Below are 72,089 nucleotides of genomic sequence, written 5' to 3' on the forward strand. Positions count from 1 at the left end.
TGGTTTTAAGACCTGAAGCATAATTAGTTAAGCTCCCTGGGTCTCAACTGCGCCATCTATAAAATGGGGTAAAAGGAAAACCCAGTTCATAGAGTTGTAATGATTCCTAAATGAGGTAATGAATGAAAGGCACATAACCCCATGCCTGGTACACACACACACGACATATGGTCTATATTAGCATTAACATTATGCCTAGCACCCCAAGCACTTGGCACATAAAAGGCACTCAATAAATACAGTACTGTTAAATCAATGAATCTCAACAGACTCACTTAGAAAAAATCACTTCCCAAGGGGACTAAGGAATTGGACATGGAGCCATAGAATGTGAAAATGGGTGGCAGAGACATTTAATAACTTATCAAGTCCTGGGCACCTTGTTTTAAAATAAAAAACCAGTGCTGGTCTCTCTCTGGAGTGCCTCGGGAGGTGTCCCGCTCTCCTAACAACCGTGGCTGGTGAAGGAAGGGCGAGCAGTCCCAACCCCCGCCAGCAGCCCATGCCCCCTCCCCTCACCCACTTTTTTGGCAGAGCTCTCTCCTTCCAGCCCTGGTGGTTACATTAATTGCTAATGACAATGGCAACCTTCACTCTGTGTGGTTTCCTGCCCAGATTCTGGATCCTTTACAAGGCTCCCTTTTCTTTTTTCCCAGATAGGAAATGCAACCCGAGACGTGTGAAGAAAAAAACAGTGTGCTTATTGTCATAGACTCCACTTCTCGGCTGGGCCCGGCTGTGTGTGCTCTGGGGTGCCTGCCCCGCCACAGGGAAGAATAAACCCAGACTCAAATCATAGGAAATTCATCAAATGTGCTTCTCAGAGCTCTGTCTTTCAAGGTCTGTTTCCTTGCCATATGATCTCTATAAACCAAATCACTGTTAGCCAGGGCACAGGACCAGAGGCGCCGGAGGCTCATGGATAATGAATGCCAAATGCATGTGACAATAGACTGATCAGAAAGCAGAATAGAAATTTCTGAGTTGTGCTTTTATATATGTATACACATACAGACAGGCACACACCTATGTGTGTGCACACACTCAAGCACACACACATGCATGCATATCACACACACACACACACACACACACGGGTCAAGCACACAAAACATCTGAATGTATAAAGGCCAGTTGTGGTCCTTGGTGCCAGATTCAGATAACTCATCTCTCAGTTACTTTGTCAAGACCAAGAAGCCTGTGGATCAGAAGGATAAAATGGAAGAGGAAAACAAATCAGAACCCCGTTTAGCTGGGGACACTCTATGTGGAGGAGGCACAGATTTGACTTTGAAATTTAGGATGCCTTGCACTCAGCAACTAACACAGGACACAGCACACAAGGGGGCCTCAACTGAAAAATGAAAATCAAGGACTTATTCGTGGGCACCAAAGGTAAGTGGGAGAAATTGCCCTAAACGGAATGAATTATTGTGTGATCTTTTCAATAATGGTTTTGACCCCTCCTAGGTCTGACCAACCCCTTCACTCACTAACCAGTTTCCAGTGTGACCAAGACAGAGAACACAGGACAGAAACTAGCAGGCCACCAGCTGAAGGCAAAAAGGTAATTAACGTTATAGCCTTTTAGATTCTAGAAAATACTGCACTTAAAACTGCAAGTCAACTAAGCGGCTGTCGGCAACCGATAAATGCTTCCATATTCACAGGCATCAGCAGTCTTCCCGTTACAAAAAAAGTAATAATACATACATATTAATGGATCACATTTTGTCCTTTGGGGAGCATAATTTTTAAAAGGGCCAAGGCAGCAATAATAGTTCCTTTAAAAATTCTAAATGCTGTAATTGTTTTCTCTGAATTATGGTGCTAGGATTTAATTAGTGATGAATGTTCGGTATGGGGTTTAGACATTTTTGATGAATTCAGCCAAACAGAAAAGTAGTCTTGTCCTTATTGCTCCCACCCGGGCCCCCGCCCTCTTTTCTTCCTTAGAATCCTGAAATGTGTGTGTGCAAGAGCACATGTCTACGAAGGGATTTTATTTTCTGCAGTTTCACTGTAGCTAAGAAGGAGATTGCCTTAACCACAGTTCAACAACGAACATGAAACATGGTCAGTGAGGTCATGCAATTCAGCACAAGTTTTGAGGTTTTCTGGTTATAAGGAGGAAAAATAATAAAATGTAAATGGTAGAAATTTCTTTTTGGCGATGTTCTTATCATTAGGAAGAAGTTGCCCAGGTCTTGGGCCTGGTCTCCTGGGCTTAAAGGGCTCACGGACCAAAGGGCTAAAGGTGTCAGGGGAGAGTGGTAGAGGGCAGAGAGGAAGGACTTTCTTCATTCATTTGATGAATAACCATTTAGCAAGACCTGCTGGGTCCAGGCTCTGAGCTGGGCATTGCACACAGGGCCCTGGCAATGGAGTCCCTGCCTGGGGATAAATACAATTGCTTTGTTCTTCTCCAAACCACTTCTTTGTAAAAGCAGCTGGAGAGAAGCCCAGACCAGCAGCCATCCACACAGGCAGAATCAAGGAGGCCTACATAGCAGGGCCCCTGGGGGCCATGCCTACCCCTCCCATCCACCTTCAGGACTTCTTTCATTTGAGACCTGGAGGCTGCTCCTGGTTCCCAGTATCTTCTATTAACATGCAAATACTCCTGGGAAAGGTCACACCTTGAGACCCCATCAGCTAACCTCTTGCTCACCAGTTACTTCTTAGCAAGGATTAGCAGAAATAGAACACCAAAAGAAGGCTTGGGGGTGAGGGCTGGGGGGAGGTAAGGGTTTATGGGGAGGGAGGTGAAAGACCTTCCTACTGCCAAGATTTTCCTGGACAGTCGAATTGAGTTAATGCAATACAATAAATCAATGATATTATTTCAATAAATGTTGATCTTTTTACACTGCAAAACAAACTAAAATCTCATTTGCATACCATCAAAAGTATTACATTTAAATTAATTCGCAAATTAGGTATCATTCTGGGTTCCACCACATGTTCCAGATAGAGTATAGGAACACAGGGTCTTCCTCATTGCCCCGATTGTGCTACAAATAGCAACTGCTTCACAATCTTGCCTAAAGTGAAAAATGTTGCCCCCATCCCCAAATGGCAGACCCAGGTGGTCAATGGAGGTTTTGTTCACTCTGTCTAGCACCCCTCTTGTTTCTCTCTATCATCTCCCTCCTCAATTCCATTCTTCTTGCCTCCCATCTCAAAACCACCCACCTCTACCATAGGCTTCTCTAGAGTGCTGTTGAGGCCCAGTGGTTTAGCTGCTACAGAGCTTTCATCACGCTTCCCAATGAAGTCCTTAAAATGCCATCCTGGAGAGGGTCCCAGTTAAAAGCATAGGGTCCTGGATCTGTCAGAAAGACCGGAGTTCAAATTCTGGCTCTGCCATTTTTAGATACTGGAGACAAGTGACTTTCCTCATCATCTGTCTTTTGAGAGGATTAAGTGCAATTATAGTAAGTGCTCAATAAATATTTGTTACTGCTGTTGTTATAACACACTATCTTCTTTATAAAATGAGATTGCAAAATAATGTGCAGGTAATTTTCTTAAAAAACACCATGGTGAGTATGTCACCAGTTATTCCCTTAAGGAAATGTTTACTTTTTTAAACATTTTTGTCATGGATCATAATTGTTATTTATTTATTTTTTATTCATTCAACGTTTAGCATAAGCCTACTATGTGCAACACACTGAGGTAGGTACTTAGGACACAGAGATGGGTAAGCCTGATCCCTGGCTTCTGGGAACTCACATCTAATGGGTAAAAACAGAGTGAGAAGTAACAGATATCCATAAAAAGCTATGAGAGGCTGGGCGCATGGCTTACGCCTGTAATCCCAACACTTTGGGAGGCCAAGGCGAGTGGATCAAGAGGTCAGGAATTCAAGACCAGCCTGGCCAAGATGGTGACACCCTGTCTGTACTAAAAATACAAAAAAAAAAAAAATTAGCTGGGCGTGGTGGCAGGCGCCTGTAATCCCACCTACTCAGGAGGCTGATGCAGGAGAATCGCTTGAACTCAGAGGGCAGAGGTTGCAGTGAGCCGAGATCATGCCACTGCACTCCAGCCTGGGCAACAGAGAGTGAGACTTTGTCTCAAAAAAAAAAAAAAAAGCTATGAGAAAACTCTGTCATTAAAGAACCCACTGTCTAGGGATAGTTGGTACAACATCCAGAGAGGTATTTGAGCTGAATATTAAAGAAGAAGAATAATATTAATATTTACTGCAATTTATTGGGACTGTTCTGTGTGCCAATCACCGAGTAGTGGTTTATCATTTTACTGGAGTCTGCATAATAACTACATAAGGTGAATACTTTGTCATTTTGAAGGTGAGGACACTGAGTCTTAGGGAGGTTAAGAGAAGTGCCTATAATATTCCTGTTGGTATATCAAAATAATTGAGATTTCAACCCAGATCAGCGTGGTTCCGAAGGCCATACTCTTCCTTGCAAACAAATGGGCCAATCAGCGACTCAGGTGAGAAAAAGAAAAAAAAAAATCGTCCTGTGACTTATAGGCACGTCTTCACGGTTTTTTAAAATGTAATATTTGATACATACAAAATAAATTGTTGATGCATTTAAGTTTCTATATTTGGATATATAAATGTATATTTATTTTTAAAAAATTATATGTACATAATATGTATATAGGTATGATTATTTTTTAGATGAATAGCTTGTCAGGCATTTTGATACATAGAAGAAGAGGGTTATATCTGTACCAAATATGATAATATTTTTATACATATTGGTAACCTTCTTTCTCACTTAACAACAGTCAAGAATGTATTTTTGATGTCAGCAAATCTATGTCTATATCATCCTTATTAATCCTGTTACATGATCTTTGAATGGATAGATACCATCATTTATTTAACCTATTCTCTCTTCAAACATTTAGCTTCATTTCAATTTTTAAAATTGTCATGAATAACGTTGTGATGATCATCCTTTGCACAAATGCCTTTGCCTATTTATCTAATCATTCTCTTAAGATAAATTTTTGGAAGGGAAATTGCTGGGTCAAATGTTTAAGATCATTGATGTGTTTTGCCACATTGTGGCAAATGTGAAATGTATCTGAAATGTATTTGCACATTTCATCATGTGCAAATTTATACTTTCATTAACAGTTTATGAAGGTGGCCTGACATTTTGGCTTTTGTTTTATATTGCTATGTTTCTTTTTTTTTAATCTTACTGATAAAAAGGATTTAAAGTCCTTTAAGTCTGAAGGCTAAGAACCCTTTGTCTTTCACACATTCTATAGTGTATTTGCCATACAGAAATATTTCATTTTTATATAGTAAAATGTATACGTTTTTTATGGTTTCAGCTGCTGATGCAATATTTAGGAAAACTTTCCCTAATCGTGATCATAAATTTCCCTTTAGATATTTTTGTGGCCTCAGTTTTTACATTTTATTTTTTAATTAATTCAGAATTTAATGGTGTAAGGTAGGAAGAAAAAATCCAAATTAATATGTTTTCAGGTACCATCTTTTGCCCATCTCTCCACAAATGAGATATTACTTCTATTATATACCACATAATAGCATGGAGGAGTGTTCTGTTATTTTCTGCTGATCTATTCATCTATTTTTTCCACAGAATTATGCTATTTTAATTATTACTGCTCTATAGTATATTTAATGTCTAGCAGGGCTAGTCTCTTCTCATGGTTTTTTTTCAATAATTTTAATATAGTCTTTTCCATTTTTTTAGTTCCAGAAATGAGGTTATGAGGTAGAGGATAACTTTTGAAAGTATGACAGTAACATGCATGACAAGGGGTGTTGTGGTTTTTAAAAAAATAAAATCAATCTCATAATTTCATAGCCACACTCAGTTCATTTCCATGAATGATGTGATTCTGGCACTTAGAGTCTGGCATGCTCTATCTATCACTAAACTTACTATATTCTGTTTGCCAAGGACCTTGGCAGGAGCCTTTGTTCATTCTGTCTACATGGAAAGCCAATATAGCATCATAGTAGGAGTGTAAGATCTAGCTGTGTGACCTTGGGCAAGCTATTGTACCTCTCTGAGCCTGGGTGTCCACATTTGTAATAGGAGAGTAACAACACACTTCCTCATAATATGTGAGCTATTACAGATGGAAGGCATTTAGAAGAGTGCCTAGCACAGAGTCAATGAACATTAAATACTCAGTGAACATTAACTAGTGTCATTGTGTACCAGTGGTCTTGTCACTCCAGGAGTTTGCTGACTTGGAAGGGGAAGATTGAAGGAAAGACGTTAAATCAGGAAATATGGGTTAAATAAAATGAAATTTCACAAGCCTTTGCATATGTTTTTATGACTGAGAAATTATTGTTAAGTTGTTATTTCTCATGGCATCCAGGGTGCTAGGTCTTTAAAGCAAGCTGTGGCCTGGCTACAGAGGGGCCATGTAGTGTCAGGGCACACCTTCCACATGAGGACCCTGAACAAGCCAGTTCATCTAAACTTACCGCAGATTTTACATAGCACTGTCACTTTGACCTTTGACAATCTAGTCAACTGAGAGCTCAGATTTGCTGTCAGACTTCAGTTCTCCCTCCCGCCTCTGCTCAGAGCAGATCTCTGCTGCTGTCAGCTGAGAGTCCGAGTATGGATACTGAGCTCGGCAGTCAGACCGCTCTGAATTAAAAGCCCAGCCCTGCCACAAACCACTTCTGTTTTGGTCCTTTCTGAAGTTTTCTTCAACTGAATAATGAGTATGTTATGCCTTCCCTGCCAGTTTACCATGAGGATTAGGTGAGAATAATATACAGGAAAGCATTTTATAGAATGCCAGGCATACAGTAGGTGCTCAGTAAATGTCATTGTATCAGTAAGGAATGCTTGATTCTAAGTAACAGAAAATCAAATCCAAACTAGCTTATACAGTGAAGAAAAATTATTGGTTCTATAACTGGAGATCCAAGAAAAAGCTGGAATTCAGGAGTAGTTCAATTCAGTTGCCTAACCATGTCACCTAGAATTTGTTTGTCTATTCATTTATTTGTTTCCTCTCTTTTCACCCTGCTCATCATATATTCAGTTTCTCTCTAAAGCTCTCCCTGTCTCATAGTTCCAAAATGTGAGCAGGTATCCAAGGAGAACAAAATAGGACCACACCCAGATATTTCCCCAGATGAGTTAGAAAAAGCTCTCCCAGAAACCCCCAGCAAATTTCTTTTCTTGTAGTTCAACAGCCAGAATTGGATCATGGCCAGTCCCTGAACCAATAATGATGACCAGAAGAGAGATTATGCACACTCCCTGGTCTGAACCACAAGCCCTAGATATAGAGTCACCTTTTTGCCAGTGCAAGAACTATGTCGAGACAGAAAGATGGAAACTGAAGCAAAAATCAGAGTACTTACAGAAAGAAGGGGGAATGGATATAAGGAAAAGAACTATAATGTCCACTCCTTGTTTCCCCAATCCCCAGCAGAATACAGATGAGTGGATGGACAAGTCCTCACTGAAACTTGAGACCTCAAACTTTTGATTGGATACTGGATCAATGAAGGGGGGAATGCTCAAACCACCATGTAGTGACTAAAAATATGCTTCCTAAACAATAACAGGGAATATAGCAATAATAATAATGTACATAGTTTTAAAATATTTATGCCTTTTTATTTTTATTTTTATTTTTTTATTTTATTTTATTATTATTATACTTTAAGTTTCAGGGTACATGTGCACAATGTGCAGGTTTGTTACATATGTATACAGGTGCCATGTTGGTGTGCTGCACCCATTAACTGGTCATTTAGCATTAGGTATATCTCCTAATGCTATCCCTCCCCCCCCCCCCACCCCACAACAGTCCCCGGTGTGTGATGTTCCCCTTCCTGTGTCCATGTGTTCTACGCCTTTTTAAAGATCAAAAATAGCTTTATTCAAAACCACTTGAGAAGTAGCTATTTGGATCTATGCTGAAGGCCAAATATCAAGTCATAGGCACACTTTTTTTTTTTCTCTTCAATTCCTTCTGGCCCTGGGACCTTTCTCTTTCAGTTGTTCCCTTTCTCTCTGCTTCTCCTCCTGCTTCCCTTTCTCTCTCTGTTTAGATTTTATTAGCCTCAAGTACCTGGGAAGAAATCTGGAGTGAGAGGGACAGAGGTGCCCCACAATGTGGGGCCCAAGACCTGAGTGGCCCCAAATGAATCCTCAGCCCATTGCCCACTGCAGAGGAAAACTTAGTCTCCCCAAAAGGTTGAATGGCCGAGCCCTTCATGCCTCTGGGTTGCTAAGCAACAAACACTTCAAGTTTGGAAATCTTTATCCACACCGGATATATTATCCTGGCAAATTGGACTTTCAGATCTGGCAGCAATGGAAAGAGTAACTTTTTTAAAAATAGAGACAATTTAGATGATTTCAAAGACATCTGGTCTCTTTTTCCAGCAATGTCTGACTCTTCTCTTTCACTAAGCATATTGGATCCAAACACTTCACATGTACAAAAGCACAAGGTCCCCGAAGAAAGAAGTGTTTCAGTCGCAAAAAGCCGACTCACAGAAAGTGCTGCCAGTTGGAAAGGCCTAGAACTGGCTAAGGCAACAGCAGCAGGGCATATGTTCTAGTTTCCTCCCTCTATTTGACCCTTCTTTTAACCTGGTTTCTTCCAAGTGCCCCTTCCTTCTCACTCTGATCCTCTCAGGTACTAATTCTCTTTCCCACCCTCTGTCTTGCCTTCCCTCTTCTCCTTTCTCTTTTCCTCACTCCCACCTTTGTCCCAGCAAACTTCCATCCAGTTTTCTTTCTCTCTATCCTTCCTTCCCCAAGGTAGAGAAAACACAAGGACAAGAGTCAACACAATGACACGGGCCAGGATCCTGGGTCTTCTTCCTGCTTCTTCAGTGGGGGATGGAGTTGGTTGTTCATTCCTCCTTCACTCCTAAACAGTCCACAGGAGTGAACTTGTGGTTGAGGTAATCTCAGGGCACATTCTCCCTCCGCTGTGTCCTTTAAAAAAAAATTGAAGACAAACCCAAACACCAAATAGCTCCTCCACCTGCTTGCTAATGTCTAGAATTCCTCCAACAGAGGACATTACATTCCAGAATTAAAGACCAAGTTTCAAACATAAATAATAAACAACTCACATCTGGGCAGCTCTTAATAGTTTTGAAAACACGTCCAGCTGTTTCTCACCAATTCCCTCATTTGACCCCCACAATAATCTAGAGATGGAAGCATTATCATTGCTATCATCTCCATTTCGAAATGAGAAACCTGAGGCTTAGCTTAAGTACCTTTTCTGAAGTTACTTAAGGTGTAACCCAGATCCATCTGACTCTAACGTCCACATTTTTCTCTATGCCACTTACTTCTCCAAGAGGGAACCGTAGTGACTTGGCATGATGAGAAGCCTTCCCTAAATTCTTCAGACCCCAGATTCCCCCTTGATCTCTACCTCTCTGAAATCCTTGACTTGTGATTATTGCTGTTGAAACCTGTCAGTGGGGTATGCTGCCACCAGATGGCAGATGACACTCTGGTTTCATGGAGAGCTCCAGACTTTTACCATAACTAAAAATGGGAGTCAAGTGTTTTTCCATATTTTTATCTCCTTATAATCAAAATTATAGTTCACTAAAAAATAGCCAAACAGCATTCCACATCTACAAAGATGAAGATGACGTGAAGCAAAAATATATACAGTTGTCCCTCGGCATTCTGGGGAATTGGTTCTAAGACCCCCTACGAATATCAAAATCTATAGATGCTCAAGTTTCTTACATAAAATGATGTGACATTTGAATATAACCCATGCTCATCCTCCTGTATATTTTAAATCATCTGTGGATTACTTATAATACCTAATACCATGTAAATGCTATGTAAATAGTTGTTACACTCTAATGTTTAGGGAATAATGACAAGGGCAGTCTGTAGATGTTCAATACAGACACAACTATCCATTTTTAAAAATATTTTTTATCCGTGGTTGGTTGACTCCACAGATACAGAAACTATGGATATGGAGGGCTGACTGTATTTAAAGGAATAAATTTACATGATATTTGATAAATTTGATAAATATATTTATTCGAGAAACATACATGATGTATTTATATACATGATATACATACACCATATATTATATATATAATGGACCTTGACTATTAACAAGCCTAACTCATTCACAGTCTACATCAAGTTTCTGAGATATTGGCAAAGGCATTTTAGGGTTATTGCCTTCTTATCCCGGCCACTCATTTCCCTAAATACTAGCCCAACTGGAGAAGACAGAATGGTTCTCAAACTTTAGCGAACATCAGAAATCACCCGGAGGGCTTTGTTAAAGCACACATTTCCACATCGCAACTCCTGAGTTTCTGATTCAGTAGGTCTCAAGTGGGGCCTGAGAATATGCATTTCTAACAAATTCCCAGGTGATGCTGATGCCACCAATCTAGGGACCACATTTGGAAAAGCACTGGGCTAAGGCAAGACACCCTGTTTGACTGTCGTAAGTTCCCCCTTTTCCCTTGCCTCTTACCAACAGTGTGGAGAAGAGAGATTGAGCTCCATGGCCAGAATCTGGGGTCTTACTGTGAATGACTAACCAACAGCCTCAAATGCTGTGGCTGGCACAAATTAACTTTGGGTCACTTTCAGTACATATTTCTGCCATTCAGTGCCACCTTCTCATCAGATGCTCTCTGATATCAATGCCTATCAGCAGATCATTAACTATACCGACAGGAAATGCTAACATCTATTAAAGCTGTCAGCACTGAGGTAAGCGATGCTTTAATTATCTCATCTAATTGTCGTAATAATTAATTGAGAAAGACATTATTAACCCCCTTTTACAGATGAGAAAACAGAGGATCAAGATTACAAACCCAGTACGTTGCAGAGCCTGGACTAAATACCAGCTTTTGTCTATCTTCAGAAGATAAGCTCTCAGCTTTTAGATACTGACTCTTAAGTTTCCAATGTGGATACTAAAAGTTAGATTCCTGCCTCCTCAAGTCAGTTTCTTCAGGCTCCTGTGGCTTCCGTTTTCCCAGCCTTCTCATTTTCCCTACTGGTCTCTGTCTATGCCCACCAACCAGTCAGGACATCTCATGTAGTCTCTGTCTAAATCCTCTGCCTTAGTCCACCATACTGGATGAAGAGGGGAAACATTTAGAAATGAAGGTCCCAAGGTTTTCCAGAGTCTTAGGCAGCAAAGATAAGTTTGACTGCATTCCCCAGATGATACTTTCTATGGCAGAGAAATGGAATCAGATACCTTATAATGAGCTCTAACAGATGTTATGTTGGTGAGTTGAAGCAGCATTCCTAAAAATCCCTCCCATTTAGAAACAAACTATGCAGACTTATTATGAAAGAAGAAAGAAAGAGAAAAAAGAAAAAAGAGAAAGGAAGGGAAGAGAGAGAGGAAGGAAGGAAGAGAGGAAGGAAGGAAGGAGGGAAGGAAGGAAGGGAAGGAAGGAGAGAAGGAAGGAGGGAAGGAAGGAGGGAAAGAAGGAAGGAAGGAAGGAGGGGAGGGAAGGAAGAGGGAAGAAGAGAGGTAGGGAGGAAGGAAGGAAGAGGGAAACAAAGAACTAACATAGGAGAAAACACAGCAAAAGAACAAAAGGAAATTCTTCACAATTATTTTATGTTTTATAATATCTTAATAAGCATATAAATTCAGGAACATAAGGGCTGAAAGACAAGACAATGAGATTAAAAAGAAAAAAGGAGATTGAGATCTAAGGAAACAAATTGAGGACCCACACCACATCATTACAAAACTAATGCAAAAATTAGAGATAACAAGGAACAGGTATATTCCACTGAAAATAAATTATTTACATGGATGAGAGTCTGAGATAATCACAGTAAAGGTAGATTAAAACAAAAACATTAGAGAAAGTACAAAGAAGCTAATAGATTTTTTAAAACACCTAATAAAGAAGTATGCAAATCCAAAAGTAAAATTTTAACAATCATCTAAATAAAGAAAAAAAATTGAATATGCAAGTTGAAAGACATACCATGTTCCAGGAAAATTTAATGCAGACAGTTCAAGATAGATACATACAAGTTAGTTAAATAATGGCACTTTGAACATTCATACAGTCAGGAAAAGCACATCATTATAAGGGGTTCAAATCAGGCTTGCCCTAGCCTCTCCCACAGCAACATTTCATGCCAAAAGACAGTGTTCACAATGTCTAAGGGAAAGAAAGTGCACCCAGGATATTATGGCCATACAAGAATGGTATTAAATAAAAAAGCAATGAACTTTCTCAGACATGAAAAACCAGGAATACAGCACCCATGAGCCCTTCTTGAACAAAACTATGTGACAATAATATTCAGCCAGTTAAGAAATAAAGAAAATAAATAAACTTGGGAATTGAAATATCATGAAAAAGCACTAGTGGTAGGTAACAAATCTATTTCCTGAATTAAACAATACCTCTCTATGAAGCCTGCTCCATCTGCCTTATTTACTATGCCAGAGTGTGCCCCACCTTTCTCCAGCATTCGTGGTCTACCTTACTTTGCTTTACTTTTGGCTTTGGTTCTAAAGAATGGCACCCTATATTTTACTTTTTTGTTTGTTTTTTGTTTTGTTTTGTTTTGTGACCTTCTGCCCCATAGAAGTTAATCAGGGGGAGCTGGGATTAAACACTTGCATGAAATATGGAAACTATTCTAGTCATGGAGCAGAGCCTGGGAGCCATACATCTGAACAGTGTAAAAATAACAAGGTAACTAACAAGACTTAAGTTTTGTTGGGAAGGGAGCTGGAAGAAATCTGAGCACTAATGCCCTTATCTTTCACAGCCCAAACACAACTGATACTAAAATTGAACCATGTAGTTTCAGAAGAAATGATGACTGCCACCTTTTGATGTTTTAGATAATCATCTTAATTAACCTGAGAAGATTTTTCATAAAATACTATGCTACAGTAAAGAAAAATTTATTCAACAATTTCTATAGTTTTACTTTGGTATATTTTTTTCTGTTGTATTCCAGTAAATTTAAAGTTAATACTTCATATTTTAAGATAGCATTTACAGTTATGATCTCATTTTTATTAAAGTGTTTTTAGATATGTATGTGTATGAATACAAAAACAATAGTGATGATGTTTATTTATTCTTAAGGAGAGCTATTTCTGAGTAGTAGTATTTGGGTTAATTTTACTGCATTCATGTTTCAACTTTTTTCTATTAATTATTTTTCATGAGCATAAACCTTTTTTCAAATACAGTAGAATGGTCAGTCTTTGTTTTAAAAAAAGGAAAAAAAAATGACTGGGAACATATATGTCAAGATATTGATGTAGATATAGATGTGTTAGTGCACATGTTGGAAGTGATAGAACTTGAGCCTTAACCTTCGGTTAACTTGCATTTCTTTCTGCTACCAAAACTCCCTCTTGGACTTGCAATATGAAGTGAAGAAAACTAACGCTAACTGGAGAACCCACTAGGTGCTTTTCCATGAACTTTTGGTTGCCCCTAGGGTAGGAATAATTTCACTATTTTAGAGGACAAATTTGAGACTCGCATAGGTTGTGATTTGCCTAGTTTTGTACAGTAGGAGAGATGATAATAATAATAATGTAGTGAGTACTCTATGGAGAATCTCTCTTGGTCCATTATAGCAGCCTGTAATGCCTGTCATTTTTATTTATTTTTAAAATGTGGTCCAGAGAGATGACTTATATTGTCAAATGTCCCACAGCTAGAAAGTGGCAGTGCTAGGACTAGAACTCAGGTCTGTCTCAGACTCAAGCCCATGCTGCTCTCTCTACTATGCTCTCACCAGGCTGGGGAAGAGGAGTGGCCATGGTGACCACCCACAGGGTCTCAGAGTGATTGCAATTTGGCTGCTTGGACCCTGCCAGAGAGTCTCAGAATTTCAATGTATTCAGAGCTAGGAGATCTGTGGGTTGCCTCAGTCATGAATCTTCCTGTCCCCTCCTAGATGTCCCTGCTGAGCTGAACAGGCAACATGGCAGCTCTGATGATTTCCCAGGGTAGATCCAGGGCCAGTCCCCTGGGATCTCAGGCCCCATCTCAGCAAGCATTTACTAGGTGGCTGTGATACAAACACTCAGCCAAGAAATAGTCCCAAATAATGGCCAGGTGAGTGTAGACCATAGCTCCATCCAATGGGTGTCAGGAGATCTGGATTTCCATCCGTCTTCTGCCGTCTCTTTGTGGTGTGACCCTCAGGAAGTCACTTGATGTCTCTGAGCCTCATTTTCCTTCTCAGCAAAATGAAAGAGTTTTACTACTGGACAGCTTTCAAAGTTCCCAGCTCAATATTTCTATGATTTAGTCAGAGAATGAGGGTCTCTCTTCGTAGAATCTGGGTGGTTGGTGGCGGGGTTCTCTTTGAGAAGGTATATAGCAGCCGGGGGAGGGAACCAAGTCAGCAAGGAGGAGAGGGCTGGGATTACCCCCCAGACAGAAAGGAGCAACTTCAAGGAGGTGGGCCCTCAAGGCCGTGGGAAGGGGTCTTCAACACAGACCTTTTCTTTCCTCCATCAGGTGGGTCTTGGCAGCTGGGATGCAGGCGTGCATGGACCACAGACCTTTAGGAGATTATCTGCTAATCATGGCCTGGACATGAGCACTCAAGAGGTGTTGCCTGAAGAATGAGATGCTTTTTTATGATGCAGTAAAAGAGAGGAAATCGCCTTGGCCTCTTGCCTTGTCCTGTGCTAAGTAAGCGGGCAACCTGAGCCCAGCCTCCCATTGGCAAAGGCTCTGAGAGCTCAGAATTTCCACCAGGGGCTGCCATTTCATAAGGAGGCTGTGGGGGGTGGGGGGGCGGAGTGGGGGCAAGAGAGACAGGCCCTGTCTCCAGACATTCAGGAGAGGCCGGGGATTGCTAAAACGACACTGAAAGTTTAGAAGAGCTAGGGTCACACACTCTACATTAGCAACATTATATTCTCACAACCGGAGAGTAAATCACTGGCCCCATTTAGGGAAAGAATTTCCCTCTAAATGCTACTATTGGAATAATCAATTATATCATCTCTGAAAAGTAGCCCATGCCCAGAACCAACTCTCCTCCCACTGACAACTCCCATTCACTTTCAGGATATCTAGTGATAATTTTCCCTCCAAAGATAAAACAGTGAGTTCTGCCAGTATTTCCCAACTGTCAGCCAGGAACTGTGTTGAGCACCTTAGCACTCGTAAGAGTTAACGCAGTGAGCCAACATGGATCCGGTAGCTTTACATGCATTAACTTATTTAGTCCTTACAACAATGCAGATGCAGTCAAATAAAAAACAAAGTTAATATTGTTATTCCCCCCATTCACAGATGGGGACACCAGGTACCAGAAATATTAAGATGCTCAAGGTCATACATACAACTGGTAAGTAGCAGAGTCAGGAATCAACTTCAGGCTGGTTTATGCTTTTAACCACCGCACATCTGCCTCTCATCATTTATCATTGTAAAGGTAGGTATCTTGGTTCTCCCTCCTTCCAACACCATGATTCCTCTTAACACATGTAGGAAGACCCTTTTGCCTTTATTTCACTCTCTCCCAGGCTCCTTCCCATGGGAGGGATGGCTTATTTGATGGGTGCCATGGCAAGAATGTGAAATTCATTGGTCCATCCCCTTACAATAGATGGAGGTGATGGGTGGCTTCCCTCAGTGCTGTTGAGTCTCTGCAATTGTCAGGCTGAGGAGCTCTGTGATCCTCCATTCAAGTGGCTCCATGAGGATCTGTCCTGCAGACCCAAGCCTTCCTTCAATCAGGCCCCATCTAGACTAGAAAGGCAGGTTGTGACTCTCATTCTGGTGCTAGTTGTGTTCACCCTCCTTCTTTGCTGATAGGACCCCTGATATTGCATCTCAACTCCTAGGTCTATTTCTCAGAATCTGGATGGGAAAAGCAGAAACCAGTTAGCTCTGCAATGCACCAACAACTTCCATCTCAAGAGTTCAAGCCCCATTCCTGGGCGACTCCATGAAGTCTGTCCTTCCGTCAGGTTCCCACGCCCTAGTATTCCCCAAAGGCCAAGAGAAATGTTTTTACCAATGTGTCCCGCATGATCCCTGCTCAGCCAGCCCCTTGCTCAGGGCACCGTCCACTCCTGGGTTCAGTCCAGCTGTTTCTTAACTCCAGCCTCACACTATACCGATGCATTCTCTCCAGAGCCCTTTGCCCCAAGTCTAGACTTTAGTTCTGACTTAATTCTTCAACACTTAGTAAGAACAGGCAGAACTAAATGTTTAGCAGAATCTTGGTGAGGAATTGAGAATAATCAGAAAACAAAACATGGATAAAGGAAAAAGAAAGAAACTTCAACTGAATACTAGGTATTATGGCTCCTAATAAGCCCCCATGAGGAAACCCTCTGGTCCCTCTTTCCTTAGACTCCCGTATCCTTGCCTGTTGCCATATTACAGGGGGCCCCCTACCATGAAGGGCCTCTGGCCATGTGCTTCTATTTTGAAATATACCTTTCAAAACTTTTTGGGAGCTCAAAGAAAAAGGGGAAAAATTCCCCACCTCCAGTGCCCTCATCTGTCCTCCCATCAGTGTCACCCTCTGGCGTGCCTCACCACCCAGGCACCTCAACTGTCCTCCTGAACCAGCAAGGAGAAACAAACAAAGAACACCAATGTTTTCCGCCATGCCAGCCAATTCCCAAGCTGGCAGCAGTCCAGCAAATTGTCTCCTCAGTTAGCATTTCCCAGGCAAAGCAGTTTATCTTCTCATCATCTCAACCTCACTATTTGAGAAACAGGAGCTGGGCATCACTTTTGTATAACCCAAAAGTCCATCAAAAGGCTTATCCAAGACCAAAGCGCAGACTTCCTGCAAAAATGACTACTCGTGGGAGCAATGGGAAAGATTGCTGGTAGATTTTTTTAAAGGAGTTTGTTTCTGCTACACATGATGCCAAGACACCCAAAAAGGGGCTCTCTGCTTTCTGAAGTTATCATTTTCCTCATTTTGCAGAAGAGGAATCCAAGGTTTAGACAATTTAAACAATGTATCCATGATATCCTTGCCAGTAACTGTTGAAGTAGCTAATAGACACAAAATCAGTCAGAATTCTCACCACCAAACTCTGCTTGGAAGAGACAAATCACAAGTTGCAGACTTGATGAGAGCCTGGATGAGTCCTGTCCCCTCAGGAGAGTACGGAGTGGAAGAGGTGGTGTCTGAGGGCTGTCTGATGGGGTGGCCTCCAGGACTGTGATTCTGTGCCTGTAGTGGAGTGTGTCCCTTTCACTCCTTGAAGACAAAGCCCTTCCATACCAAGATGTCCATAGTCTGCAGTTATTCACCTGACTCAGGTGAATTCTGTCCTGTTATTGGAGTCAAAGATGAAGGGCCTATGATCTCAAGTTCATCATTTTGAATTCAGAACCCATCTTTGCCAGAGAAGCCTCAAAGGCAGCTGCTGCCTAAGATTTCTAGTGCTTTTGTGCAAAATTCAATCTGTTCCCTAGGAAGAGGGACAAGGGAGAGCAAGATACAGAGCTTGATTTTTTTAAAGGAAAAATTAAGAATAAAGAGATGTTTTTGGGTGACATAGAAAACATGGGAAACGTGGCATTTTTGCTTAGGTCCAACAAGGTGCATTTCACTCCTCACACTATTATGTCACCAGCATCTCCCACCTACACCTCTCTTGTCCTCTATTCCCATCTTCCTCCCAGCCCATGAAGCACACCATTTTCCCAGCCATGTCAAACCTTTCTTCCTTCCTTCCTTTCCTCCCTTCCTTCCTTTCCTTTTCTTTCTTTCTTTCTTTCTTTCTTTCTTTCTTTCTTTCTTTCTTTCTTTCTTTCTTTCTTTCTTTTCTTTCTTTCTTCTTTCCTCCTTTCTTTCTCTTTCTTTCTTTTCTTTCTTTCTTACTTTCTTCTTTCCTCCTTTCTTTTTCTGTCTTTCTTTCTTTCCTTCTTTCTTTCTTTCTCTTTCTTCCTTCCTTCTTTCTATTTTTACTTTTTCTTTTCTTTCTTTTTTTTTTTTTTGAGACGGAGTCTTGCACTGTAGCTCAGGCTAGAGTGCAGTGGTGCCATCTCGGCTCACTGTAACCTCCGCCACCTGGGTTCAAGCTATCTCCTGCCTCAGCCCCTTGAGTAACTGGGATTATAGGTGCCCACCACCATGCCCGGCTAATTTTTTTGTATTTTTAGTAAAGACGGGTTTTCACTATGTTACCCAGGCTGGTCTCAAACTCCTGACCTTGTTCTCTGCCCACCTCAGCCTCCCAAAGTGCTGGGATTACAGGTGTGAGCCACCACACCTGGCCCAAACCTCTCTTTAAAGATGTTTTTTCCTGGTCACTTTTCTCATTGCCTGAAATACCCTTCCTTCTCTGCAAAGTGGTTAATTCTCATTTGTATTCCAAAGGTCAGGTAGGCTCAGTATCACCTCCTCCAGGAACCTTCCCTAATGCATCCTTTTTTCTGGGTCCCCATTGCACTCCATGCCCACACATCCCTCTACCACAGCGCTCCTATGTCACACTGCCATTCTATCTATATTGGCCTATGCAATCTTAGAATGCACTATTAATAGTTTGAAATCTATCATTAGACATGTCTGAGCCAAGTCCAACTCATGAGGACATATTTTTTAAATGTCATAGGCCCCAATATTAAAATAACTTCTCCAATTGCTTTCCAATTCTATTCTTCCCATCACTGTCATGACCTACATCTAAAGGAGAGATGGAAAAGACATTGTTATGTCCACTGATCCTGTAACTTAACTTCCCTTAGTACCCAGATAGGTTGTTATCCTTATGACCCCATGCCATGCACCAACCATCCTGAATTACCTAAAGCATGTTTATATAAATGTATGTATATATGTATGTATTTAATAACTGCAATGGCCTGGCACTGACCAATCAGAACTGGTGCTGCCCTATCAAGCGATGTCTTGGGACCCTGATGCACCAAAGGTATCAGGTGTGGCAGGTGATGAGGAGGGATCTGGCGCACATCACGGGGACTGTTTAATTTACTTAACTGGTATGGAAATATTACAATGTTTTAACCAGAATTCATCAGAAATGAGAGCCTTAGAGATGTTATGAACCAGAAAGGGGCCTAGTTACTTACCTATTCTCATTATTGTTCACTGAGGCTCCAACTGGCCCCAAGCTAAGATACCCACAGACCTGTAGAATACACGGCAAATTTTCAAACTGTTTTCTGTTTTGCCTTGAGGAGGTAGTGTCAGAGGAGTGGGAATAAGATCAAAAGTTCAGAGTTCCCTCCAATGCTGTCTGCCTATCAGACCTTCACCGGCCCCCTTTAGATTCAAGTCTCTGAAACTAATCTTGTTTCTGTTCCTAAACAATGTTCAAGTCTTGGGTTGAGAGTTATGGCTACAGTATTCTCTCTTTTCCTAGAAAGAGAAACTTTAGATTCTCAAGATAACTGATAAGATTCTCAAGATGACTGAAAGTACTTACTCCATTGATGGTAATTTTATGATTTTGTAATACCCATTCTTTTCAGTTATTTGTAAAATTGAACAGATAACACATGCACACATTCTTACAAATTAAGATAATACCAATAAAGAGAAAATACCCTTTAGCTACCCTTTCTCCACTCTAACTCTCCACAGAGTTAACCAATACCACCATTTTATCCTCTGTCCTTCTCTGCTTTCAATAAGTATCTACACGTATATATGCACATACAGAAAAATAAGCATTTTGCTTAGTTGCTTGCTTTTGTTTTGTTTTTTTACATAGCATTAAATGAATTATTCTGCAATTTTTTTTTTCATTTAAAATACGTTTGGCCAGCCGCGGTGGCTAACGCCTGTAATCCCAGCACTTTGGGAGGCTGAGGCAGGTGGATCACGAGGTCAGGAGTTCGAGATCAGCCTGGTCAACATGGTGAAACCCCGTCTCTACTAAAAATACAAAAATTAGCCAGGCATGGTGGCGAGCACCTGTAATCCCAGCTACTTGGGAGGTGAGGCAGGAGAATCATTTGAAACCGGCAGGTGGAGGTTGCAGTGAGCCGAGATCACACCGCTGCACTCCAGCCTGGGCAACAAGAGTGAAACTCCATCTCAAAAAAATAAAATAAAATACATTTTAAAGATCTTTTCACCTACATTGTTTATTTTATTAATAGCTCTGGCTTGAATTCCATAGGTTAAATATCTCATACTTTTGTTAACCATCCTATAGGCAGGGCTGTGGTTTTCAGGTTTTCACTATCACAGACACTATTTCAATGAGCATTCTTGAACATGCCTATTTGGGCACCTGTATTTTTTCTGTAGTAGATTACTAGAACTTCCTTTGCTGGACAAAAAGTTATGTGCATCTTTACTGAGTATAAGCTCAGTACCAATTTGCTCTGTTATGCCAAATAATGTTTGACAGTACTTGCTTCTTAAAATGCTTGCCAAAATTAGATGATTTAATTTTTCTCAATCTGGTGGATAAAGCATAATGTCTCTTTATCATTTTAATCTGAATCTTCCTCACTATTTGTGAAGCTAAACATCTTCTTCTAAGGTTGTACATCATTACTTTTTCAATGCATTGACCATTTGTATTCTGTGACAGGCAGACTGCTAAAATAGACCACAATGACCTTTACCACTTGGTTTTTATGCCCTTGTGTAATTCCCTTCCCTTGAGAATAGGCTGGACCTAGTGACTCGCTTCTAATGAATAGAGTATGGCAAAGATAATAGTCCTGTCACTTTCAAGGTCAGGTTACAAGAGGCCAAGCCTTCTGTCTTTTTAGCACTCTTTCTCTCTTCTCTTCAGTCTGATGAAGCAAGCTGCCATATTTGGACTTTGCCTATTTTTCTATTTTTTGATGTGTAGGCATTCTACGTAACATAGCTGAATATTCTTTGTGTGTTATATATGTCACAAATATGTTCTACCAATCTTGATTATCATTAACTTTGTGTATGGTTTTTTTTGTTATATCAAACTTTAAATTCTTAAAGTCTTCAAGTGTCTCAGTCTTTTCTACTACAGGTTTTAAATTTTGTGCCTTGTTTAAAAAGATCTTTGCTACCCCACAGTCATAAGCACCATGATAATTTATTCACTTCTTTCTCACGACTTCCACTCTAAGTTCTATGAAGGCAGGGGCTCTGAGCCTTGCTCATCTCTGGATTCACAGCCCTGAGCATAGTGCCTTGCAGGGAGCTGGCTTTCAGAAACACTTGATTGCATCCATGCAGATGGACTTTACAAGTCCGCGTTCCTCCGTCTCAGTGAGGTGTCTAATCTCGATTCCTGGGCTGAAGTGTGTGCATATCTCTGTTTGGTCTTTGCTAAGAGAGAGAACAGATGCCCTTTTAAACCTTCCCACAGCTTCCTCCCATTGCCCCATCAAGCACGTTAATGCATACACTTCTTTGTAACTGCAAAATTTTGGCTCTTAAATATTGCTGGTGTGCTGAAGATCTCGCACTCTAAAAGGAAAAAAAAAAAGTGTGTGTAGGGGGGAAATAATCTCAAGATTTTACTTAAAGTGCTGGTAAGGATTCAATGCCAAGAAATGTAAAAATTTACAGCACGAATTAAAGTTACCAGAAGACACACCTGAGGAGAGACTGCCATGCTGAAAACAAGCCAAGCCTCAACCCCCACTGAGGCATTTACATGAAGTCAAATGCTAGCAGGAGCAATGCCAGCGGTAGAGAGAACTCAAAGGGGGAAGAGCCAGGCCAGGCCAGGGGACTTTTACCACATAGCACAAAAGAAATGGAGACCTAGAGAGGTGAAAACTGTACCAGGCAACTGGGATATAATTTAATACAGAAAGGGGTGATTTGAGACTATACACTTTACCCTGCCATCAATGCATGTATATAAAAACTGAGTCCCAGAGAATGAAGTGAGTTGTCCACAATTAGGAGCAGAGTGGGGATTAGAAGCCAGTTGTCAGTTTCCCGGGTCAGGGATCTTTCCACACAGTTCCAGAGAGGAAGTCCTGGCTCCAGGCAGAGGAATGAATGTTTCACTCCACATTTCTAGAAGGCCTAGAGTGAAATATCCCTTTTCCTGGGGAAGTTCGTAGGTGAGCTGCTGCTATCAGCTAGCATTTACTCCCTAGGCTGTTTTGGGAGAAAGGGGTTTTCAAAAATCTTGTAGCTGGGAATTTAACTCAGGCTGTATGGACTCTGAGTCCACTCTCCCCACAGGCAGAGGTTGGCTGTATGGCCAAGTAGAGTCTAGGCCTAGGCCACTCAGCCTCATACCTCAAAAGTCAGGCATTGCCTTAAGGGGAAGAACAACCATGCCTCAGGCATGGTTGTTCTGGAGTAGGGAGTGGATTCTACAGCGGGGGGTGGGTGAAGGAGCTCAACATCTGATCAGCACCACCAGTCCCTGAGACAGTTTGTACAGATTAGAAAAAGGCACCCCTTCATCAAGATGATTTACTACCTGCCATCTGCCAGAAAAGTACAATACATATACAAATCAACAAAGACAGGATATGCATGGCACGCCCTGGAGTTGCACAATGCACACCCGTAACAATCGCGTGAGTCAGCCTCTGAGCCACCCTCACCTCACTCTCCTCCATACAGCTGTGCAGGTGTTGTTCTTGGAGCCAGCAGAGCCAAAGACCTTCCAGCCTCAGGACATCCTTTATGGTGCCTCTGGCCTTCAATTTCTGCTCTGTCCCCATGGGTGCCACCTCTTACGGGGCAAATAGATTTTTCTCCTAGATTCTACAAGATTCAGAGATCACCAATCTGGAAACACTCCAAGAAAACAAATCTTGCATTCACCAAGTCCCAGCCCCTTGAGTGCAAAGCAGAATTGCTCCTGAGCCTAGAATAGACCAGTGACTTCCTAGGCCATGGCCAGCCAGGCCATGCCACCATTAACCTCTGTGTAAATGGAGGTGGCTGCCTGCAAATGGGACAGCTTCCATGGTCATTGTCTGTACTTACTGAAGTATGCATACTGCAGTTCAAAAGAATCAACTAATTGAAAGGAATGCAGGTACTAGCTTGTATTTTAGCAGAGCCTTGCAAAAAAAAAAAAACTGAGAGAAAAGCAGATCAGATACTCAGGCTATAATGTGTTCATGCAAACACGGTTAATTGTTTTTCACTTGTGTGGTTTTCGCCATGAAAAGATTTTTCATGTTATTTAGTTATCAGAATCACTTTGAGGGAAACAGGAATCTTTGTTCTCATTTTACTCAGAGAAAATAAAAAATGAAGCAGAAAGACTTGGCCAGGGCCTCACCCTGAGCTGTTACCCAGTTTGGATTGGAACCTGAACTCCTCATCCAGTGCTTTCTTGGCCATACCACTCCCCCTGTATTCCTGTTCTTCAGGGCTTCCTCAGCCAGCACAGGCTCCCAGCCCACTGTCAGTCTCCCTTACCCTGGTTTGCCTAGGAGAAGAGGAACCAGAGATCTTCAGAAACATAGCAGGAAGGAGCGTCTTGGATGGCTTGGAAGGGTGAAGCTAGTTACTGCCTTAGAAGGGGCCACTCTGCATCAGCCCTGCCAGGAGCTGAAGACAAACAATATCCCATAGAGTCCATTTTCTTCCTCCATTGTCAGAGTTAGTGGGTGAGTGCTCTCTTATCACATGTCACTTCTCTTCCATAGCAGAAAGACAAAGGCAAGTAGGAAATGTGATTTGAAGATATTAAATGGTTTTTCCCTTCTTCTCTGCTTCACCAAGTCCTTCCCCAGAACTTAATATATCACTATACATGACTCCTCGGTTTGGCATTAAGATAGTCCTCTCTCAGATATTCATGGAGAAGAAGAGAAGATAAAAGAAGCAAACATTTTAAATTGTGAATTATAGTCCAGGAAAGCTCACATTTAAAATTCCACAAACACTCCCAGAAAAATGGTTAAGTTTTTTTCAAAAAGACTAACAATATCAGGTGTTGGTGAGGATGTGGAGCAACTGGAATGAATGCCTAAACATTGTTGACACAAGTGTAAATTGGGAAAACCACTTTGGAAAACTGGTAGTATTGACTAAAGGTAATTAAATGCTTTCCCTTTGACCAAGCAATTACACACCTGGGTTTATACCTAATAGAAATGAGTTATCATATCCTCCAAAAGAGAGGTACAAGAATGTTCATAGTGCCTTTACTCATAATAGCCCCCAAATAGGAAACAACTCAAATTTTCACCAACAATACAATAGATAAATTACAGTCTATGTGTACAATAGGATACTACATAACAATGAAAGAAGATATAGACAATATGAATGTATCTCACAGCCATAATACTGAACAAAAGAAGCCAGATGCAATACAGTGCATACCATATGATTTTATTTATAGAAATCCAAAAACAAGCAAGGTCCATAGATGGTGATATAGAGCAGAATTGTGGTTATCTTTGGGAAGGGGCACAAGAAATTCTATAGGGTGCTGAAAATACAGTTGTCCCTCAGTACATGCAGAGATTGGTTCCAGGGCCACACCTGAAGATACCCACATCCACACATACTCAAGTCCCATAGCTAGCCTTGTGGAACCTGCAGATACAAAAAGTTGGCCCTCTTTATAAGTGGGTTTTGCATCCCACCAATATTGTATTTCTGATCTGCATTTGGTTGGAAAAAATATGCCTATAAGTGGACTCACACTATTAAAATCCATGTCATTCAAGTGTCAACTGTAGCCTGGATCTCAGTTGGGATGATTGGTGCCTACATGGGTGCACACGAATGCAAACATTCATCAAGCTATATGCTTAAGATATACGAACTGTTCAACCTCAACGAAAGAAAACAAAGGGAAAAACTCACAAATACCATAAAACCGTGGTTCTCAAAATGTGGTTCCCAGTGCAGCACCAGGGAACATGTTAGAAATGCAAATTCCCTGACCCCACCACAGACCCACTGAATCAGATGGGGATGGGGTCTAGCAATTTGTGCTTTAACAAGCCAGGGTAATTCTGACACATGCTAATGTTTAAGCATCTTTGCCATAAGATGTGGGTATTATTAGCCCCACTTTGAATATTTAAAAAAGCTAAGGCTCATAGAGAGAAAGTAACATATCCAAGTTCAGCCAACTACTAAGAAACTAAGTGTCATGAGCTGCACAAGATAAGATATAACCAGGCCCATGCATGTTTGTGTCTTTTCATAAGGTCTGATTTATTGATGCTTATTCAACCATAAAAGCCACAAGCTACATGGAGTTCCCAAGAAGGCAATTCTTAGTACTACCCATTTGCTTGGTAGTCAGAGACATGGCACACAGGCTCAAGCCACCGCACAGGTCAGTCAAAATTGCAAAACCATGCATAGTAGTATACTCAATATATAAATGTTACAGATTACATCAAACAGAGTAACATTTAACATCAAGAGAAGAGGGGTGTATTAATCAGGGTTCTCCAGAGGGACAGAACTAACAGGATATATGTATACATGAAAGGGAGTTTATTAAGGAGAATTGGCTCACGCAATCACAAGGTAAAGTCCCACAGTAGGCTATCTGCAAGTTGAGGAGCAAGGAAGTCAGTGGTGGATCAGTCTGGGTCCCCAAACCTCAAAACTGGGGAAGCCAACAGTGCAGGCTTCAGTCTGTGGCCAAAGGCCTGAGAGCCCCTGGCAAACCACTGATGTAAGTCCAAGAGTCCAAAAACTGAAGAACTTGGAGTCTGATGTTCAAGGGCAGGAAGCATCCAGCATGGGAGAAAGATGAAGGCTGGAAGACTCAGCAAGTCTGCTCTTCCATCTTCTGCTACCTGCTTTATTCTAGCATCACTGGCAGCTGATTAGATGGTGCCCACCCAGATTGAGGGTAGGTCTGCCTCTCCCAGTCCACTGACTCAAATGTTAATCTCCTTTGGTAACACAGTCACAGACACACCCAGGAACAATACTTTGCATCCTTCAATCCAATCAAGTTGACACTCAATATTAACCATCACAAGGGAATTTAAAAATGGGGTTAATAAACCAGTCCAAGGAGAGGGACGTGTACAGACAGAGAGTGTCCCAGGCTGATCTGGATGGGAGTCAACGTCTTGCAAGGAAGAGACCTTGATTTGGGCAGAGACTTCAGCAGCAGTTGCTGGGTGCTGAGGTGCTGAATGACAGCAAGACAGTGTCTATTAAGGCAGCCACCTTGAGCTGGTGAAGTCCTATTCATTTTATAGCTCTTGAGTTCGCTGGTATAAATTGATAGTAAAGAATGTGACTGGTCATGTCCTTATCTAGTTGGGTGTAATCTCTATTGATTAGGCAAACATCCAGTCCCTTTTGGCATCATGGCTTTTGAAATGTAAGATGGAGTCTTTTTCTAAGATGGAGTTACTTATGTCAAGGGTGATGTATACACTAAGCTAGCATTTGAACCCATATCTGCCTCAGTCCTGTACTCCTTTTGCAAAACCACACCATCTCCCTCTGTAGAAATATGGCTTTGCCAAGAGGGATGTGATATGAGGCCATGTTGTATCACTTCATTAATAAAAACAGGATTCTAGTTCTGGGTTCCTATAGGCAGACAGGGCAGAAGGGTATGAATTTCAATTTCACAGGTTTTGCAATGGAGAAAGCCAGCTGAGACCTATTTCCTTGTTTTTCTAAACTGGTCTGATGCAGGAAGAGTTGCTGGAGGTGAAGCTGGAAAAAAAGACAGAGCCTAGGATCTGGCATGCCTTTTAAACCATCTTTAGGGGTTTGGACTTGGACCCAGGAGCAACAGGAAATCCATCATCTCTTCCCACTCTGACTGTAAGCTCCATGAGGGTGGGCACTATGTTTCATTCACCAGTACATACCCCACTCTAGCGTGGTGCCTGCCAAGTGGTAGACGCTAAATAAAGATTTGTTGAACTGATCAATTATTTTATGCTGGGGATGAAGTGACCCTTTTTCTGTTTCTAAAAGCTAGCCCTGGCTGAGGCATGGTGGATAAATTTAAAGAGATCAAAGTTGGAAGCCACGAGACAGACTGGTTAGAAGACTAGTATAAGAATTCAGGCCACAGTGGAGGGGTCATGGCTAAGGTTGATGTCTGCAAGGACGGAGGGAAAGTAATTTATCTGCCAGCCAACCAAGTGAGGCAACTTGGTAGGAAACTCAATGTCTCTGAATGCCTTTCCCACTATAAAATGGGGAGAATTGTAGTATATACTTTATAGGGCTATGAGAATTAAATGAGATTGTAGGCACAGTTCCTGGTACATAACCAGTATTCAAAAATGTTAGTTTAATATTGCTGCTGTTGTTTCAAACTCTGGGCCCAGGAAAGAGCCCTGCATTGCCAGTCTAGTGATCTTGTCATGGCTCTGCTTGACTTTGAGCCTTAAGAATAAAATAAAAGTTGTGATGAGCTGACCTGGTGGGCCCTCACAGTGCTCATATTCTTTATTGTTTATTATTATTATTGTTGTTTTTTGGAGATGGAGTCTGGCTCTGTTACCCAGGCTGGAGTGCACTGGTGCAATCTCCATCTCAGCTCACTGCAACCTCCGCCTCCTGGGTTCAAGCCATTGTCCTGCCTCACCCTCCCAAATAGCTGGGATTACAGGTGTGTGCCAGCATGCCCTGCTAATTTTTGTATTTTTAGTAGAGATGGGGTTTCTCCATGTTGGCCGGGCTGTTCTCAAACTCCTGACCTCAGGTGATCCGCCCGCCTCGGCCTTCCAAAATGCTGGGATTACAGGCATGAGCTACTACGCCTGGCCACAGTGCTCATATTCTGCACTGTAAAGCTTTTACTAGCCCTGACAGACAAACACTGCATTACAGGAGAGAGGGAGACCCTCTGCCTTGGAAAAGTAGCACCTGCCAAATTTTTGGTTTGCTCCCTCAGACTTAGAGCTGTCCAGTGCCACAGAAGCAAACTGGAGGACAAAGAGTGTTAACTGTAATATCTATTCAAGGGCCCTTTATTAGCTTCTGCTATTAGTAAGGGGAGGGGGCATCTACACATTTCTGAAATATCTGTTTTCTTCTTGCAAGACAGGGAACAGAATTCAAGCTTTCAAACTGTTTATAAAGTAATCAGCATTAATTTGTTCTGTTCAGGTTTTAATTATACACTGTAGGCCATTCTGACAGGACACCACCACCGCTGAGCCTGTCAGAGGAGATAATTTCCCACCAGGATGACCACATACCTCATGAATTATACATGAAACTTTGTTTCCTTGTGACTGTTGCTAAAAGATGCTGTCAGCCTCCTGAAATCTCAAAAGATGTGCAATTGTTTTTCGATAAGTCTAATTAGCAGGAAGTAGGTTGGGGGGAGGTGTTAAGAATGACTTCCCAGGGATGAGAGCTGCTGAGAGATGCCGAAAGGGCCCTTCCTCAGCTAGTGACCCTGGCAGGCTCAAGGCAGGGCTGGCCTCCACGGTGAAAGTCAGGTCGGGATCCTTGCTCCCACAGGCAACAAGATTTACACTTGTTCTCTCTGGGACTGAGCCCCAGCAAGCCAGACTGAGATTCCAGACATAATTCTGTTATTCAAATGGGAGAAGAGTTTGATAGCTATACTAATGACTTTTATCTGTGAAAACATAACTAATAGCTTGGTTTACATTTGCGTACATTTATGAGCATAATTTTAGCACATAATTTTATTGCACAATAAAACATAATGCAGCAATAGTCGGCTTCGCTAAAAAAAAAGGGGGGGGATACCTTAGAGTGATCTGCATGTAAACCTTCACACTGCATTTATATGACAGTATCATTTTAAAATGTTGACCCATTTGAATTAATGAAAGAGTTTCCCAGTTAACAATTAGCTGCATAAGGCCATTTCCTGTAGACATAATATTTGGGGGCAATGCTTATGATTTGCTGCATAATTCATCGTAGAATTGATTGCTAAAGATCGTTTTTCAATGCTTTTATTCTTACAGTTAAATTGGATTGAATGAAGGTGAGCCTTCTCTTGTGCATGCACGTATATTCCTGGAGCCTCTGCAGTGTGGCTCCCATTTAAGGAAGGCAGAGACACCAGCTAGGCCAAAAGGCTCCCTTTTGGTTTGAGGAGGGTAAGACCTTGGAGACAGCATGAGAACACTGCTTTGCACAAGAGAACAAATGAAGCAGAGCTCAGAGATGGAGCTTGGGGGCAGAAAGGGGTAAGGCTCCCAGAGTGAAGGCTACGGTTGCAATTGCCAATGTGAAACAAGAGAATAGCAATGAATAGGACATTGTAAAGGAAGGAAGAAATCTGCATGACCAAGGATGAAGGCAGAGTCAGGGCAGAAGCAAGGAAGTTTGGTGAGGCCCAAAGCTAAACACAGCCATCATTCCTAGGCAGCCCACTGGGGAGCACTGGCTGGACTGGATATATTAGCCAAGACTCTTTCTTGCAAAGGCAGAAACCAAAGTACTTCAAACAAGGATGGAATTTTTAAGCTCACATAACTGAAAAGTCAAGGGGTGGGTCAGCATCAAACACAGTTGAATCCTGATTGATCCAAAGATATCATAAGGGACAGCTCTCTCTCTCTCTCTCTCTTTCTCTCTCTCTCTAGCTCTCCATTGTTTTCTACTGTGCTGACAGCATTCTGTGTAAGAGCCTCTCCCAGGGGTGGGACAGTTAGCCCTCTAGCAGCCTCAGGCTTACATGATAATTACAGCTCCTAATCATAAATTAATCCCTATAAGAATCCAGTCCTACACACTGTGTCCAAGGGTATGAGATACTCTGCCTGGGGTCCTGTGCTGTCTCTTGTGGTGAGAATGTTTAGACCAATCTTGAAAGGGCCCAAAAGCAGGTCCTACATAGAGTACCTGGAAGAAGCAAGGCTATTCCCTTGGGACCAGGAGACCTTAGGGTTGATGACAGCTCTCTGCAAATACTGAAAGCCTGCTTCTCCCCATAATTTTGGAAGGAGAGAAAGAGCAGTGGGTGAAGTTACAGGCAGGCAAGCAGGGTTGACATAATAGATGGCTCTTATGGACTGAATGTTCCCCTCCAATCATATGCTGATATCCTCGTCCTCAATGTGATGGTTTCAGGAGGTTGGGCTTTCAGGAGGGTGGAGCCCTCATGATGAAATTAATGCCCTTACAAGAGAGGAAAACATGAGATCTTTCTTTTTCTCTTACCATATGAGGCCACAGGAAGACAGCCATCTAAGAAGCTGAAAAAGAGCCCTCGCCAAGAACCCAATCATGCTGGCATACTTATCTCAACTTCCAGCCTCGAGAACTGTGACAACTGCATGTTTCTTGTTTAGGCCACCCAGCTTATGGTAATTTGTTATAGCTGCCCAGACTGACTAATACCATCGCCAATATAAGGTCTTCTTAGACAGACAGAATCTAACTGAACAGACTGTCCTGGGGTTGGTGAGCTTCTCATCTACGAATAAACATAAGCAAATGCTAGAAAATCCCTCTGCCAATATGTTGTAGAGACAAAATCAGAATAGAGAGAGAGAGAATGGATTAGATGACCATCTACTATAAACACAGGGATGGGGAAGGCACTTGCTGCATACGGCCTCAAAGCACAAGCATCTTTAGGCTGAAAAGGGAAGGCTGAGATGCATGTGTCCAAACTCTCTGAATGTTAAAAAAAAATAAGTAAAATAAACAAGGCTGGAATGTGAAGATGTCAAAGAGAAAATAATGGATTTGGAAGATCAGGTGAACAGAAAAAACTCAATAGGGAGAGGAACAACTTTCTGAAAAGAACAGGAAAATAGAAAGTTAGGAGAAAAGAGACAGGAAGGCAACCCCAGTGTGAACAATTAAATTGTCTTCCCCGGGGCAATACTGGAGAGAGGGTTGGGAAAGACCAGGGCCTGATAGAAAGCAGACTAGACTAGTATATTCATTCTCTAGGACTGCCATGACAAATTATCACAAACTGCATGACTTACAGCAACAGATATTCATTCTTCTACAGTTCTAGAGGCCAGAAAGCCAAAACTAAGGAGTCAATAGAGTCACACTTATTCCAGAGGCTCTAGGAGAGAATCTTCCAGTCTCTTCCAACCCAGGCAGTTATCAGCGATCCCTGTGGCTGCAGTGCTCCAACCTCTGTCTCCATCTTCACATGGCTTCCCTTCTTTTCTGGCTTTATCTTCTTCTCTTCTGCCTCTTATGAGGACACTTGTCATTGGGTTTAGGGTCCACATAAGGTAGTACAGGATGATCTTATCCTGAGATTTTAAACTTAATTATTAAAATCTTAACCCTTTTTCCAAATAAAATCACAATCACAGATTCTGAGCAGGCCTACCACGTGTAGGGGCCACCATTCAACCCATTACAACAGGCAACCAGCCAGAGTTGAGGACACCACAGGAGGATATCAAGGTAGGCCGTGGTGGCTGAGAGGAGAGAGGCTGACCTCAGGCAGAGCTAAGGCAAACTCACTGGCTTCTTCCAAAATTTAGCATCCACAATGAATGCCCAGGATAGGGTAAAAAGTGGAAGTGTCTTGTGTACTTTTGCATGTTCCTGAGGATGAGAAATAAAATGTCATGGATTACAAATGAATTTTGAAGACTGAAGTCACTCCAGAATTCTCAGAATTCATCTCTTGATGAGCTTTGTAATGTTAGATACGTATTTACCTCCTAATCAAATATTAAATCTAATATAACTCCTGGTAAAAAGTGTTCATTTGTGTTTCAGATTTCCCAGGAGTGTTGGTAAATAACATATGCTAAGACAGTAATTATGTGGCCAATCCATTAGAAATCTCACAGAAAGCACCCACCCATATAATCAATTATCAATGTTAATGTGAACAGCCACATTCACCAGAGAGTTGGGTGAAGGAAATCACTCTAAAACTTCATGGTTCAGCAAGCCCACAGTGTCTGAAGAATGGTTCCATCTACCCTGATTGTGAAGTCCCCTATTGTACAATATCCTATTTTGGCACTAAACTGAACCTGATGGTTGTGCTGCCATCCTTGTCATCACCACTCCAATTGAGGACACCCTCATCACCACTGTTAACCAACTCCCTTAATACAATGAGTGTGGTGGGGCCGCTGAAGGCAGGCAAAGACAGCTGTGATGTGGTGAAAGGACTCCTAGACTTGGAGCCATTTCACTATATCATTCCACTGGCCCTTTGTGGCAGGTACGATTGTTCCATTTTGTTGTTGTTGTTTGTTTTGTTTTGTTTTGTTTTTGAGATGGAGTCTCGCTCTGTTGCCCAGGCTGGAATGCAGTAGCACAATCTCGGCTCACTGCAGCCTCCACCTCCTGAGTTACAGCAATTCTCCCTGCCTCAGCATCCTGAGTAGCTGGGATTACAGGCACCCGCCACTACGCCCAGCTAATTTTTGTATTTTTTTTAGTAGAGACGGGGTTTCACCATGTTGGTCAGGCTGGTCTTGAACTCCTGACCTCAGGTGATCCACCCGCCTCAGCTTCCCAAAGTGCTGGAATTACAGGCGTCAGCCACCATGCCTGGCCGATTGTTCCCATTTTGCAGAGAAGATAATGGAGGCTCTGAGAGGTGAAGTCATATACCCAAGGTCTCAAAAATCTGAGTCTTTCTTGACTTCAATATTCTTTCTTTGTGTAGCTTTGCTAGAGCACACAGGATGATAATGAGTTCACACTGGGCCTGTGTCCTGGTAACCAACTCAGTCTGCAGGTTCAGGTCATACTCTCGGTTGGTCTGTCCTAAGCACATCTATGAAGTGGTTGCTAAGGGAGATTCCTATTACAAATGTCACATACAAGCAAGCCAAAAGAGGCAATGCAGTTAATTATTCCTGATAAGTTGGCTGATTTCAGAAGATGAGAAAGTTATAGTATTTTTAAATATCTAAGGAGGTAAGATAACCTGTAGGATGTAGAGAAAGAACACTGCCTAGAAGTCCAGGAACTCTTCTTTTTCCAGACCTGGCTCTGCAGGATTTAGGACCAGCTATGGTTTGAACATTCCTATGTTAATGGTATTCTAAAAGCTCCTTTTACCTCATGGCCCCCACAATTGCAGAGAGGCCCAGAAATTTCCCACTGAGTTTATTGTTTAGGGAACTGCCATTTGGTCCCAAGTTAACTTGTCTTTACTTTTTTTTTCTTTTTTTTCTACCTTTTACAATTTCTTGTCTTTGGTCCTTTGTCCATCCAGCTCCTCTTTGTAATTAACCCTTTTTTGTGTCTCTGGGGGAGGCAGACCAGCCCTTTACAGGCCTCTAATGACACCTACTTTGCCTCCCACTGAGCCGCAGGAGATAATGGCCTGGAAAGCTCTCTCAGCAGCACGTGGGCCTCTCCCTCCCAGCCTCTGTGTGCCCCAGCACTGGGCAAAGTTTTATATTCATAGACACTCAGTTTAGAAAATGACACAAAGGCAGACAGCTTAGCCTGTTGTGTCTAAAAGACATAACACCATGTAAGTGTCTTCCTGTCCCTGAAGCCAAACGTTCATGAAGTAAGCTCAAGGCTCTTCTCTTCGACTCCCTGGGAGGTTCAGGTCAACCTTGACTAACCAAAGTGTTCAGGAAGGGGGAAGAGAGAGGAGGACAGTTATAAGTAATTGGAAAGTTCTACCTTACTGAAAGTTAACCAAAAGAGCTTTTTTTCCCTAGCCTGTATTTCAGCCTTTTTCTTGAAACAGTGAAATCTCAGTTTTGTGTTAGGGTAGACTGGTGAACATAGTTGTTGTTCTCTTCTCAACTTCTTCAAGAAGGGATAGTTGAATCTTCCTCTGTGTTCCCAGGACTCTGGGTTCAATTCCATTAGCCCTTAGCTCAGGCTATTAGGGGTTCTCTTTTGTATCCGTTGTCATTCCTCCACACCTAGAGAGCAGGAACTACGTCATATTCATGTACCTAAAGCAGCTTGTTTTGGCCCAGCCATTTTGGCCATAAGGATATTTGACCCAAATTTTATCTCCTCCATTTGCTACTTGCATAGCCAATGACACAGTAAGAACACAGTAGACAAAGAGATGAGAGGCAGACAGACAGACTGGACTGGCCATGCAATAGACCAGTCCGGAGTAAGAAAGCAATTCTGGAACCCCAAGCGGAATTGTTCACAACTTCCTCTAGGATCAGCTATAAATAATTATTAACTATTTTATCCGAGTCTTAATGAATACTACCTGTAGAATAATTAACATAAAATATTATAGAATGAACAATAAATAACATTTAGATATGCACAATTTGACCCAGAAAAATTGAACTTTATGGAAGTAATGGCTAGAAGAAAACAAAAACTCACCTAAGCCAAATCTATTATCAATATAATTTGATATGAATCAACAGATCTGTACTGCAAAATTTTCAGGGCAAAAAACTTAAAAAAAAAACCATTATTTTAGTAATAAAAATTAAGACTAAAATAATGGAGATGGTTTAATAGTTTAACTACAAAATATATTGAGGATTTGAATTCTTGGGGGCTTTTGGGACTGGAAAATATTTTCACAATAGAAAGTTATCAGCATTAGCATTTAAATATTTATAGTTTAAAATTCCTGGATGCAGATGGTAGGTCTGAACATCCTCCACCCCCATTATCTTCAGTGCATTGCACTGGAACTCAGTTCATGGAAAAGGGTTTTTTCTGTCTTTTAAACATTTTGCATTTCTGTATTATTTGAAATTTTCACAGCAAGCAGGTATTAGTTTTGCAATTAGTTCAATAAAAGATGTTCAAAATGTTAAATGGATAAAATCATGAATAAGTGGCATGAACTGTGATGAGTCTGAGCCTGGTTTAAAAGTGTGCCTTTATCCTACTTGTGAGCTAACAAGTGAGGAGTTAGGCTGCCATAATTTCATGGATCCTGGTAGAAGATAAGAGAATTCAGTAGCAGCAGCCAGTGTATTCTCATTTGCGTCATTTTCCTGAGCCCCACTTCCCACAGGACATGGCAAAGTGGGCCAGATGATGCATGTACACATATTGGAGTGAGTCACCAGAGAGGGACCCCTAGTTTAGGGAACCCAGATATTTTATAATGGACAGTAAGCTTGCCTGAATTTTGTTTGAAGGAGGCACTGTCTTCCAAACTGTTAGCTATACAAACACCCTTGAAAAGATAGTCCAGAACAAAGGCAGCCAGTGCCTCTGCTGGCAAGACATGCAAAGATGCAAGATATCCCTGGAGAATTGCCTTCCAATGACGAGCTGATAGGTAAACTTAAATCTCTCTGTGTTAACTCTCACAGGTCTTCAGACCAGCCCTCCCATGCTCTGATTATTAAATTTCAGAGCTAAAGATGGAGAAAGAGCAAAAGACTGGCACAAATATTTTTTGGGGAAAGCCCCTATTTAAATTTCTATGGCTGCATCTATTTTATGCCTATATTGCCTTTGAATGGGAAACTTAACCATGGGCATTGCATTCTACTTTGAAGAGATTTAACTGTGCCAAGAATAGACAGATTATTCATGAACAAAAACCTATCAAGGGCTAGTTATGTGCCAGGTGCTATTTTAGGTAAAGCCACCACATTGAAATCTATCATTATACTGTACATGAATGCTCCCTCCTAAAGTTGGGCAACATCTTAGCCCAGGGTTCTAGATGCTAGAAATGCAAAGCTTAACAAAAATGACCAAATTTCCTGCCTCTCTGGAGCTTATATCCCAATGTACGGAGACATACAATCAATGTTTAAAATATAAGTAAAATAGTATGACAGATGATGACAAATGCTATGGGAAAAAAATTAAGCTGGGAAGAGGATGGGGGTGGTGATGTCAGGTACTTTTATAGAAGATGATCAGAGAAGGCCTCACTGAGAAGGCCACATTTGGGCAAAGACCTAAAGGATGAGGGATCAGGCCATGCAGGTGTCTGGTATAAGATTGTCTCAGGTAGAGGGAATAGCCCTGAGTCTGCAGCTTGGCTAGTGTATTCAAGGAACAACAAAAAGGCCAGTGTGGTTGAAGTGGGGAAAGTAGTAGGAGAAGAGGTCAGGCAAGTACTGGCCTAGTCATACAGTAAGGCCATTGTGAAGACATGCAGAAGCAACAAGGCTCTGAAACTGGCCACTGGGGCAGAGAAAGGTATTGAGTTGACTCAGTCTATTCATTACTGAATGCACATGTTGAGGCTCTTCAGGGAGTGCATGATCACGTACAGAGTGCATATGGAAACCATAAAGAAGATCCTCCAAACCTTTTCTTGAACTGGGCATCACTGCTGGTTAGAGATGGAAGGGAAGTTGGAAAGTCATAGATTGGAACTCAGAAAACCAGAGAAGAACCTAGTTGCTCAAGATCACACTGGGATTAGTGAGAAAAACAGGTCTAGAATCGAGGACTCTTGGGGCACAGTTCAGTGATCTTTCCTCAGTCTCTCTCCACTCCATAATTTGAACCATAATATTACATGGTCAATCTCTTCACAGGATTGTTTTGAGAAGTAACTCTAATCTACCCTGAGATGAATTACATCAGTGAGTACCACTGAGACAGAGTCAGACACATCTTGGATGCCCACTGGCCTGGGGCAGGGAACACATGCATGGAGAGAAGGGGAATGTAAGGAGGAGGGAGGGAGGAAAACAAATGGAAGAGGATGACAGCATGACACTTGTTGGGGATCTTGGGCACCCAGTCTAGCTAATGGAACTTTGGTCTAAGCTGCATGGAGAGAGGACCTGCAGGCAGAAGACAGAGGAATGTTCAGAGGAATTTGATAGAACATGGTCTGTAACCAGCACAGTCTGTGACTCAGGCAATACAGAGGTGGGTGGAAGAAGGAAGAAACGACATCTTTCTACCTGGAGCACAGTCATGTTCCAATGAACATGAACATGAAGGGTGGCAGATTGACAGCCATTTGGGGATCCAGCCCTAGTCACTGATGCCAGAGCTCTAATGACTGACATGGTCAGGAGAGCAGGATGAGAAGACCCTAACACAGGATGCATGGTAACAAGTCAATCAGCTGGCTTGGGACCTGCTGGATAAGCATCCTGAGGACCTCCAAACAGCACCAGGGAGCTCTGCAGGATGAAACATGAGCTATGATCATCACAGGACCCCCATCTAGGCCCATAGGCTGGAGAGACCCTAGACAAAATTGAAATATACCTGCAAAGTGCCTGACACAGAGTAGATGCTCAAACTAATTGTCTCTTTGAACCCAGTACTTATTGAACTTTCAAAGCAGGGCCCAGACAAAAGTCCATTCAGTTGGAGTGACTGTGAGTAAATTCCATAGAAAGATTCTTTGAGGGTCCTTGGTGAGGAGGAGGAGGATTATAAATCTTGGGGATTATAGTCTTCCCTCAATGGTTGAGAATGACCACCAAGATTGGCAGGTGTGTGTCTGGTGTGTGTGCCTGTGAATGCGTATGTGCCAAGCTTACATGATTAGTAGGAGGGGGGATTAGAAAAGAGAAAGACAGTAAATAAAGAGGGACAGTGGAGGTAGCCTAGAAGACCAGACTGGATCCAAGGCATGGGGACCACCCACCCATTGGGAGGACATGTCCAGGCTCTTGAGCCACGTTGTCTAGTGTGAGCTGGAAAGGAAGTAAAAGGAAGCTGGAGGCTCTCCATTCAATCTCAGGCCAGGCAACTAATCATTTCTGATATGGGCCAGAGTTCTGCCAATAATTGCTAGGCTTATCCTCACTTTCAAAAAAAAAAAATTTTCTAACATCTGTTCCAGATTTCTTTTTGACTTCAGGCCGGCCTTGATCCCATTATCCTTGAGCATTTGACACTAGCGATGGGAGCTGGTAGGGCTTAATGGTGAAGCTCCTCACAGGGATCCCCCTGGACCCATCCCAGCTCCCTCACTCTTAAGAAAGGGCTACCAGGCCCCTCTGCCTCACTTGACAGGCCAGGAGAGGGACTTCTCCTGCAGATGGGACTGTCATTGATGCTCCAACGCCAGCCTTGGAACCCCCACTGGGTGCCTCTGTTCACATCAGCACCATCCCCCTCTATTTCTAGTCTTTAGAAATTACCTTAATGTCCTGTTGCCATCTCCTCTCTTCCAGTCTTTTAAGTTCCTCCAAGAGTCTCAGAGTCTTGCTTTGCAAACTGATGTCTTGGTCCCCAACTCCAACTCCTTGGCCTCTCAGTGAGAAGCAATTGCACCTGCCCAGTCCCTTTTATCTAAGTCAGCCTTCAGCTCCCATGCCTCACTCTTCTGTGCAAGGGGTTCAGATGGATTTCTATAATAACTAGTCATATCTCTTTTCTCCATCTGAGTTAGAGTCAATTAAGAAATAGGATACTGGAGTCAGGCAAATAGTGTGAATTTGGATAATTCAGCAGCTATTCATTCCCCTCTCTGTCTATTGGACTGGACAGAGCAGATTTCCCTGGGCCACTGAGGCTGTGCTTGGCCCCATAACTTTCTTTGGCCAGTGGAATGTTTGCAAATGTGACAGAAGAAGAGGCCATCACTGTGCTCGAGCAGTTTAGCTTGGCTTTTGTTCTAGGTGGCCCACTGGTCCTGGAGGAAGAAAAGATACATGAGGCAGACGTGAAACTCAGTTCACAAGCTTTGAGCTGGTCCCAGCTGAGCCCAGCCTAAATCAGCCAAAGGCCACATAACCCATAGACACATGAACAAGAGGAAATGATTGTTGTTTTAAATCACTAAGTTACAGGGTGTATAGAACTATTATAGCAACAAGTAAGAGATATGGATGGTGGTCCAAAAACTAGATTCATGACTGATAAGGCTGTCTGGGCAATCCTGACATCCTCCCCCACAGCTACACCTGTCTCTCTGTCACACTCATCACTCATGACTGTGCCCCGAATGGTGGCATACAGCCAAACACACCCAAAGCTCCATCCAACCAGCAGCCATGCCCAGAGAAGTGCAAGATGCTGTGCATTGGATCCTTAGATAATCGGGGGCTCACACCCTTTACATTTCCACCTTTGTTGCTGAAAACCTCTGTGAAATAGGACCATCCACTTCCTTGATTTAGCATTGCCAAGGCCACAGCGTCAAGGCCAAGACTGAATGTTGGTGTAGGGATAGGTGTTGCAGATGGGGCTGTGCTGACCCTGGACCTCTCCTGAATGACTTTTTCTAGTTATTGCTGTTTGCTTCAATGGACTCCCGGATCTCAATTTGATTTGTGATCATTTGGCTTTCAACTGAGAGGTAACATGGAGGGGGAAAAAGCAAATCACTAAGGAATCCACTATTTTGTTTCTAGCACATGGAGGTTTTTCTGCAAAAGTAATGGAAAAGATCTCCTTGTAAGTCAGTAAGCCATGATGACCCTGTGGTTTCCTGGGGGTGCCCTCTCTGAACCTGGGCAGGTCATTCACCTCTCTCAGCTTTTTTCTTACTCTCCTCTTCCCAAATATGGAGATAATGACAATCCCCCCGCCTCCCTCACAGAGCTGTGCTGAGCTGCAAATGACATAAAGTCAGATTTTGAAAGCACCTGAAAAATCCTAACACCTGGCACATGCAAAACAGTACAACAATTCTCACTCTGGCAACCTTGTTCTCACTTTAAGACAGTCAACAAATTTAAACGTAACTTCATTGGATCACACTTCTTTAACAAGAATGTCTGTCCCAGTCTTCATTCTTCTTAAAAGAACTGGTCTTTCTATTCTTGGTATGTTCAAAAGAGCACAGGCTTTGAAGTTAGAAAGATGTGAGTTCAAATCCTAATTCAAGTATTTATAGCTGCGCAACCATGGGCAAGTCAAATAATCTCATTGAGCCTGAATTTCCTCGTCTGTAAAATGGGTATAGTAATAAACATCTCTTCAGATTGCTGTGAAGGTCAAAACAGACATTGGTGTCACAGCACTTTATGAATGAAAACGTGATGTACAGGGGTTGGATCTCATCATTATAATTTTTCAAGCAATGGTTGAGACCTAATACATATAAAGGGGCTATGTTTGATGCTCTGTATGACCCGGATCAGGCAGTATGGGGACACCTTGTGCTGTTTTCCCTGGAACCTCTGCTCTTTTCCTTTGAAAGTGACTTTTACAATCAGGAAGTGCTCTTTCTCTCCTCAGCAGCCGCAACTGAAAGGAGAAAACGGCAAGAGAGAGAGAGGCGGGAGGAAGGAACTGAAGACTCCTGAGGTGGCTGCAGCACTGCCCTGGCTTCCAGAAAGCTCTAGAGCATGCTGGGTCTCCTCAGGGACCCAGAAGACGAGGTGTGGAAGCTGCTGCTGGGTAACAGCCTTAGTCATAAAAGTAACACTGTGAAAAATCCATTTTGTGGGTAACAATGAGAAGTTAATGCAAAGACTCATTGCCCTTCGTTAGTAAAAACTTTGGCAGCGACCTTCCAGGCTCCCGGGAAGCCTTTGGAGAATGCTGCTTCAACCCAGAAGCACTTCATCATTTATATGAATGAAAATGAGTGCAAACAGATTGTCGAGATGTCTGTTCACATCACCTCTTTTTTCTTGCAAGGAATCCCCTCTGTAATTACATTTTGCCTGTCAGTTCATAAATTTTTCTTATTACAAACTAGCCATTATTGATTGCTTTTTAAAAGTACTAAAACTGGGCCCAAAGCAGTAGATCTCTCCGTAAATTCAAAACACACTGTCTTCAGTCCCAATCACTGGTGAAGAGTGAAGGGGAAAATCTCAGAGTTCACTGCGGGCTCTGCGCAGAGGCAGGCCTACCATACGTTTTGGTTTAGAGACTTGGCTTTGAGGGCTGCATGTTCTAAGCCACAATGAAAATAATAAATAAAGGATAAACTTCTTTGGCAACCACTGACACATTGAAAGCCAACCTCCTGTCATTGTTCTTCATTGGGTCCCACTGCTCAAAGTGTTCTATTTGGGTTTTTGGCACTTACGACCAAACATCGTAATGAGCAGAGGGGGAACGATGGTGGAGGGAGTGAGAGAAGATAATAAAGACTTGGAGTCAGAGTTTCTGAGTCACCAGTAGAACGTTTTCCTAAATGTTCCTTTTAAAAGGAGATGGGGTGGCTCTATATTTAGACTTATCTGGTAAAAATGTGAGAGGAGCAAAATCTCAGGGGATTTTCATGTTCTGGGAAAAGAATGGGAGTTTCTCATTGTTCACAATTTGAGGGAAGTTTCTAGAACCTTTACTGGTTACAAGCAAAAGAACATATCAGCAGAAGACACTTAGATTCCAGGCCTCTGCTTTGCGGTGAAGGTCTGACCAGGGGGATCACAGGCCAGCACCCCCAACCCTCCCGTCCAGACTTCTGAATACAGTGTCTTTAAAAATCATGGCAGGCTGCCATCCCCCAAAACCCACCCCTTTAACCTGCAACTATGGAGAATGAGTCGGGGGGAAAGCAAATGAAAATCTGAATGTGTGTGATCAGTTCCTGATTGGAGCTGGATGGAATCAAGTAATCAAAGCAAGCCACAGCGCGGCCTGTGTCGGGCTGCCAATCTTGGACTGCTCGCTCACTAAAAGCAGGCAGCGGCTACCGATCTGGCCAGGAAACAATGCCCCATTCAGCTCTCAGAATCTGTTCTTAATATCAAGACGCGAAACCGGGGTCTCTATTGGTGAGGAAGCGACGTCTGGGCCAAGGAGAGCAATTACACCTTAACCAACCAAGTGAACAAAATGGGAGACATAAAAACATTTTTAAAGTGGAAATAATTTAAGGGCCTTCTAAATATCTTAACAGCACACTTGGCCATGCTTGGGATTAGGAAGCGATATTTTACGTTAGGCAGCAGGCCTTTTGTTTTGTGTGCGTGTGTTTTTCTTTTTAGCCAGGGATCTGCAGAGAGGACTGCGTTCTGTCAAAGTGTGGCACTCTTCTTGAACCCCTGCAGGGGATGCCCATCCCAAGCATTCGACAAGTAGTCAGAGAAGTCCAAGATGAAACAGACCAGTCAGGGTGCCTGTCTTGGGAGCTTTGAAGCATACCCTTTCCACCCCTCAACCACCAGGAGTCTTGGTTTATGGGAGAGGGCTGCCCTCAGAGTAAAACCCCAGAGATGACAAAGCTCATGAGCCCAAAGCCTTTGGCCATGGCCCCCAGAGCAAGGTGGAGCTGGAGCTAGGACACCCTCTGTTTTCTGTCAGTTTCCAGATAAGATGAGAAAAGGTCGTGGCTGCTGGGAGGAGCCAGTAATCCCAGCAGAATCCCTCAGTCGGCCCTAATGTTGGCCTCTAGCCTATAAATCTGCTTCCTGTAAGAAGCGGCCCCTGCTCTGTGTCGTCAGGCGGAGGCTCCCCACTTGACTTCTGAGCAGCGCCTCTGTGCTGGGTACTGGGATCAGAGAGAAACAAGGCTGGCCTGAAGGGAGGCTGAGAATCAGAAAAAGAGATGGTGATGATGACAAAAGTAATGATAACTAACATTTATACAATGCTCACCCTAGGAGCTTTACAAATAATAACTCCTTAAATCATTAACCCAGTGAGATAGGCATTATCCTCATCCTCATCTTAGAGATGATGAAACCACAGCACAGAGAGGTTAAGTAACTTGCCCAAGGCCACACAGGCAGAGTCAGAATCTGAACCCAGAACATCTTGCTCCTGGGTCCATGTTCTTAACCGGGTTGCATCCAAAAATTTGAGGGTAGGAAGCAAGTTAGAAAAGACTTCCTGAAGAAGGTAACCTGTGAGCTGAGTCTTATAAGAAAAGTAGGAACTGAGGTTCCACCAGGGCTGTTCTTCTATTATTCCTGCAAATTGGAAATGAGCCTGTGAACTGCTGAGCAGCCAGCCTAACGCCTCCTGAGACACAAGGCCTGGTCTGTTAACACTTGGGCCCCTCACAGGAGAAGAAAAATGCTTGATTCCCTCCCCTCCTGGTAATGCCAGGCCCTGGTACTGTCTACAAAGTGTGGCTCAGAGTCTGCAAGATGAGAACGGTGTCACTCAAAGTGTAGTCCCTGAATGGCAGCATCAGCCTCGTCTGGGAGCTTGTTAGAAATGCAAATTCCTGGGCCTCGATCCAACCTTCCTGAAACAGAATCTACTTTTTAAGAAGCCCCCCAGATGATTCCCATGCACTCACAAGTTTGGGAGGCCCTGATGTAGAACATAAGGCTGGACGTGCCCCTGGAGGTGGTCTGAGTGGCGTGCCCAAGGCCACAGGGAGAGTCCATGGAGAGCCAGTGTCAGTGTCTCCCGTCTGACTGCCAGTCTGTGCCATCTGTGCTGCCACAGCCAAGTTGGGGCTGTGACTTTCCTCATCATCACAGAACCCGTCTGACGATAGGTGGCAGCCACTGTCTTACTCCCCAAAGATCTTCCCACAGCTGACTCCTCTATAGAGCCTCCTTCAAAAGGAAGGCAGCCTTGACTTCCACACCAACCTTTATTTAGAGAGGGGTAGGACAGCAATAGTTTTTGCCACCTCACTCACTAACCTCAATTCCCATTCTAAAGGGGCTTTTTCTGTCCTGTTTCTCCAACCAAGATGTTGTGGCAGAGCTCAGTTCCTGGATGCTCGACCACTTTCCCTTTCCCCACTAGGAAGCTGCTTCAGGAGCAAAACAAGTCCTGGTGGAGATTTTGAAGTCAGAAAGAACAGGGTGCAAAAATCAGTTTCATTACCCTACCTGTGTGATCGTGGGCAGGTTGCTTAACCTCTCTGAGCTGCATTTTCTTCATCAGTAAAGTGGAGATGAGATGATCTATTTCATAACTTGATGAGATAACATGCATCTAACGCCTAATGCATTGTTTTCTTCCCTGACCAGTTCCCATCACTGACTACCAGGCCTGAGACGCAGTGCATAGAGTCAGGTCTTAGGAGCCTCTAGGCCAGGAGTGATAGTCTTCTCTTTACACTCATCCCCACCCCCATCACATTCCTGTCACTCCATTGGATGAAACCACAGCCCAGTCACCCTTCTGGGCTCACACACATGTTAAAGGATGCAGGTAAAGCCCAGGAGCACAGCTCCTGTGGAGTCCCTACTGCACTGGCAGAGCCACCTGCATCAGGCTGGTGGTCCAGAGGAAAGCAAAGGAGACACAGGGGAGGCTGAGCCCCAGAGCCCTGTAATTCTGGGGCTGGAGTTGGTAACCCCCCGGTGATCTTCTGGATTGAAAACCATCCACATCACCCCCAAACACCCTCTGAGCCACCACTTCTGGCATCCTGGCTCAACACAGTGAAAATATCCTGGGAAAGCTGTCAGGGACCACATCTAAGAACAGCCCATACCTTTCCACCCACAGGCCAAACATTACACATAGACATCACATGCAAGAGTCCCTCTGGCCAGAGTCAGAAGGACAAACAGAGGAAACAGCACAGCTCGAGAAAGCTGTTGCCAACACGCCCTGGGGTCCAGCCTCCCTGCCATTACCTTGCAACATTGCCTGAAACTCCATCACTCCTGCCTTCATCTCTCAAAATGCGCGTGTTCTAAGAGTATGAAGTTCCTCATCGTTCTTTAGGGCTAAGGTTATGAGACAATTTTTCATTAGGCATGATGAGACAGCACTGGGACCTGGTGCTGGAAGGCGTTAAAGAGACATTTAGAAACCCAGAAGATTAGAGATCCATGGCCAGCCAGCCTACTGCCTTCCCAAGCAGGAATCCCTTCTGGAATCTCACTCCTTAAACACTTCGCAGGATGCTTCTCTCTCAAAGTAAGCACAATCATATTTAGAATCGCTGCTATTTGTTAAGCACATACTATGTGCTAAGTATTTTATGTAATAGATTACCCAATTAACCCTCGCAAAACCGTATGAAATAGAAAACATTATTTTCTCCTTTTGCAGATGAGGAAGCTGAGACTCAAAGGGAAGGAGGAAAGTATTTGCTCCAGACCAAATAGCTAGCAGTATGGAGTCAGAATTCCTGCTCAGATTCCCCTAACTCCAGGGTCATGTTCATAGCCACTTGGCTAATGGCTGTCATCAGAAAGATTTTTTCCCTTTTCTTAGTTCTGCTTCTTAACTGTTAATTAATTAGTTGTTTAAAACATAATCTTACTTCCCTACTACCTCCTCCCCAGAGCAACCACTTTGTCTATAGTGCTCCTCAACTGTGGAGACCCATCCCACAATGAATCAGCTCCTGATTTCATTGGAACTGACCAATAGGGACGTTGGCAGGACTATCACCTTCCTCATTCAGCATGCTCTATCTATATTAATATGACCCAAGACATCAGCACTCCAGGCAATCTCCCTTCCCTACTGATACACACTGAGTTAATACCAGTATAAGAGTCTAAACGTTCTTTTCTCCTTCACAGGTTTTCCAGAGGGGTTGTGAGTGGGTTGCCACCTTCTCAATGGGGTCTCAGAATCAGGGTACAGCAGAGCAGTCTCTGGAATGTTCTCTGCCAGTTCATCCTGTCCCTGCTGCTCTTCCTTTGCCCTGAGCCTGTAAACTCCACATCCCTCATTAACAGCAGAGTCAATAATTGCACTTCTTCAGCAAGCAGGAGTCAGACCCATCCCCAGGCACCCTAGATACCCTAGTCCTGTGTACTTTTCTGGAATTTATATTAAAAAAAAATAATGATTGCCTACTCCAAATAGCAGATTCATTCTCCTAACCTGTGGCTTTAGATTTTGCTCCTGAGCTCAATTCAGAGGCCTGGAGCCAAAGGGCCTTCATGTAGATTCAGAAGGTTCTCTGCAGCCCATAAGGCAGCCCCTCCTCATTCTTTCCCTGGTAAATGATACGAAAGTTCTTCCTAATTAGAGTCTCTCCTTTAAGTTCTGTAGACTGCTAATGAGTAAGAAAGAGGAGGCACTTGGGAGCCCTGAAGAAATTATTTGAAAGCAAAACCAAGTGGCCTCAGTAAAATTTACCATTTCAGTCAAAGGGATTTTTTTTTCTTACATACGACCACCTGACACAGTCCAGCTGGTGCATATTGAGAAATTAGAGACACTAGCTTTCTTCAGAGAAAACAGGCCTCTACTTTATATTCCTGGGGCTTCTTTTGCTTGGCAAACTGTCTCCTTATCAATTTGACCCTTCCCTGATCCTGATCTCTCCCAGCAAAGGCAGGAACTGATATCTCCTTTTGCTCAGTGCTCTCCCAGAGGTCCAGAGAGGTTAAGGGAATTGTTTAAGATGCACAGTAAGTTGACAGCAGGGCAATAACTGGATCCTAGGGCTACAGGTTCTAGGACATTTCATTCCATCACTAATAAGTGTGAGCACACATGTGTGGCAAGAATGATGCTTTATAGGCACTAACTCATTCATGTATTCCTTTGCCAAATAGTTATTTGATTTCTGGACCTAATGAGCCAAACAAAACCCAAACAAAGTTCCCAGTCTCCTGAAGCTCATGTTCTAGCCAGAAAACCAACAGAAGATAAATACACAAGACAATGTCAGCCACTGCTTAGTGGTATGAAGACAAATGCATCAGAGCAAGAGAATAGAGAGGGACTGAGAATGCTGTTTAAAGAGGGAAATTGAGGTGGCCTCTAGGAGGAGATGGCATTTGAGCCAAGATTCATTAAGTGCTGAGGGAATCTATGTAGTTATCTAGGGGAAAAAGCATTCCAGGTGAGGAATCAGCAGGTGCAAAGGCCCTGAGACAGGAGCTTCTTTAGGAATGGCAAAGAAGGTGGCTGCCAGCAAAACACATGCAGGAAATCTAACTGGAGATGAGAGGGAAGAGGCAGCCAGGGCAGATCACTTAGGGCGTGGCAGCCCATGGCAAGGGCTTCAGCTTTTATTCTAAGCATCCCAAGTTGTGTACAGAGAGATAACAAGTTCAGACTTCAGTTTAAAGTCCTTGTGTGGCTGCTCTTTGGGGAACAGATTGGCAGGGTCAAGAGCAGAAGCTGGGAGTTCAGTAAGGAGCAAATGAGCTCAGCAAATCCTGCAGCACCCCTATAAGATAGGTCCTATGATTATAAGGCAATGGAGGCTCAGAGAGATTAAAGAACTTGATCTAAGTCTCCTGCTGGTATGTGGACAGGCTGAGAGTGAACCCACATTTGACCAAAGCCTGAGCTGCCCTAGGGCTGAAAGCTCAAAGACCCAAAGACACCACGTAAAAGGGCCCTGGTTGCTGTCTTTAAGGCACGAAGCTCTCTTATTTCAGGCTTGCTCCTAACCAGATACCCTGAGTCTTGGTTTACTTTAGAGCCACCATTTACATGGGCCTTACTGTGTCCCAGGCACAGGCTGGGACTTTGACATACAGGATCTCATTTAATCCTCACTGCAGCCCAGGGAGCGGGGTATTATTATCCCTGTGTTACCAGATGAAAAAGATCTCATTTTCTCAGTGGAGATAGTGAAAACATTCCAAAGCTGCTTTGGGGTTTAATTCACAGAAACCTCCGCATTTAATCTACTAAACCAGAAAGTAATCCTCTCTTTGGCCGGCCCTGGCAGCCTGGGTCTGCCCACAGTCGTCAGAGGGAATTGGTAGCTCACGCTTGCACACGTGTGCACCCACACACACATTCCAGGATCCAAACCCCAGCCCATCCTGAACCATCCAAAAGGTGCCAGCCACCCTCACTGTGAATGTGTCTTTAATGCTCCCCTCCCCTTCCGCTCCAAAGCCCTTCTCCCTCCTCTGTGCACACTCAGCCAATGGCCTCCCTCAGGCCACCTGGCAGCCCCCAAAGCCCACTCTCTATGCTAACTCTGGCAGCAGTAATGAGGTCATACCCATTCCACCCCTCACAGAACACTGCACCCTCTGGCCCAGTCCTCTCCCCTCCCTTCTCTCAGCCTCATCCAGACCTACCAGACCTATGTCTGTGTTTTCCAGAACCCTGCATAACTAACGTGACAAGCTGTGCTGGACTCGATTGCAAATGGCTGCCAGGAAGTTATTGATACCAAAATGTCAGGTAATCCTTTTGGCTTTCAAAGGCACGTTCTCTGACAATCATTTGGTCCTAGTCAGTGAAGATAATGGAGAATGATGCTGCTTGTGGCAGGCAAAGAGAGAGAAAGGGTTACAATAGGAGGTTAGGGGCACTTCCTACAACTCCATTATTCCAAGACTCTTGATGTTGGAGAGAAACTCAGCCTGACAATGATTTATTTTTTTTAAGCACTCATTATGTGCTAAGCACTCTGCCTAAGTGTCTCACCATCTAGCAGCGAATCAAGTGCATGGACAGTTACCATGACAGGGTGATCTGTGCAGCTCTAAAATCATGTACATGATCCAGGAGGGTTGAGGAGGAAGGGATTAAATCTCTCCTGGGAGGGTCTATAACTACTTCTGGAGTAGGTTTAATGAAGTATAAATATAAATGTGTTCACGTGGCTGATAAAGAGGGAAGGGCTCCAGCCAGAAGAAACTGAGAACAAAAGCAAAGAGGTGTGAAGCTGCACAGTGCATGGGTATTGGGAGAACTTCTCACTGCTAGTATGGATGGGGGTGGGGAGAAAGAAGAGGATTTTTTTCTGGTGTAGTGTTTACACCTTGATTTTCTTCTATGGATTTATCAGCAAACTCCATTTTCCAGAATCCCAGCGTTGCCCCCTCAGGTAAGAACGTATAAAAGAAATTTTGTTGGCTTCAGCAAGGTGATGGTTTTCTGAGGGAATCACTATCATGCTTATATACCCTCTATGGCTCCCTAGTACCTAGGGAATTGAGTTCATATGAATGAACAAAGACTAGGAGACCATGCTAAGTTCCAGCAGCCTTTCCAAGCTCTGACCCTTCCCCAAACTCTCCTGCCTTCTCCGGGAAGCTATCTTGATTCTTCCCTGATTGGAGGGCTCCCTCCCTCCTCCGTGATCTCATCCTAGTTCCTCTCTTATGACACTGCCCTGGTCGTCCCCGTGTCAGAGACCTCTGTAGGAGCCCCAAGCTGGCCTGGTAGGGAAAAGCAAAGGTTGAGGCCACCCACGACCTGGAGGCTTTGGGGAAAACGAGCAAGCCTGAGTCCATGCAGTGCAGCAGTTAAACCCACAGGCTCCAGAGACAAGGCTGTCAATTCTGGCTGAACACACACATGGCTCAGTCTTTTGGTATAATTTTCAAATATTGATGCCCAGTCTCATGCCCCAGAGATTCTTATTTAATTGATGTAGAGTGATATCTCAGCACGGGTATTTTTTAAAAGCTCTGTAGATGATGTCTATGTGCAGTCAGAGTCAAACCGCTTGTCTAAGAGCCTGGATGTGGAGTTCAAGTCCTGGCTCCACCATCATTCGCTGAGTGACCTCAGGCAGGCAGAGTCCCCAACTCTCCATTTTTGAAACTGGCAAAGGGGATAATACGGCACCTATCTCTGAGGAGTGCTGGAAGGCTTAGCTTGGATAACACATGTCAAACTCTCAGCCCCAACTTGACACGTGGCAAACACTTCCTATTAGCTCTCATTAACCATATTTTAGGCAGGGTGTGCTGGACCTAGTTCTGGGTCCCCCGCAGAGCCCGCTACAGGAGAGGAACCTGGGAAGAAAGTGTCCCTTTGGAATCAGTTTAATTGAGCTCCAAGGGCAGCCAAGCACCACCCAGGCAGAGCCCAGCTTCCAGCCAGCTCTGAGGCCTCCCTGAGAAGGTGCTTTTAGTCCTCCGTAGCAGGTTGGCAACCTGGGTCCTCTCCAGCACCCTTTCAAGACCAGCTCAGGTACACACAAGTGACAGCTCAAGGAAACCCCAGGACACCTCCATCTTCTCCTTCTTTACCTCCCCACAGATGACTGCTCTGTCATAGACCCTCCTGCCACCCCCAGCCTGTTCCTGGGGAGTTTTCAGGCTGCGAGCCCAAGCATCCCAACCCTCAAACGCAGAGTGCTGGGGGCACGCATCAAGGGTAGCTGACCTCTCTCCTGCCTCTTGGGATCTCTGACCCCCGGTCTGACCAGCTGAAGAACTGGTTTAGCTGTGTTAACCCAGCCTTTCTCAGGATTCTGTCAATCCAAAAACCTGCAGGCCAGCACCCTGGAAACCAAACCACATTTTCCAGGAAGGCCGTGAAGATGCCTGTGGGCCTTCTGCTGTTACATTTATCAAAAACTGTAAAATTAAGAACATGTAAACATTACAGGACAATGGCCAGGAATTTATTTCGTTGTTGTTGCTAAGGCTTTACAGCACAATTCGAAGAAATTTCTGTAGGGGAAAAAGAAACCTTCCATCCCTCTCTTCTGACCAGCCTTTTTTCACTCCCTGTCGCCAAGAGCAGGACTCTTGATCTGCCGGATGAGGCCACGTTACTAGCCAGCAGGATCACTACCCGCAGTCCTGATACCTACAAAGCCCTCCTCTTCTGCTTCCTGTGGCTTCCCAGTGCAGTTGGTAAAGGACCAATGGTTCCCTCTCTTTAGGGCGGCGCCTGCTGACTTTCTCACTTGGCATTTCTTACATGAGCTACAGCAGTGCTACTAAAAATGTGGTTTATGAACCACTGTCAGTCTGTGAGCTGGTTTTTACTGGGCTGCAATGAGATAAGGAGTTTGTGCCAGAATGTAAATCAACTGTGTCACTAAGCACATTGTTTGGTTCAGCTGACATATTTTTCATAGCAGGACTTTCTTGATGAAGGAAGTGGAGTGTTGATTTACATTCTCCATGTGATGCTTATCTCATTGCAGACGAGTAGCAATGTGTGGAAGGCCTGTGTTGTGTAGCACTGTGCTCTAGGACAGCCCTCACTTCAGATATAGTGATTGGCTGGTGGTAAGGTTTGGATTTCTGCTTAGATGGGGAGAAAGAGTCCTGTGTTCCAGCCCTGCCTTGCCAGGCCTCTGCACTGGAGACACCCAGCCTGTCCCAGCTCATAATAAAATGGTGTTTGCTATTATTCCTTGTGTGTGCCCACCCCTAACAGCCTACTTAGAAGGAGAGGTGATTGGCCAGGCAGAATTCAGGCTCCAATACAATCCTATCTCTCCAATGTCCCTAAATGATTGCATTTGTATTTTAAAAGGTATGATATATAGTGTGGCAAAGGTTACCATAAAAGAACCAACAGGTCTCAGATGAATTATCCACATCAGGCAGAATCCAGACCCGAGAGACCTAACAGTGAGAAATATTAAGAAAAAAAAAAAAAACCCCAACCAAAACACACATATCCCACAGAGGTGTAGAGAGAAAGCCACCAGTTTAGGCAGCCTACCTGATGTTCCAGGGACCACAGCTAAGCACTTGGGTCAGTTATGACAGCGCTTGCTATAACAATCAACAATAATGCTTCATAGCGTAGTGGTAGCAGCTGCAAACCCTCACTCGTGTGTTGTGTTTCATCTGTTCACCGCTGTGGCAGATAGTTTAGGTTCTGTGGTGTCTCAGAATGCTCATCCGAGCACTTACTCTATATGTGACCCTAGACTGTAGCCGAGACTCAGTTTCCATATCTGTGAAATGAGAGTAAAATAGACATCATGGAGAGGCATATGTGGGTTTTGTGTAGGGAAGAACTTTCAGCAGAGGATCCCAGGAAGGGCTTCCCAAAGCTGGGCTGACTCTCTGAGCATTGGAACAGCAGTTGAATATCTCCCTGAGGAGAAGGTGGACGAGCAGAGCTGGAGACTCCTAAAGTCCTTCCCAATAGAGTCAGCCATTCCTTGTCCATAGCTCCCTCTGGACACCAAGAGATCTCAACAGCCATAGTTGTAGGGAAATCCACCAGCCTTTAACCAGACACCCTGGCCCCTCTATCTGTGTGGCCTGGTATGATGTGAGGGGTCCTTGTATGTATGTGGCTACTCATTTTCACTTATTTTTGCTCAGCCATTAGGATGCTATATTTATTGATGTCCAAGTTGCCAAGGGGGCTTGCTGAGCAGATTTCTGCCTGCACACTTTAGATGGGGCAGTGAAACACCTCCAGAGGAAAGAGGCTCAGACCCAGGTCCTGATGAGATGACCAGTGCCTCCAGCCACCTCCCTTGCCCCTTCACTATCATGTCCCCCATGCAAGTCCAGAGTGAATAAGATGGGGCCAAAGCACTCTTCCCATCCTCCAGCGCCAGCTCTAGTCATTTCCTAGGGATGCCATAACTGAGTGCCACCAACTTGGAGCTTAAGACAAGAGAAATTTATTCTCTTATAGTTCTGGAGGCCAGAAGTCCAAAATCAAGGTGTCAGCAGGGCCATGCTCCCTCTAAAGACTCTAAGGGAAAATTCTTCCGTGTGCTTTCCAGCTTCTGGTGGATTTGGGCGTTCCTTGGCTTGTGGCCGCATCACGGTAAGCTCCGCCTCTGTCTTCCCATGGCCTTTCTCTTCTTCAGTCTCATAGAGACAGTTATCGCATTTGGGTCCACCCACATAAACCAGAATGATCTCATGTCAAGATCCTTAACTTAATGACATCTGCAAAGACCTTTTTGAAATAAGGTCTCATTCACAGGTTCCAGGGATTAAGATGTGGACATCTTTTTTGTTGGATGAGGAGTACCATTCACTACACCAACAAAAGCCATCAACACTACCATGGTCCTAATGTTTGTGACCCCAAAAACATATATACTAAAACCCTAACCCCCAGCAGATGGTATTAGGAGATAGGGCCTTTTGGGAGGTGACTAGATCATGAGCTCTGACCCTGTGAATGCAATCAGTGTTCTTATTCTTATTAGAGCCCTTATTCAATGACCTCAGGAGCTCATCTGTCCCTTCCACCATGTGAGGACACAGAAGGAAGGTGCCGTGAGAACTGGAAAGTGGGTCCGCACAAGACACTGAATCTGTCAGCACCTTGACTTCCCAGCTGCCAGAACTGACATAAATAAATATCTGTTGTTTATAAGCCACCCAGTCTATAATACTTTGTTATAGCAGCCCAGACTGACTCAGGCAAACAATAAGAACAGCTCCTAACATACAGCGGAGACTCAGTAAACATTGTTGAATGAAATCATGAATATGCTTGGTTCAATTCAAGGACATTACCTGCTGCCTGTCCTGAGCTAGACCCTGTGTCAGCTGCTGAGGACACCGGCATGAGACACAGCCCTGAACTTGAAGATCTCAATCTAGAGGGGAAGATAGTGTCAGACAGAGCTGTGCGAATCTCAGCTTCACCTCCTGCTACTTGGGCAGCCGAGGAACTCAGCGTCTCTTCCTTACCTATAAAATAAAGAAAATAACACCTGTGTTCAGGGAGGGAGTGAGGAGTGGGGAGGTTTCCTTACTTATAGATGGGGTCACAGGCCCATAAGGACTGGGCTCTTTCTGCCTCAGAAAAGTGAGTACATACTAGGTGCCCAGCCAAGTTCATCTGTGCCATTCTGTTTCCCTTCTGTCCACAGCACTCCCTCCAAAACCCCCATACTGGGGAAGCACCAAGGCCGGCACGGAGCCTGCTGGCTTCTGCACCCCCTGAGCCTGCTCAGTCCCACAGCCAGGGCCTGAGCCTCAGATGCCGCCTGTTCCCGAGTGGGCAACAGCCTGGGTGGTAATCAGAGATTCCAGCGGAGCCTTTGATGCCGCAGCCGGCGCGGCGAGCTGGGCACTGTTTGAAGTGCCTTCCTGTGTAATAAGGATTTCTAATTCGCTCGAACCAAAGCAACATTTGCAGTAAAGATCATTTTTGGAATGAAAAATAAATTGTGACTGGAGGGTCTGGGTTTGTTTCAAAAAGGGAGATCACCCACAAGCATCGTGCTCTCTGAGAAGCCACCCGCCCGCGTGTTTTGAGATGGAGAGCACGCCACTCAGAATTTCAAAGTGCTGTTAATTAAGAGCAGTTTATTAAAATGTCAATCTTTTAAACCAAAACAACTCTCTTCCCCTTGCTTGCGAGTGGGCTTCCCAGCCACTCTTCCCAACCCAAATAACCCAGCTTCTCCAGAGCTCCTGAAAAAGTATCTGTCTACATATTCTACTAAAACCCCAGTGACAACTGCTTCCAGGAACAGCCCGGCACCTGTCATTCTGCTGAAAGCCACCCTCAAGGAGCCTGCCTTTCAAGAGACAGGCTAGCCTAGGCACTGAGCACATGGCCTCAGGAGCCAGACTGCCTAGGCTCCAATGCTAGCCCTGCCTCACTAGCATGTAACCTTGAGCAAATAGTTGACCCTTTTGTGCCTCAGTTTCTTCTTCTTTAAAATGGAGTGAGGATAATAGTACAGTCAGTCCTCTGTATCCATGGGTTCCACATCTGTGGATTCAACCAACCATGAATCTAAAATATTCATAAAAAAACATTGCATCTGTACTAAATATATAGACTGTTTTTTCTTTGTCATTATTCCCTAAACAATGCAGCATAACAACTTTTTCCATAGCATTTACATTGTATTAGATCTTATAAGTAATCCAGAGATGACTTAAGGTATATGGGAGGCTGTGCACAGGTTATATGCAAACACTATGCCATTTTGTATCAGGGACTTGATCATCCATGGATTTTTGTATCTGAGGGAGGTCCTGGGACCAATCCCCCCGGATACCGAGGGATGACTGTAGCTACCTTATAGGTTATACAAATGAGATAGTGTATGTAAAGCACTTTAGGCTGATACCTAGAACATAGTAAGTGCTAAAGGGGCATTAGTCCAGTTATTTCCCAATGAGCATTAGCCCGGTTACTTCCCCATAAGCAGGCGCTAAATTTCACTTCTATGTTTACAGATCTGTCTCCTCTGAGGCAGGAAATGTGCCCTCTTTTCCCTGTTTTGCAACTCCAGCAGTCAAGATCTAGCACGCAGGAGTTGCACAGTAAATGCCTGTCAAATAAATAAGCAAGTCAATAAATGAATAAATGCATGCTACATGCATGTTTGGCAAACAGGACAAGGTTAGCTGCCCTGCAGGAAGTCACGATCTAATAACTGCCAAAACAGTTCAGGGCTATGTGGTGGCTCCCAGTGATCCCACCTCCTGGGATACACTCCCTTGTGTAATCCTCTCGTCTTGTGTGTGGGCTGGACCTAGGGACATGATCCTGATGAATGGAATGCAGTAAAAGTGATGGAATGTCACTTCCATGATTAAGTTATAAAAACTGTGACTTCTCTCCCTCTGACCCTCTTCCTTCTCGGCTTGCTGACTTTGATGAAGCAAGCTGGTAAAGAACTGAGGGCAGCCTCTGGCCCACAGCCAGCAAGGAACTCAATCCCACCAGCAGCCATGGCAGTGAGCATGGAGTGTTCCTTCCTCAGTTGAGCCTTGAGATGACCACAGCCCCAGCCAATACTTTGCAGCCTGTGAGGGACCCTGAAGCTCAGAACCCAGGTAAATTGCACCTGGATCCCTGACCTATAGAAACTGTGAAATCATACATGTATTGTTTCAAACCACTAAGTTTTGGGGTAATCTGTTTCACAGCAATAAATAACTAATGCAGGTTCTAAGGGAGCAGAAGAATCTTGGGGAGGGAAAAGAGAGGCTGCCTCCTTCCTTGTCTGAAATCAACTACCCTATAGTTTGCTTTCTTCATCAGTCACACCAGAGCCATAGGGGACCCCCAGAAAGAAAAGCATTCAACTCAAATGGGCCTGGCTTTGAGACCCGGCTCTGCTGCTCTCTAATGTGTGACTTTGGGAAAGTTCCCCAATCTTTCCAAGGGTCTGCCTCCTCCTATAAAGGGGGATCACCATACCTGCTTCATGGGTGTGTTTAACAGATTGAGATCATGTATGTGAAAATGCCTGGCAGAGCTTTCCAGACCTTCTGGAGTAGAAGCAGCTGGAGAGACCTGTGTCCTCACTCTGATGGTCACCTGAAGCCCTCATTTGTCCCTCCAATGATTCAACACATAATCTTGGAGCATCTACTATGTGCCAGGCACTGTGCTAAGCATGGGAGAGACAGCAGTAAACAAAACAGCACAGTTCCTGAGCATTCCGCATAGAGCTGATTCTCTAATAGACAGACATCAAATCAGTAAGGGCGAGAGTGAGATGCAACAACAGAAGCCCAGAGGCTCTGGGAGGGTAGAATGTGGGATGGAAGGTGGGGAGGTAGAGAATGTATGCTGGCATGAGCAGGGGCCTCCCTGAAGAAGTGGACTTTGAGCTCCCAACTCAAGGGTTAAAGGAGTTAGCTGAGTGAAGAAGATGGTAGAAGGCCCAGGGATAATGAATAGCAGAGCAAGCATTTATTCAAGAATTATTGACTTAGCATATACTATGTGCCAGACCCTGTTCCAGATACTGAGGATACAACATTAATCAGAACAGCAAAGTTCCTCCCTCATGAAGCTTATATTTTAGTGGAGGAATTATCTGTTCCAAATATAACAAGAAGGATAATTTAGGAAACTGCAAAAGGGGTGACATTTGAACTGAGACTTCAAATGTGAGAGGGCACAAAGCACTTAAAGTTCTGGGAGAACAGTATTCCGTGCAGGGGATACAGCAAGTGGAATGGTCCCAAAGCAAAAATGGCATAGCTACTAGAACCAACAAGAGGGCTAGTGGGCTGCAGTGGAGAAAACAAGGGGGAAATGGTCAGAAATAAGGGCAGTGAGGTGGACAGGGTGATCCTACGGCGTCATCCAGAACATGGAGAGGAGTTTCGGCTTTTTATTCTAGGGCCAACAGGAGCTGCTTTAAGGTTCATGAGCAATGGGTTTGAGTTCTGAAAACAGACCTCTTGGAATATGAGTGGGGCAAGGGTGAGATGAGGGCAAGTGGCCAGGGTGGAAGCCATTGTAGGATTACTGGTGTGACAGGAACAAGTGGCAGTAGAGGGGATGAAGAGGAGAGCTGGAGGAGGGTCCCTGCCCTAGATTTCACCCTGGATCTTCCTGACAGGTCTGTTCCCTCCTCCATCACAGACCTTCCATCAAAAGCCTTTACATAAAGGATAGTAGCACATGCTCTGGAGACAATTGCCAGGGTACAAATGCCGGCTCTACCACTTAATAGCTGTGTGGCCTTGAGCAAGTCTCTTAACCTTTCTGTGTTTCAGGTCCCTCAACAATCAAATGGGCCTAGAAGATGGATTTCACAGGGCTGTCATGCAGATCAAATGAGTTCAAGTGCTAAAGCCCTGACACACATGCGTGCTTGCGGTGTTAGTGATTACAGGATTATAGAGCCTGCAGGCTGTGTGCCATGGGTCTCTGTGACCTCCTCGTCGTCATCAAACTTCAAATCCCCAGAGTTTAGAAAAACAAGTGACAAATGATGTGTCCCCATCCAGTCTGGGCTGACTTAACAGGTCCCCCAAGGAACCCATGGATTTCTCACATGCCTCAGCCTGCACTAGGCCCGATGCACCAGCACGCAGGTGTGCTCTACAGCTACTCCCAGAGCACGCTGCAAGCAGAAGGGCCAGCTGTGTCAGGCAGTACCAGCAGTTCCAGGTCCATCTTCCCAGCAAGCCTGTCCTGGGTATGGGGTCTAGGGAGGGCTGAGACTGCCTCCACTTAGTCACTGATGCATCTTAACACCCACTCCATGCTCGATAGCTGTGCTCTAAACAAACAAATGAATAAATATGTTCATGGGCCCCGCAGTGATGTTCTAGTCAACAATTGACTGCATATACAATGGGGTCCCATTAGATTATAATACTGTATTTTTACTTTACCTTTTCTGTGTCTGGATATGTTTAAATGCGCAAATGCCATTTTGTCACAACTGCCTACAGTATTCAGTACAGTAACATGCGGTACAGGTTTTTAGCCTAGAAGCATTTGGCTACACCAGGACAGCCTAGGTGTGTAGTAGTCTATACCATCTAGGTTTGTTAAGTTCCCTCTGTGATGTTCACATGACAACATCACCTAACGACGCGTTTCTCAGAACTTATCCCTGTCATTAAGTGATGCATGACTGTACACAAATGAATGAAGTAGTGAAGGAATGAATGTGTCTTCAACAATATGTGGGTTTCTTAAGGGCATTTATTCATTCATTCAACAGATATTATTGTATGTGGATCTTCTCCGTGTGCTCCTCTGGATCCCGGCTCTCCTCACTCTGTGGAGGAGGCTGACTTTCATGGACTGTGGTATTCAGGCACCCTTGCCTTTCGGCTGCAGGAGACCAGAGGCTGAGAGCAGAGAGAGACTCCAGCCTTGAGGGGCCTCAACTTGGCCATGGCCCTGCTCCTTCCAACAGCATTCTGGTAACTACTCTCGCCCACATTGCTAGTCGGGGGATGCTTCATACCCCTTGGTGGTTTCCCTTGACTATGCACAACCCCACTGCAAATTAACTCCCATATGGCCTGTCTTCTGAGTGCTCTCCTTGGAGGAAGCTCTTACTGCCAAGACTGCACAATTCACATTCAAGAGAGCTGGTGCCCAAGGCTCCTTGTGCCCCCAGGCAGCCCCAGGCTACGGAGAAGCCCTCCACCCCAAGGAACCTTAGTCTGTGCAGCCTGAGGCCTGCCCCCCTCCCCAGGCCCCTGCCCCAGGATCTCACTGGCTGACCACAGACCAGACCAGGCCTCTGTGGAGGGAAGGGCAGGAGCGGGTGGGAGGGCCAGCAGAGGGCAGCCCTGCCCGTGCCCTCGGGAGCCTGTCCCTGGGGAGTCTCTCTCCCTTTGGTGATTGTTTCCCAGGCTCCCTGGAGCCAGAGGAGGATGGAATGTTCTTATCGCTCTCCAGAGGGAAGGCTTTCTTCTTCCTTCACAAAAATGTTAAGCTTTATAATCCGATAGGGAACCTGGACAGGCTGCAGCTGGAGGCCTGGGTCCCGCTTCTGGGAACTGTGGGGAGAAGAAGAAAAATAGGAGTGGGGAGGGAGGAAACAAGTCCCCTCGAGCAGGGCCAGGGAAGGGAGAAGAGGATGAGGACAGGGGATGGGCAGACCTTCCACATAATGAAAGGGAAACCTTGGAGATGGTCCCCAGACCCCAAGACTGCAAGAGCTCTCTTCCCCACGACTCACTCCACTCCGCCCTGTGAAGGAGGAGGAGCCCAACCTCACGGTTGAAGGTTGCTGGCCTGTTCGCACACCTCTGTGGACAGCAAGCTCACTCTCAGGGCGTCTTGTTCTGTCCCTTGCAGGAAGCCGTGAGTCTGAAAATGTCCCTCACAGAGCTGAAAGCATAAGTTGCTCCCACCTTTTCACGACAGAGGCCTGCATCAGACAGGACAGGACAGGTCACCTCAGTGGGGCCTCCCTCCTCAGAAAGCCTGAGTTTTTTGAGGTTAGAACACTGCCATTTCCTGCAAACAGATCTACTTCCTGAAGTGGGTTGAGCGGGACACTCCCTGAGACTCAGAAATCCTGCTAGAGCCAGAGTTTAAGGACAAGGTGACATGCGCCATTCAGTCGGCCATTTATTCAGCAAATATTTATTCAGTGTCTCATGGGGAAGAAACCAGTGAGGCACTAACTGATAAGCAGTTGCTGATCCCCTACCTCCCAGCTTGATCCAGGGCCTGTGAAACCCCCCAGCTTGGCCTCTGGAACTGTCAATGCCATGGGGACCATATGCTCTGGGAGGCCAACAGGCCTGGCCACTTCTTGGGGCTCCCCCAGGAGGAAAGCCCCACTCTTACCCTGTGCCAGGTCAGTAGGGTAGAGAGAGAAGGGGTGATAGAGTATATTAGTCTTTTCTCATGCTGCTACTAAAGATATAGCCGAGACTGGGTGATTTATAAAGAAAAAGAGATTTAATGGACTCACAGTTCCACATGGTTGGGGAGGCCTCACAGTCATGGCAGCTGGCAAAGGAAGAACAAAGGGATGTCTTACATGGTGGTAGGCAAGACAGCTTGGGCAGGGGAACTCCTATTTATGAAGCCATCAGATCTTGTGAGACTTATTCACTACCACGAGAACGGTATGGAGGAAATTGACCCCATGTTTCAATTATCTCCGCCTGGCTCCGCCCTCGACATGTGGGGATTATTACAATTCAAGGTGAGATTTGGGTGGGGAAACAGTCAAACCACACCATGGAGGGACCCAGGGCCAGGCCCCTCAGAGCTGAGCCAGTGTGCCTCTCCTTCACCTCCTTCCATAGGGCCGACCACAGCTTAAAATGCTTGATCCTGTTAGCTGCTGGACCCCGAGAACAATTGTGCTAAACAGACAAGAGCTGCGGCTCAGGTCCACCTTCCAGTTCTGTACCTGACTGCTCAGTCTTGGCTAACATTCCTCCTGCGACAGGGAGCTCACTTCCTCCTGGGCGGCAGCCCATCCAAAGGTTGGACGTTCTATTAGATAGTCCATTTCGTTTTAACCAAAATCAGATATAAAATAATGCAGACGCAGACTGTCATGTAAACTGGCTTTTAAAAACCAACACCGTATTGTGTACATCTTTCCCTCTGTGGATGTGTTTCGTGTGTGTGTGTGTGTGTGTTTGTGTGTGTGTGTGTGTGTGTACATTTATATATACGGAGATTGAAAAAAATTTAACAATGATTATCTAAGAAGTAAAGTTCCATGCAGAGGACTCTACACTTTCTAATTTACAGTTTTATACATTGCTTGAATTTTATAGATTATCCATTACTTTTATAATAAAAAAGGACATTTATATTCCAAAATTAAAAATAATATGTTGTTTAAAAGAAGGTGCTGGGTGCAGTGGAGTAGTGGGATAACCTGAGGAAAAAGACACTGTTTAATAGAAGTGGGAGATGGGTGGGTGTGGGACAGAACGTGCCTGACATGCCCCAAGGCCATGCTTCCCAGAAGGGAGGTGACTCATTCCCAGCCAGAGCACCAACTCTCCTAACCTAGGTCAGGTTGATGGAAGGCTCCATCCTGCCTACAGGGCACTGCCCAGGGGGCAGGTTCAAAGTCAAGCTAAAGGGCTTCTGGACATTCTGCATGTGACACCAGTCTGTGTTATCTTTGGGAAAGATGAATGTTCACCTGGGCCAGATGTGTTGCTGTCACTCCAAACTAGGGAGGAGCCAGCTGCAGGCAGCTCAGCAGACCCTGAGGGGCAACCCCTCTGCCTCTGCTCACAGAACAGGCTTTGTGGCCACCCTGAACTGTGGGATCAAGCAGAGGAGAGCTTTCCTTGAATCTGCTCAAAGTTTAAAGGTGCTCAAATTCCCAAATTTAAAAAAAATAATAATGTAGGACCATAGTGGGGAGGCTGGAGATCAAACTTAAGGGTGGGAAAGAGAATGATTTCCAGGGTCAAGGAGGTAAGAACATCTGACTGCAGGTCTCAACAGAGAGAGAGGTGGGGAAACGAGAGGACGCCGAGGCAGGAGGGGAAAGGGGGCATCGCGGTATGCTGGGCTTATCTAGTCCTGCCTTTGGGAGCATATGTATATGCTGCTCTTTTGAGAAGGCTCTGCACACCTCTGCAGTGGTCATTTGTCACCTTTGAACATTCTCCCCTGTGTTTATGGAATTCCCCACTCAGAGTCCTAGTCGGAGGCAGGGACCACCTCTTTCTATGGCAGCCAGACCTCTACTTTCCCAGCCTTCTTGCAGTCAAAACTCAAGCCGGTGACCATGCTTTGATCACCAGGATCATCCACATCAAACAGAATCGAAAGCAAAGGATGCAGCCAAGCAGACGCCACCTGGAACCCATTCCAGTGAGGGCAGCAGTAGCCACCACACTCAAGTTCCACAAGAGCCAGGGCTAATCTTCTGGGGCCAGCTGGGATCTGGAGCAGGGAGAGCACTTAGGTTGTCACTGACTGCAGTGTCAGAGCCTGCAGTGAAGGTTTAGGTGCTCTCCCTGGACTGGTCAGTTCTGCAAAGTGATTTTGGATGTTGTTCTTCACTGTGGGCCTCCAGGCCAGTCCTCTGGCCCTCTAGAGATTCTGCAAGTTTCTCAAAATCCTTTTAATAAATCTTTAGTTCACCTAAATTAGCCATCTTGGTTTTCATGGTTTCAAAGGCAGAAGCCAGGCCTGAATTGGAGGCCTGCTTGGTCAGAGGAAGGTAAGGAAGACAGGAGGGTCTCAAGAACAGACACTAATGTCTCCAAGCTGCGCATGGACCCACTGCCCCCTGAAGAACTAAGAACTGTTGGTGGGTTATCAGCATCAATAGAGAAGATCCCTCTTCCAACTCCACTCCTTCCTCTGTTCAAGAAACAATAAAACTCATTCCTGAGTTGCATCAGTGGATGGCACAGAACCCCAGGTTGTGTAGGCCCAGGGTAAGCTAAGCTCCCCATGGCATCTTGTCCTGGGTCTGAGCTGCTCGCATCAATGCTGCCTTGCCGCACAACCCCAGGGTGCGCATTCCTAGTGCATTCTATGAGAATCGCTCCTTACTTCCCGACGCTGTGGTTCCATTGAACTCAGTATGGAATAGTGCTCTGGAGTTGCACAAGATGGTGGCCCTGGCTGTCAGAGGCAGTAGAGAAATGAGTTCTGAGTTAAGACCCATAGACCTCTGCAAAGCACATACTAGCTAGGAGTAAGTATGAAAGGACTTTGCTGTAATTAGAAGGTTCCTGCACTCCCATAGCCTTTGGCCTTTCAGCATCCACATCTCTGGGTCCTGTCTCAGATGTCACAACCCCAGAGCCTCTCTGCCTCCCTTGGCCTGAAGCATCCACTCTCCACACATACCCTTCCCTGAAAGCTTCCTCCATCATTGCAATGTCTGCCTGAGAGCCTATTTCGAGGCAAGTGTTGGAGGGGCTAAGGGAGGCTGAATTGTGTGTGTGAACCCACCCATGCTGGGGAGCACAAGCCCTATCTCTCTGGAGGTTGGCCGGGCCCTGAGATGTGATCAGCAGCTCCTCCCACTTGCTCTGTGGGAGCCAACACAAACAGAGCCACAGAGCTGCCCCCAGGCTGGCCGCCCAGAAGGCCCACACCTCCGTCCCACCCTCTTGGGCAGCCAGCCCTGGAACCAGGAGCCAGGTATCAAGCTTCAGCTGGCTGGACTCCCGGCAGCGCCTGCTGGCCCGCGCCGGGCCTGCAGCCCAACCTGCCCACAGGCGCTGGCCACCGCCTGGGCAGCGGGGCTCAGAGCTCAGCCTGTTAGCACCCACCAGCCACCTCCCTCCTCTGGCCCCAGGAGCTGGCTTGGCAGTGGAGCAGGGTGAGTGGATGGGGGTGCCCTGACTCACTAAGCTCCCCAAGACCTCCAAGTTTGCTCCAGGACCCCTTCCATGAGGTAACATGAAACCCAAGCACTCAGGCCAGCAACAGAACGTTTTGAACAATTTGAGGGGAAAAAATTATTCGGACCAATTTTAAGACATCTGAGAGCTCAAGGGGAAAATCGCAGCCACCTCTTCAGGCACTATTGTGTGTCCGCGCCAAACCCAAACGGCTTGGACTGAAGTAGCACGAAGGCTGAGAGTCCCTGCATCCCTCCAGCAGAGGACTGGCCTGACGCCCGGCATCTGGTGCTTCGGTCCTCTGGGCCACCGGGCACATTCTCTCCTCTGTGACTCCACACAGCCGACCTATTTTCTGGACTCCCATTGTGTGTGCTTGATGCTCAGAGGTACCACCCACTAGCTAGAGCCATCTCGTTGTCCTTCAAACTCAGCCAGCCATTGCTTCCTCCTAAAACTTCCTTGGCCCCTCCAAGACACCTTGCTGACACGTTAATGGTGCCACGTGGTCCCTAGGACTACCCTTCTCTGGGCCCCTACCAGGCACTGAGCTCTGAGCAGGAGCTTGAAATAGGCCCCCTGGGTTAGAGCACCATCACCTTAGGAGGTGGGCGGAGTCACTCATGTCACGGATGGGGACACTGAGGCTCAAAGAGTTTAAGTCTTTTACCCAAAGTCACAGCTAGTGGGGTTTGCAGCTGGAATTTAGAACTGGGCAGTAAAGAGCCAGGGGCTGTCCTGCTGTCTTTTCACAACACTCCCCTGGAAGGGAGCAGAGAGGGAGCCACCAGCTTTGCTTGGGGAGAGAGAAGAGTGAGGAAAAGCAGAATAAGCAGAATGCAAACGTTAACAGTGAAAGCAGTAATTAAAGGAGGAAAGGACAGCGTCCAGCAAACAGGCAGGGAAGAGCACTCCGAGGGGAAGCGGAGACCGTAGAGGCCAAGAGGAAGGAGAAACGGCAGCCCTCTGCGGCTCTGGGGCAAGAGGAGAAGGAAATGGGGGACAAGGCTGGAGAGGCAGGCCGGACTCTGGCAGCACCGCCGACCCACAGCCCCTCCACTCACACAAACAGACACACACACACCACACACAAAACCACACTCACACACATACACACGTCACACCGGCCCTACACACAAGCGTGTACACACACCCCCACACACACACCTGCCCCCACACACACACATTTCACACACACCTGGCCCTCTACACACACATATCACACTCACACACATACACACATCACACTCGGCCCTACACACACGTGTATGCACACACACACACACCACACACACACCCACACACCAGGCCCTACACACACACACACATACTACACACCTGGCCCTCCACACACACACACACCACACTTGGCCCTACACACGCACACATACACACCCCACACACACCCCACACCTGGCCCTCCACACACACACACACATCACACTTATACAGATACATCAGTCGGCCCTACACACACACACACACACACACACACGGCCCTATATACACATGCACACACACACACCACACACACACCACACCACATACACACTTGGCCTTACACACACACACACACACATCACACACACACAGACATATATACACAACACCCATCACACTTGGCCCTACACACACAAACACACCACACACTGGCCCTACACACACACACACACACACCACACATCACACTCAGCCTTACACACACACACACCACACACCTGGCCCACCACACACACTCATACAAACACACACATCACATTTGGCCCTACACACACACACCCCACACACACTAGGCCCCCTACACACACACACACACAGCAGCCAGCCCTAGGGGCTTAGCCCTTGTTCTCTGGGTGAGGAGAAGCCATGGTGGGGATCCATGATGGGAAGTAGAAAGCTCAGATCTGACTGGAGACCCATCCCTCCCTCAATAACCCCTGTGGAGCCCATTCTGGAAGTCATGCGGAGCCACGTGAGCACTGCTGAGACCAGCCCAGATACAAAAGACAGGTCTGGGAGGCATTCAAGAGGCATAACTTTTTAAAGTATATTGTTGTCTGGTTTATATGGCATTTGATCATATTCAAGTGGAAGAAAAATCTTTGGTTTGATTTTTCCCCTTTAAAAAGTGTTATTCGTGCTTATAACAAAAACAATTTTTTAAACAAGCAAAAGTATATGAAGTAAAAAAGAGAAAGTCACCTTCCTGTCCTCCCCAATCTACTCTGCCCAGAGGTCAACACTGCCATGAATTTGGTCCTTCCTGAACCTTCTATTTGCACAAAGGTATGTGGCTATGCACATGTAGAGGGTGTTTTTCTTACTTAAGAGTTATACATACTCTGTATCTTGCTTTTTTTTCACTCAATAATATATGGTGAGCATCATTATTCAACCATTCAATAAATATTTGTTCGGATCCCACTGCGCAGACAGGGAAGTCAGGTTCCTGCCATCACGGTTTTCACAGAGCCGGGTAGGGGAGACCGGCAATGGGAAGGAAGTCATTGAATAATTACAGATTGTGATTAGGGCTGTGACGGTGCAGTGTGAGACAGTAATGGGTGCACTGATTTGAGACGGGGTGAGGGGAGTCCTCTCTCAAAGGAGACATTTAAGCTGAGACTGAAAATATAAGAGCCAGAAGAAAAGCCTGTGAGATAGGGGGAACAGCCTGCACCAAGGCCCTGCACAGAGCAGGGAACGGGCAGGAGCTCAGCAGGCTCAGACCTGTAGGGATCCCAGTGCCATAGGGGCTTGGTGATCTAGGACAAGAGAGGCAGGTGATGAGGCTGGGAGATGGGAAAGGTCTGTCGACCAAGGTAATGAACTTGCATCTTGTTCTAAGAACAGTGAGAGAGTTTTAGGCAGGAGAATTATATTATTTGACTTGTGTTTTAAAAAGAGACTGCTGTGTGCTGCTTAGAGAAGGGATTACAAGGGAACAAGAATGGAGGCAGGCAGACCACTTAGAGATAGGATTGGCAAAGCAACACCTCTCCAGAGATGTCCACATTCTAATCCCCAGACCTGTGAATGTGTTGGGTTATGTGGCAAAGGACATGTAAGTTGGAATAAGGGGGATGCAGATGGAATTGAGATTACTAGTCAGCTGACTTTAAGATAGAGACATTGTCCTGGATTACCCAGACAGGCCTAGTGTAATCACAAGAAACCCAGAGAGTGGAAGTGAGAAGCAGAAAAGGAGGTCAGAGTGATGCCAGATGAGAAGGACTGGATGAGCATTGCTGGCTTTGAAGAGGAATGAAGGAGACCAGGAGCTGAGAAATGCAGGAAGCCTCTAGAAATTGGAAAAGGTAAGGAAATTGAATCCTCTCTGGATCCTCCAGAAAGGAATGTAGCCCTGCTGACAGCTTGATTTTATCCCAGTGAGACCCCTTTCAGACTTCTGAGCTATTGAATTATAAGATAAAAATTTGTGTTGTTTTAAGCCTCCAAGTTTTGGGTAATTTGTAACAGCAGCAAATAGAAGACTAATTCAGGAGGCTAATGCAGGAGACTGAGTGAGAGGTGCTGGGGCTTGGACCAGGAAGGTGAGAAAGAAGTAGAAGAAATAAATATTTATACTTACAATGACAAAGAGAGAGAGACTCATGGGCTGGGGGAGACTTGGGGACCAATTGGATGCAGATGTTGAGGGAGAGGAAGTCCTGGGTGTCCCCAGGTTTGGGGATAGACAAGTGCATGATGGTGATACTTGACTATGCCGGCCCAGTGAGGGCAGGAACTTTGTGTCATTCGCTGTTGTGTCCCCAGCACTCATCCAAATGCTGGAACATAGCAGGTGATCAATAAATATCTATCTAATGAATTGATTAAATAAAAGAGAGAATCTAGAAAGCCCAAGGTTGGGCAAAAGCAGTGAGTTCAAAGCTCAGCACTACCTCTCCCAAGCAGCTCTGTGGCCCAACACAGCCATCAGTAGGGTAAGGAAAGATGAGGCCACCATGGAGGAGCTCTTTGGCTGCACCTGTGCTTGTGGGGCTGCGCTCAGAGAGAGTATGGCCAGCTTCAGGGTCCCCAAGGCAGGCAAGGCAGACAGGAGGCGGCTCAGTGCTGACATTACCCACTAATAGGAGGTCCTTATCACCCAGGATGGAGCCGGGTGCTCTACTTAATTTAGGGGAAAGCTACTCTCCGGGAAACAGGTACCAATTTGCAGCAATCACAATAAGAAACATGCTCTCCCTGGCTGATGCAAGCCAACAAGGTAATAGGGCATTGTGCTGTGGGGAGAGATCAAAAGGATTTTTTTTCCAGGCCCACGGTGGGCACTTAATCCATCTTTTGCTCTCTCTCTCTCTCTCCCTCCATTACGGCCGTGGATGTACTATTTACAGGACCTACATTAGCTGCCTTTTCAGATATCGCACTTCCTCAAAACCACTTCAGAAGGAAAGTGAATTAGAAATGAATTTGAGACATATGCAGCGGCTTTCACTGCCTCCTCCCTGCTCCTGGCCAGCAGGCTGCGGAGCTGGGACCCACACTCTCCCAGCACTGGGTGACCCCGTCCCCCAAAGTCTGTGGACACACTGAACCCGCCCATGGGGCTGGTGTGGAGCCCCGAGGCCAAGGGTGAGTGCAGGGCAAAGTGTGGGTGAGGAATTAGAGCAGGAAAGGCTCACACTGGGCAGAGGCAGAGGTCGGAAGAGTGGCTCAAAGAACCAGATCCCGGGAGGTGGTCATTTTGGACAGCCCTCTGCCTTCTGTAAGGCCCCCATCAGGGACAGAGGCCCAGGCTCCCAAATGGGCCATCCACTTATAACTGTCCAGGCTGCCTCACTCCTGCCATGGTCCCTCCCTGACTTCCTGGGGGCCTAGGCGCTGTGACTAGTTCCGGCAGTTGCCGGGCGCCATGTTGGTGAAGCGCCGGGGCTGCTAATGCTCCCTCTCCTCTTCCTCTTTGACTCCCTCTCTCTCTTTTTCCAGACACCTTAAGGAATTCAACAACCCCTCCCCTGCACACAGGCTTCTTCCAGGTGTGAAATTCCATGAAGGGCAGAGGGAAGGCAGGCATGTGGGAGTTTTCTGTCCGTTGAGTAGGAGAAAGTTTCAGCACAGGAGAACCTGCAGTCAGAAATCCCCTAGCTTGGGCTCCTGCTTGTATAGAGGAGAAAATTTGTGAACAAAGTGACTCCTAGAATTCCTAAAACTAGGACTAGAACCTGACATTTCTGACCCACAACCAAATGCTTTTGCCTGTGTTTGATGAGTTTAAATCAAAGTGGTACAACTAGAAAGAAACTTGGACTTCATCTAGGCTGAGATTTTGGACGTGAAGTTGGAGCCATGGAGGGAAGAAGGGAATCCTCTCCCACTCCAGCTCCCTTTAAATCGTCTTCTTTATTGGGATTTCCCCTAAGAGTCTGGAAGTGAATGAACTATTTCAAGAAGGGGAGAAGCCAAAGGCACACCCCAGGCCATGGGCCTCCTTTTCCACTGCTGGGTTGATGTCTGTGGCAGGCAGGCTCTATAAAGGCCCCTAGTGATCACTGCCTCCTGGAATCTGTGCCTTAGTAATCCCCTCCCCTCGAGTGTGGGCTGGACCTAGAGACTCACTTCTAACAGACAGAACATGGCAAAAATGACGGACTGTCACTCCAAGATTAGGTTACCCAAAGATTCTACTTCTATCTTGCTCACCCTGTCTTACTTGATCTCACTCTCTCCACCTCTCTCTCTGAGGGAAGCCAGATGCCATGTTGCAAGATTTCCTCTGGAGAGGGCCTCTTGGCAAGGAACTGATGTCTCTGGCCAGCAGCCAGTGAGGACCTAAGATCTGTCAACAGCCATGTGAGTGAGCTCTGAAGCAGATTCCCTAGAGTCAGGTTGATGATGACTGCAGCCCTGGCTGATACCCTGACAGCATCCTTGTGAGAGAACTCGAAACCTTGGGAGGACACAGCTAAGCTGTGCCTGGCTTCCTGACCCACAGAAACTGTGTGATGATAATACATGCTTGGGGTAATTAGTCACACTGCAGTAGATAACGAATACAGGCCTTTCTGGAAGGGTGTTTTTCATGAGCAGGGACAGCCATGAAATTGCCACACTCTGGTGTTAAACTCATGTCAGGAGACCCAGGGTCCATTTTTGGCTCTGCCATTAATTCACTGTATGGCCTTGGTCAAGACCTTAAACATTTATGGGCCTTAGTTTCTCCCAATGCTCAACTAGGGAGGACTTCATGATGGCTCCAATTGTATGTGACTGGAGAACTAGGAAAGGGAAGTTTCCATGCCTGAGATGACTGCTGACAGTCCTGAGAAAGGAGACAAAGGGACAGATGCCTGACGGGCCCTGACCATCCCTTTTGCTCTTTTCTCCAGCCCTGAACCGCATGGCATGAGGCATGGCCTCAGTCTTCAGTGACATCCTCTGACCTCAGAGGCCCTGGGTCTCAAGACCTGACAGGATGAAACTCAAGACACTGGCAGCTTCCTTGGGAGGAAGAGAACTGCCCTCCCCGCCCCACAGACTCTGTGCCCAGCATGTACCCTGCCTTCTGCCCCAAAGAAACCTTAATTGGTCTCCTCCAGCTTTCTGTCCTCTCAAGGTCCCACAGGGACTCCTAGCTCAACCCTCCACCCCCAGGTGGAAAACCCCCTCAGGGGACCTGAGTGCCCAGAGGAAGTTTCAGAGGCAAACACCCACGTCTTCATTTCCACAGACCCCTAGCAGCAGCACAGGCCCCTGCAGAGTGACAGGGCCCCAAGACCTTCCCCTCTATAGCCCAGGTGAAGGGCAGGTGCTCTTCCCTCCACACCAGGCCTAGGATGGTCCCCAAGGTTCCACTGCCCTCCCTTGAGCAGCAGGAAAGCCTGGGAAATGACAGGCAGCTGCACCACTCCTGGGGGATGAAAACAAGCCCAAATAAGGGTCCATTTATACCAACATTCCTTCAGGCTGCAAGGGAATGCCAGACCAGGGCAGTCTCCCTGCTGTGGCCTCGCCCTTACTGGGGCCAGGCCAGGCCTGAGTCTCTAGGCCAGGAAACGCCGTCTTGCGCCCCAGCAGGCAGTACTGCGGTGAGCAAACTCTCTCTTCTTTGAGTGTGCTTTTTCCTCTCACTGGGTCTCCCGGGAAGTTCCACTGAAGGTCAGCACAAGTTAGGGGTCCCTCAGGGGTTCCTGAAGCCCTGACAGGCAGTGTCTGTAGCTTCTGTGATCACTGCAGAGGGCTCCTACCACCTTTTATGCTCTGACTGCCTCAGCCACCCTTCTCTTTTGCTCACAAGCTATCCAATCCTCCTAACTCAGAATTTCTCAACCTCAGCACCTCTGACATTTTGGGCTGGCCAATTATTTGTTGTGGGAGCTGCCCTGTACATTACAGATTGTAGAGGAGCATCCCTGGCCTCTACCCACTAGATGTCAGTAGCACACCCCCACCCCACTGATTATAACACCCAAAATATCTCCAGATATGCCAAATACCACCCTCAGTGGAAAGCCACTGTCCTAAATTTAAAGGGCACTGATCAAGTGTTCTAGCTGCAGGGCTTTGTGAGAAGAAAGGCAAGTGGCAGAGAGGAAGGGATCCTCACTGGACCCATGGCCGCAAACCCACATACTCCTAGCTCTCTCCCTGTCTCTCTCGCTCCTTCTCTCTCTCTCACACACACATACACACACACACACACACACACACACACACTATAACTTGAAAGGCTGGAATGTGTGTCTCTGTTGTATGAATGAAGACCAGAAGAAGGTTAAGTGGCTTGCCCCAAACCACACAGTTAGGCAGAGGCAGAGGTGGGACTCAAGCTAGGCCCATAGGCCCTGACCCATACTGTGCACTATATTGCAGTCCCCCTTCTACAGATGAGAAACTCATGGCCCTTGGACTCTTCTGGAGCCTGAGAAGAGACTGCACCTTCCTTGCTGCTCGTGCTCCCCAGGAGTGTTGGTGTCTGCCGCCTACTTCTAGTGCCAGGCCCCCAGCATTCTCCAGCTCAGTCTGGGTTTCCTGAACCCCCTTGACTGAGTTGTACCTTCCAGTTTCTGAATTGTCCTGATCTTGGGTGATCGATTTGCATACTGTATCGATCTCAAGGGCTGTGTAATATGTTTGATTTGTGGCACTTTGCATAATTTTCTGATTAAGTTACTTATTTAACCTATTGACCTTTTCTCTTAATTAGAGTATCTGGGTACTGCAAATGTTGAGTAGTAATCAAGCTTCTCATTTCCCTGAGTGGAATCGCGTCCCTGCCACTTCCCTGCTTCTTCATGATGCTGGCTTCCTTTGGAGTGGGGCACCCCTCTTCCCACCTTAACCGAGAGGAGGAAGAGGGGTGCAAGTGGGGCCAGGTCTTTTCTGGTCCCTGCTGTTCAGAAGTTCAGGACCAGGCCAAGACAAGGGACAGCATTGTTTAGAATAAGTACAGTAGTCTTGTCTTATCTCCAGTTTTGCTATCCAAAGTTTCAGTTATTCATGGTCAACCATGGTCTGAAAATAGGTGCGTACAATACAATAAGAATTTTAAGAGAGACAGAGAGCATATTCACATAATTTTATCACAATATATTATAATTTTTCCATTGTATTACTAGTTATTGTTCATTTCTAACTGGTCCTAATTTAGAAATTAAACTTCATCATAGATATGTATGTATGTGTGGGAAAAAAATAAAACAGATGCTCCTCTACTTAAGATGGGGTTACAGTTTCTACTGACTGTATATCACTTTCACACTATGGTCAAGTTAAAAAATCCTAAGTTGAACAATCATAAGTTAGGGACAATCTCTATATACATACAGGGTTTGGAACTGTCTTTGGTTTCAAGCATCCACTGTGGTCTTGGAACGCAACATCCGAGGATAAAGGAGGATGACTGTATTGACAGTTGAGTGGATGAATCAAGACAGGGGTGTGGCCCAGAAGTTTGGACACCGTGACAGTTAACTATGGTTTGTAACAAACCACCCCAAAATGTAGTGACCTAAAACAACACCCATCTATTATTTATTATCAAACTGTGGGTTGGCTAGACATTTTTGAAGATCTTGGTCAGACTGGGATGATTTGGGCTGACTTCACTTACGCATCTGCAGTGAGTTAGTGATTTGCAGGGACCTGACTGGTCTACCCCTCAGCTGGAATGACTGTGGTCTACTCTTCCCGTCTCTCATGTCCCTCCAGCAGGTTAATCTGGGCATGTTCTCATGAGACTATAAAAGAGCAAGGAGCAAGGTGGCAAGAGAGCAAGCCCTAGTGCACAGAGCTTGTGAAGCTTCTGCAGGCATCACATTTGTTCTCATACCATTGGCCAAAGCAAGTGACCTAGAATCAAGGGGTATGGCGGAGCACCTTGCCCACAATAGGAGTAAAGAAACAGGTCTGGCAAGCCTTTCTCTGTCTGCCTCAGCATAAGAGGGACCCT

The sequence above is a fragment of the Pan paniscus genome, chromosome 9 (assembly GCF_029289425.2).
Source record: "Pan paniscus chromosome 9, NHGRI_mPanPan1-v2.0_pri, whole genome shotgun sequence".
Taxonomy (NCBI): domain Eukaryota; kingdom Metazoa; phylum Chordata; class Mammalia; order Primates; family Hominidae; genus Pan; species Pan paniscus.